This window comes from Antechinus flavipes, chromosome 3, assembly GCF_016432865.1.
Source record: "Antechinus flavipes isolate AdamAnt ecotype Samford, QLD, Australia chromosome 3, AdamAnt_v2, whole genome shotgun sequence".
NCBI classification, from domain to species: Eukaryota; Metazoa; Chordata; class Mammalia; order Dasyuromorphia; family Dasyuridae; genus Antechinus; species Antechinus flavipes.
The window spans coordinates 268,709,720-268,781,808 of NC_067400.1; positions in this window are offsets into that span (position 1 = coordinate 268,709,720).

Below are 72,089 nucleotides of genomic sequence, written 5' to 3' on the forward strand. Positions count from 1 at the left end.
TGTGCTACATGAGAGAAATTAAAGATGGAACAGCAAAGTGATAAAAGAAGAAAGGAACTGAGAGCTCAAACCACAGAGTGAACTGAACAACTACTTAATGCTGTGAATTAGCCTCAGAGATCACCAATTTCACATTCTCTTTTTTATAAATAAAATTAAAGCAAAAAAAAATTAAGTAATTTTTACAAGGTCATAGAATTAGTAATTAGCATGTCAGGAATCTGAAGTACAAATGTTGAATTCTTTCCACGGCATTTTGCTTCCAGGATCAGGGCTTATGTTGAATGTCTGACTTTTTTTTTTTTTTTTTTTTTTTTTTGCTTAACATGATACACTATTTCTTTTAATGATCTGTGTACTCTTCTGTTTCTTAAAAAATTCATTTGGAGGAATTAAACTATCAATTTGTGAGACCCATTAAAGACTATGACAGGCTAATTGAGACCACAAGGTATAATCTCCATCAATGCTTTTAGAAAAGTCCAAACACTCTTTCCCTATTATAGCATCATTAGTAAAGTAGGTTTTCAGGAGGAAAATGAGAGTCAATTCAATGAATTTAGTTCAAACTATGCTTTTTTGAATATTATTATGAACTTACCCCAACATTAACAAGCACGAGTATGTTAATTAATAATGTTCTCTTGTATTTTTATATATTTTGTTAAAATTTCAAGTTACTCTTTAATCTGTTTTTAGAAAGAATTCTAGGAAGATCACAAAGAAGCAGAGGAATCTTTTGGGTTTTCAAATTTCCTACATACACAAGACAGAATATCAACTTTGAATGACAGTAGAGAAGCATACATTAAATAAAAAAGATTCAGGTAAAGCAATTGTCCTCCAAAAGTTAACTTGAAAAGATTCCTGGAAACATCTGATCACTAGGGGAGCAAACACCTCCAGATAGACCCTGCTACATCTGTGTTGAGAGACACCCTGAGCTTCAGTAAGTTTCACCTCACAGACACTGTGGGACTTAGAAGGCTGAGTAGAAGTTTGAAGGATTTTCCACTGCTGCAGGATATAAAGCACAGTTGAATTGACCAAATGACTCAAAGGCTGGGAATGGAGGAAAGAAGGAGTTAGCACTAGCTTGGTGAGTGCAGTGTAGACTCTAATGATGATAGGCATTTGCAGCAGAGTAGAATTCATGGTTTCATTTTCAGGACAAAGAGGACAGCTATAGTAAAAAAGCAAGAGAATTTTTGTGAGAGAGTGATGCAAGTTCCTCACATAGGTTAAGCCTTAGGACAGATCTCAGAAAATCGCAGTAAAAAGTAAATGAGGCTTGGGACATTCATCCAAATGGCTCCTTGCTTAGAAAGAATTTATAAAAGAACGCAAAAAAGAATTTAAAAATCAAATGAGAAACACTGAGGAAAATGAAAAAAAAAATAAAAACCAAGAAAAACAAGATTATGAAAAAAAAAAGTTAGCCAACTAGAAAAGGGGATACAGAGTCTTAAAGACAAAAATAACTCTTTGAAAATTAGAATTGGTGAAGGGGAAGCCAGTAAAATTTTAAGAGACTAAGAATTAATATAACAATATAAAGAATGAAAAAAGAACAACAGATCAAGAAGATAAAATATAAAAATACTTGGGCTACCTAAAAACTGTAACCAACAAAAGAACCTTGAAACAATAATGCAAGAAATAATCCAAGAAAATTGTCCAGGGGTGATAGAACACAAGGGGAAAGTAGAATATAAGGGGGGGGGGGGAGGGGAAGCGTGACATCATCTTAAAGATATGCCTTGTGGAAAACACATAAGAATATTATTGACAAATTTCAAACCCTTAAGATCAAAAATAAAATTCTGTAAGAAATAAAAGAAAAGCAACTCAAATATGCTCAAATAGAATTGCACAACAATTAATAGCAGCTGAAATAAAAGACCACAGGTTCTGAAATCACATATACTAGCAATCAAAAAATCATATCCAGCAAAGTTAACCATAATGTTAAGTGAAAAAAAAAATTCAACAAACTTGCAAATTTTCGGGACTTTCAAAAAATCTGAATTCAACAGACACATATAGAGCCAATGTTAAAGATCAATTTAAAAAAAAAAAAACTTAACATAGACAATTTTTTTTTTATTTTTTTAAATGGAAATGTATATCATATGTATATGATTGATATAAGCAATTGGGTAGCTCAAAAGAAAGACTGGGGGCAGAATTGAATATGATCTGATCCTAAAATCAAAACCACTTAGAAAAAGGCAAAAATAGTAATGTTACTCAAATGAGATTGCAGAGGAAGAATAGATATAGAAGCATTAGAGGGAGAAGAAAAGTTCTTGATTCTGAAAACCCAATCACATCATAGGTAGCACTCCATACATACCATGAAGGGTATAGTACTCTCCAATACCTATAAAGAAATAAGAGAAGAGGGATGGGTGGAGGCAGAAGCAAAGACTGAGGAAAGAAGATAAGAGAGGAATCTTTGGATGGTGGAAGATTTAGTAATAGCAAGATAAGTTAAGGAGCAGAATTAAAGCAGAAGAGTAAGCAAAGATAAGAAAGGAGTAGAAAGATTACAAAAAAGATCAGGAGTAAAATTTATTGGGGGAAAAATCTACAACTGGTAATCATTGATTTTGGACAGTCAAACTTAAGATTCACTCAAGAGAAAAATCTACATTATATGTCAATAATTCTATTTTTTATTTATTTATTAATAAGACAATTGGGATTAAGTGACTTGCCCAGGGTCACACAGCCAGGAAATGTTAATTGTCTGAGACCAGATTTGAATTTAGGTCCTTCTGACTTTAGGGCTGGTGCTCTGTCCACTGTGCCACCTAGTTGTCCCAATAATAATATTTTTTAGATGCGTGTTTTTATGTAGATAAATATGTGCATGTGTTTTTACATCTACATGAGGTTTATGTGTGTGAGCATTTTTATATTCTATGTGTATATATAAATATATGTATGCTTAATTATAACCTGCCTGGAGGTGAGGAGGATTAAAGAGAAAATAAGAATAAAGTTTAAAAAGTACACAGCAAAGAACAAAAGAACAAATTACAAGGAAGCAAAGAAAAGATGGATGCTCATTAATATAATTTCTTCTATTATTATATATCTTTTCTTGAGCTGATGATTTATTGTCATAGATTTTGAATCTTCCTTGATGTTCTGTATATTCCTTTTCTATTTTTTCTTATTCTCTTCCGATTTTTTATTCAATAGAATTTTTTTTTAAAGGACAGGAAAAATAGGAGAAAGTGAAATGCCATTAGCTATAACTTAGAATGTGAATAAAATGAATTTAAATAAAACAGAAATGGATAAAATATTACAAATTTGAATTCAGATAACAATAATAATGAAAGATACACACAAAAACAAAGTACAGGACTAGAATAGAATTGATTATGGAAAAATAGGGAATCTACACTATATGTCAACAATATTATTCAATATTGTTTTAGGTTGTTTCAAAAGACTAAGCCATAAAATACCTTGAATATATTTGCCAAAATAATTAGACATGGGAACTACATGAGCATAAATGTAAAACACTTTTTATATAAATAAAGTAATATATAAATAATTGACATAATATTTATTGTTCATAGCTAGGTAAAAATAATATAATTTTAAAAAGTTAATTTTATCTAAGTAATCTATTTAATGCCATTCTAATTAAATTACTAAATGAAAATCTTACTGAGTTAGAAAAAATTATAACAAAGTATATTTTAAAGAATGAAATGTCATGGATTTCAAAGAAATTGGGGAAATGTAAAGGAAATAGATGCAGCAGTATCAGAATTTATGAGGTAAGAGCATTGTTGAAGGATAAAATGGGTAATTTTGGTTATTTAAAATTAAAAATTTCTCATATGGATAAAATTAATATAGTTGAGAATAGAAGGAATGAAGAAAATTGGGGGGGGGAGTCTTTCATAAACAGTCACTCAGTTAGGATGTGATTGCATTGAAATACTCTTGTGTTATAGAAAATAATGAGTTCATTGATTTAGAAAAACATGGACTTAGTCATAATAAGGAAGAGGCTATCTACCTCCAGAGAAGAGAAAACAAGTAGAAATAAGCATAGCACAGTCATATATATGTATGAGTGTGTGTGTGTGTGAGTATGTGTGTGTGTGTGTGTGTGTGTGTGTGTGAGTTTATAGCTATGTGGTATGTGTGAATATATGTACATATATTTCTTTATGTACATGGTTGTGTGTGTATATATGTATGTGTGTGTGTATACATACACACACATACATATGTATGTAGGTGTATTTTGCATTTAATTGTAAATATCTTGAGGACGGGAGGTAGGGAAGAAGGAGAAAAATATAAAAAAAATTGTGAAGCAAAGAACAAAATAAAATCTAAAGGGAAGGAAAGAAAAGTTGGGTAGCTTTGAAAACAATGTGTAGTATTTATTTTGTGTGTGTGTGTGTGTGTGTGTGTGTGTATGAAAATTTCTGTTTTATATTTAATTCTCTTTTATGCTTTCTGTTAATATGGCAGCCCCCCCCCCCATTTTATATTTAATTTTAAAATTAACAAAAAAATTTTCAAAAATAAATCTAATTTTGGACACATAGCATAATACAGGTAGGATACAGCCTTCAGTTCATGTGTTTGATGCCTCTGATGCAGACAAATTTGTTAGGAGTTGAGGGACATAGGAAATGAAGGGAAACAATTGTTTTCCCTGAAAATGTTTACAGTTTAGAAGAGGATATGTCTTACATAAGTCACCAAAATTGAAAAAAAAAATATTGTGCTGAGTGCATAGGAAATACACAAACACTATTTTAGCAGAGATTAAAAGAATTCACTTTTGATTATCAGGAGTACATAACAATTCACAAAAGAAGCCAATGAAGGAAGCTTAAGATTTGAATAATTTGGAGAGTTAGGGGAGATTTTCCAATCATATTATGTGATCAAAGGTGCAGAAGAATTTGGCAAATACCATACATTAGGGCACAAACCCCTCAAAATCAAATGAAGAAAGGCAGAAAAAGTAAATGTATTTTTTCAGATCATGATGCAATAAAAGTTCTGTGCAACAAAAGGTTAAGGAAAAATAGACTAAAATTTAATTGGAAACTAAATAATCTAATCCTTAAAATGGAGGGGGAAAAACAATAAATCATAGATACAATTGATAATCTCATCCATGAAAGTGACAATAATAAGACAGCATATCAAAATTTGTGGGATGCAGCCAGAGCCGTTCTTGAGAGAAGTTTTATCTCTAGATGCTTACTTGAGTAAAATAAAGAGAAAATTAATAAATTGGACATGCAACAACAAAAAAAGGTAAGTAAAGAACAAATCAAAATCCCCTAATTAAAAATCATTTTTTAATTCTGAAAATAAAAGGGAAGATTAATAAAAATGCAAGTTAAAAAAGTATTGAATTAATAAACAAAAGTAAAAGTTGGTTTTATGAAAAAATGAAAAAATATATAAACCTTTAGTAAATTTCATTAGAAAATAGAAAGAAAATTAAATTGATAGTATCAAAAATGAAAAGAATGAACTTTCCACAAATGAAGAGAAAATTAGAGCAATAATTAGGAGTTATTTTGCCCAACTATATGTCAATAAATCTGATAATCTAAATGAAGTGGAAGAATAATTACAAAATTATAGATTGCCCAGATTAACAGAAGGTTAAATAAATTACTTAAATAGTTCAATTTTAGTGAAAGAAATTGAACACTTATTAATCAACTTCCTAATTAAAAATCTCCAGGAGCAGATGGATTTACATGTGAATTCTACCAAACATTTAAAGAATAATTAAACCCAATACTATGCAAATTATTTGGAAAAATAAGGAAAGGAATTCTACCAAATGCCTTTTATGACACAGATATGATCCTGATATCTAAAGCAGTTGGAGTCAAAACAGAGAAAGAAAATTGTCTACAATTATCTCTCTACCAAACATTCAGCAAGCACCAATGATGAGGAGAGCCATCACATCACCATCTCATCTAAACATATGTATACAGAGACACTATCTCACACTGAATAGGTAATTAGCCTTATGTGTTCTCCTGTCTGCTTCAAGCATACCTTTTCAAGAGTTTCAACTCTCTACAAATATTGATGCAAAAATCATAAGGAAAATATTAGAAAAGAGATTACAGCAAGTTGTCCTCAGGATAATACACAATGACCAAACAAAATTTATACCAGGAATATTGAATGCTGCTTCAATATTAGGAAAACTATTAGCACAATTGACTACATCAATAACAAAAGAAACCAAAATCATATGATAATCTCAGTTGATGCAGAAAAAGCATTTGAAAATATTCAACACCTATTCCTACTAAAAACAATTGAGAGTATAGAAATACAGGGGCTTTTCTTTAAAATAATCAATAGTATCTATTTGAAATCATCAGCAAGCATCAGATGTAATGGCAATAAAGTAGAACCATTTCCAGTAAGATCAGGAGTGAAACAAGGTTGCCCACTATCACTATACTAATGAATCAATATTGTAATAGAAATGTTAGCTTTGGCAATAAGAGAAGAAGAGAAGGAATTAGAGTAGGCAACGAGGGAACCAAAGTATCATTCTTTGCAGAGGATATGATTGTATATGGAGAGAATCCTAGAAAATCAACTAAAAAACTACTAGAAGCGACTAAGAAACTACTAAAACATTGATCAGAGAAATGCAAATTAAGACAACTCTGAGCTACCACTACACACCTCTCAGATTGGCTAAGATGAAAGGAAAAGATAATGACAAATGTTGGAGGGGATGTGGAGACTAATGCATTGTTGGTGGAGTTGTGAATTGATCCAATCATTCTGGAGAGCAATTTGAAACTATGCCCAAAGGGCTATCAAATTGTGTGTACCGGGACTTCCGGTTAAGATGGCGGAGAGGAGGCTCACAGCTGCATAAGCTCCACGCTTTCTCTCACTATCCATTTCATTACAAGCCTCTGAATTAATGCTTGACTGAAAAAAACCCACAAATAGTTACCAAGAAAAGCCATCCTTGAGATCCGCCAAGAAAGGTCTGTCTTTACTGGAGGGCTGGGGCGGTTTTAGATCGGGCGCAGGCGGCGGGCAGAGGCAGTGAGAGCACAGGAGCAGACTGGAAAGGGGGTGGAGAGTGATCGTAGCCATCTCTGCGGGGAGAGCTTCGCTACAGGTTTGGATATTTTGCTCCGGCAGCAAGTCAAAAGCCCAGCAGAGAAGCTAAAAACACCGGGGCTGAAGAATACAACCCCAAACAGCTGGAGTCTCTCAGGACCTGGCCGTCCCCCCCTTCCCCCCCCACGGTGACTCAGCACGCTTTGGGATCTCAGAGCGCAGGCGCAGCACAGTCCTGCTAGTGCCTCACTGCTGCCCCCTGCAGTCTGTAGAGGAAGCTCGATAACACACACAGCCCCCCCCCCCCCCAAAGAAAGACTCCAGTTTTTTCTGTTTTTCTTTGGTAGTTTGTCTCTGATTAATAGACAGAATGAGCAAGAAGCTGAAGAGGACTTTAACCCTTGACAGCTTCTATACAGATAGAGAGCAGACTCTAAATCCTGAGGAGACTAAAAACAGGCAGTCCCCAGGTGAATCCCCAAAGGAGGAGATCGTCTGTTCCTCAGCACAGATGAACCTCATAGAAGTGATTAAAAAGGCTCTCACAAGGGAGCTAGAAGAAAAATGGGAAAAGAGCCTGGAGAAGTCAGTTAAAGAGAGAGTGGATAAAGAAGTAAAATCCTTGAAAAATAGGATTAGTGAACTGGAAACAGAAAACAGCTCTCTAAAAAACAAAATTGGCGAAATGGAAAAAAATTCCACAGAACAAAAGAACTCAATTGGACAATTAGAAAAAGATTTTAAAAAAGTGAGTGAAGAGAATACTTCACTGAAAATCAGAATTGAACAAGTGGAATTGAATGACTCGAGGAGACAAGAAGAATCAGTCAAGCAAATCCAAAAAAATCAAACAATAGAGAAAAATGTGAAATACCTTCTGGGGAAGACAACAGACCTGGAAAACAGATCCAGGAGAGACAATCTGAGAATCATTGGACTCCCAGAAAAACATGATGAAAAAAAGAGCCTGGACACTGTCTTCCAGGAAATTATCAAAGAGAACTGCCCAGAAGTCATAGGAACAGAGGAAAAAATAAACATTGAAAGGATTCATCGATCACCCACTGAAAGGGATCCTAAAATCAAAACACCAAGGAATATAGTGGCCAAATGCCAGAACCCTCAGATGAAAGAAAAAATATTGCAAGCGGCTAGAAAAACCCAATTCAAGTATCAAGGAGCCACAATAAGGATCACCCAGGATCTGGCAGCATCCACATTAAAAGATCGAAGGGCCTGGAATATGATATTCCGAAAGGCTAAGGAACTTGGTATGCAACCAAAAATAACTTACCCAGCGAGAATGAGCATCTTTTTCCAGGGAAGAAGATGGACATTCAACGAAGTAAGCGAATTTCATCTATTTCTGATGAAAAAACCAGAACTTAACAAAAAGTTTGATCTACAAATATAGAACTCAAGAGAAATCTAAAAAGGTAAAGATTAATCTTGGGAACTATATTTTGACTATATAGATGTATAAAGAATACATGTATACCTTGTTCTAGAAATTGATGTGGAAAGGACATTGTACCAGAAAAAGGGTAAAGTGGGGGTAGTACATCTCATGAAGAGGCATAGGAAACCTATTATATCTGAGAGAAAGAATGGAGGGGGATGAATATAGTGGGTATCTTACTGCCTTCAGAATTGGCTTTAAGTGAAAAATCTTAAGACATATTCAATCTATGGTGAAACTTCTCCCATCTCATTGAAAAGTGAGAAGGGAAAAGTGAAAAGGGAAGGAATAAGCTAAGCGGAAGGGAATACGGGAACTGGGAGGGAAAGGGGTAAGATAGGGGGAGGAACTCTAAGGCGGGGGAGGGATACTAAAAAGGGAGGGCTGTGAGAAGCAAGGGGTGCTCACAAGCTTAATACTGGAAGGGGGGAAAGGGGAAAGAAGGGAGGAAAGCATAAACCGGGGTTAACAAGATGGCAAGTAATACAGAATTGGTCATTCTAACCATAAACGTGAACGGGGTAAACTCCCCCATAAAGAGGAAGCGGTTAGCAGAATGGATTAAAAGCCAGAATCCTACAATATGTTGTTTACAGGAAACACACCTGAAGCGGGGAGATACATGCAGGTTAAAGGTAAAAGGTTGGAGCAAAATCTACTATGCTTCAGGTGAAGTCAAAAAAGCAGGGGTAGCCATCCTGATCTCAGATCAAGCTAAAGCAAAAATTGACCTAATTAAAAGAGATAAGGAAGGACACTATATCTTGCTAAAGGGTAGCATGGATAATGAAGCACTATCTATATTAAACATATATGCACCAAGTGGGGTAGCATCTAAATTCTTAAAAGAGAAACTAAGAGAGCTGCAAGAAGAAATAGACAGTAAAACTATAATAGTGGGAGATCTTAACCTTGCACTCTCAGAATTAGATAAATCAAACCAGAAAATAAATAAGAAAGAAGTCAAAGAGGTAAATAGAATACTAGAAAAGTTAGATATGATAGATCTCTGGAGAAAATGTAATGGAGACAGAAAGGAATACACTTTCTTTTCAGCAGTTCATGGAACCTATACAAAAATTGACCATATATTAGGACATAAAAACCTCAAACTCAAATGTAGTAAGGCAGAAATAGTAAATGCATCCTTTTCAGACCACGATGCAATGAAAATTACATTCAACAAAAAAGCAGGGGGAAGTAGACCAAAAAATAATTGGAAACTAAATAATCTCATACTAAAGAATGATTGGGTGAAACAGCAAATCATAGACATAATTAATAACTTCACCCAAGAAAACGATAATAATGAGACATCATACCAAAATGTATGGGATGCAGCCAAAGCGGTAATAAGGGGAAATTTCATATCTCTAGAGGCCTATTTGTATAAAATAGAGAAAGAGAAGGTCAATGAATTGGGTTTGCAATAAAAATGCTAGAAAAGGAACAAATTAAAAACCCCCAGTCAAACACTAAACTTGAAATTCTAAAAGTAAAAGGTGAGATCAATAAAATTGAAAGTAAAAAAACTATTGAATTGATTAATAAAACTAAGAGTTGGTTCTATGAAAAAACCAACAAAATAGACAAACCCTTAGTAAATCTGATTAAAAAAAGAAAGAGGAAAATCAAATTGTTAGTCTTAAAAATGAAAAGGGAGAACTCACCACTAACGAAGAGGAAATTAGAGCAATAATTAGGAGTTACTTTGCCCAACTTTATGCCAATAAATTCGACAACTTAAATGAAATAGAAAAATACCTCCAAAAATACAGCTTGCCCAAACTAACAGAGGAAGAAGTAAATATCCTAAACAGTCCCATCTCAGAAAAAGAAATAGAACAAACTATCAATCAACTCCCTAAGAAAAAATCCCCAGGACCAGATGGATTTACATGTGAATTCTACCAAACATTTAAAGAACAATTAACTCCAATGTTATATAAACTATTTGAAAAAATAGGGATTGAAGGAGTCCTACCAAACTCCTTTTATGACACAGATATGGTACTGATACCTAAACCAGGTAGGCTGAAAACAGAGAAAGAAAATTATAGACCAATCTCCCTAATGAATATTGATGCTAAAATCTTAAATAAAATATTAGCAAAAAGATTACAGAAAATTGTCACCAGGATAATACACTATGACCAAGTAGGATTTATACCAGGAATGCAGGGCTGGTTCAATATTAGGAAAACTATTAGCATAATTGACTATATCAATAACCAAACAAACAAAAACCACATGATCATCTCAATAGATGCAGAAAAAGCATTTGATAAAATCCAACATCCATTCCTAATAAAAACACTTGAGAGCATATGGACTTTTCCTTAAAATAGTCAGGAGCATATATTTAAAACCATCAGTAAGCATCATATGCAATGGGGAAAAACTGGAACCTTTCCCAGTAAGATCTGGAGTGAAGCAAGGTTGCCCACTATCACCATTATTATTTAATATCGTATTAGAAACACTAGCCTCGGCAATAAGAGTCGAGAAAGATATAAAAGGAATTAGAGTAGGCAATGAGGAAACCAAACTATCACTCTTTGCAGATGATATGATGGTATACCTAGAGAACCCCAGAGATTCTACCAAAAAGCTATTGGAAATAATTCATAATTTTAGCAAAGTAGCTGGCTACAAAATAAATCCCCATAAATCCTCAGCATTTTTATACATCACCAACAAAACCCAACAGCAAGAGATACAAAGAGAAATTCCATTCAGAATAACTGTTGATACCATAAAATATTTGGGAATCTATCTACCAAAGGAAAGTCAGGAATTATATGAGCAAAATTATAAAAAAGTCTCCACACAAATAAAGTCAGACTTAAATAATTGGAAAAATATTAAGTGCTCTTGGATCGGCCGAGCGAACATAATAAAGATGACAATACTCCCTAAACTAATCTATTTATTTAGTGCTATACCAATCAGACTTCCAAGAAAATATTTTATTGATCTAGAAAAAATAACAACAAAATTCATATGGAACAATAAAAAGTCGAGAATCTCAAGGGAATTAATGAAAAAAAAATCAAATGAAGGTGGCCTAGCTGTACCTGATCTAAAATTATATTATAAAGCAGCAGTCACCAAAACCATTTGGTATTGGCTAAGAAATAGATTAGTGGATCAGTGGAAAAGGCTAGGCTCACAAGACAGAATAGTCAATTATAGCAATCTAGTGTTTGACAAACCCAAAGCCCCTAACTTCTGGAAAAGAATTCATTATTTGATAAAAACTGCTGGGATAATTGGAAATTAGTATGGCAGAAATTAGGCATGGACCCACACTTAACACCATATACCAAGATAAGATCAAAATGGGTCTATGACCTAGGCATAAAGAACGAGACTATAAATAAATTAGAGGAACATAGAATAGTTTATCTCTCAGACTTGTGGAGGAGAAAGAAATTTGTGACCAAAGATGAACTAGAGACCATTACTGATCACAGAATAGAAAATTTTGATTATATCAAATTGAAAAGTTTTTGTACAAACAAAACAAATGCAAACAAGATTAGAAGGGAAACAATAAACTGGGAAAACATTTTTACAATCAAAGGTTCTGATAAAGGCCTCATTTCCAAAATATATAGAGAATTGACTCTAATCTATAAGAAATCAAACCATTCTCCAATTGATAAATGGTCAAAGGATATGAACAGACAATTCTCAGATGAAGAAATTGAAACTATTTATAGACATATGAAAATATGCTCCAAATCATTATTAATCAGAGAAATGCAAATTAAGACAACTCTGAGATACCACTACACACCTGTCAGATTGGCTAGAATGACAGGGAAAGATAATGGGAAATGTTGAAAGGGATGTGGGAAAACAGGGACACTGATACATTGTTGGTGGAATTGTGAACACATCCAGCCATTCTGGAGAGCAATTTGGAACTATGCTCAAAAAGTTATCAAACTGTGCATACCCTTTGATCCAGCAGTGTTTCTACTGGGCTTATACCCCAAAAAGATACTAAAGAAAGGAAAGGGACCTGTATGTGCCAAAATTTTTGTGGCAGCCCTGTTTGTAGTGGCTAGACGCTGGAAAATGAAAGGATGTCCATCAATTGGAGAATGGTTGAGTAAATTGTGGTATATGAATGTTATGGAATATTATTGTTTTGTAAGGAATGACCAGCAGGATGAATACAGAGAGGACTGGCGAGACTTACATGAACTGATGCTGAGTGAAATGAGCAGAACCAGGAGATCATTATACACCTCAACAATGTTACTGTTTGAGGATGTATTCTGATGGAAGTGGATCTCTTCGATAAAGAGAGCCTTAATTGATCAAAGATGGACAGAAGCAGCTACAGCCAGAGAAAGAACACTGGGAAATGAATATAAACTGCTTGCATTTTTGTTTTTCTTCCCGGGTTATTTATATCTTCTGAATTCAATTCTCCCTGTGCAACAAGAAAACTTTTCGGTTCTGCACACATATATTGTATCTAGGATATACTGCAACCCATTCAACATGTAAAGGACTGCTTGCCATCTGGGGGAAGGGGTGGAGGGAGGGAGGGGAAAAATCGGAACAGAAGTGAATGCAAGGGATAATGCTGTAAAAAATTACCCTGGCATACATTCTATCAATAAAAAGTTATTTAAAAAAATAAAAAAATAAAGTGAAAGAATACTAGAGAGATAGGAGGGGGTCAAGGTGGGAAAGACTTTAAATACCAAACAGAGGATTTTGTATTTGCTCTTAGAACTAAGAGGAAGCTTGTGGGTTTTATGGTATAAATATGACTTGAATTAAAAGCAAACCAAATCAAAGAAAAAAAAAAGAATTTATTGTTCTTGTAGGTTTCTTGACAGATAGATTCCATTAATAGAAATATTCTGAAGAGGAGAATTTTTGAAAGTAAATGTGATTTCTGTATAGTATGAATGCAGTTTGAGATGTTTATAGGACACCCAGTCACCCAGCCCTTCAAGAAGAGGTTTTCTGAATTTAGGAATTCAGGAGATGGAGCTAGATTTGTGGATCACTGGCATCAAGGTTACTGAGCCCATGGAAGCTAATGAGAACTCTAAGCAAGACAATGTTGAAGAAGAAGAGGAGAGGATCCAGAAAAAACTCTTGGAAGATTCATTACTACTTATGAATAATCCATGGTTAGTGGAAGTAATCTCTAGAAGTTTCTACAAAGAAGACTATGACAGGGCATTAATTGAAGGAACAAAATAAAATAAGATAATAAAAACAGAACAGAGAAAGTATTTATTAGACAAAGTCAGGCAGAGAAGTTAAGGATGAGAAATGAGAAAAGCTCATTGAATATGGAAATTAAATATTTAGTTATTTTATAGAAAATAGCTTTAGTTAAATGGTATGATTGGAGCCAATGAAAGAAAATTTAGAAGAGAATGAGTGGAGAAGTGAACGCAGAAATTTTAGACAGTTTTCTCAAGGCGTTTAGCCCTCAAAAGGTTTGCTAAGACAGGCAGTTGGATCAATTAAAGAAGATAGAATAAGAAAAACAACGAGTTAATGCTTTAAACATTGAGGGGGGAATTTACCACATTTTGATGCTTGCTATTCTGATTTTTGCTAGTTTTAATCATTAAGGATGATTTCTTCCTCTGACATCCATTCTAAATTTTTCTTTCTGCAGTTTTTTACCCATTGCTCCTTTGATCTTAAATAGGCTGCAATTTGGAACAATCAAACTGTGCATACCCTTTAATCCAGAAGGGTTTCTACTGAGGCTGTATCCCAAAGGGAAAAAGGAACCACATATTCAAAAATGTTTGTATGCCACTTGGTGCACATATGTTTATTATTGATATTACTTTATTATCTATAGTACCCCTTAATAAGATATAGCTTCCTACCTTATCTCTTTTAATTAGATATAATTTTCTTGATATAAGATGAGGATTACAAGCCCTGCTTTATTTTTTATTTTACTTCACCTAAAGCATACTAGATTTTGCTTCAGCCTTTTACCTTTACTCTTTGTATATATTACTCTGTTATAAATGTGTTTCTTGTAAACAACATATTGTAGGATTCTGGCTTTTAATGAATGCAGTCTACTATCCACTTCCATTTTAGAGGAGAGTTCATGCCATTCATATTCACAATTAAACTCACTAATTCTGTATTTCCTGCCATTTTATTTACTCTTAATTTATGCTTTTCTCTTCCCTTTATCCCCTTCACTCCTCCCCAGTATTTTACTTCTGACCACCACCTCCCTCAAATAACCCTTCCCCTTTATACCCTCACTTCCTTTCTTATATTTTTCATCAGAAAGAAATAAAATTCACCTATATCATTGAATGTCTATTTTCTTCCCTGAAAGATAATGTTCATTTTAGCTGGATAGGTGATTCTTGTCTGCAATCAAAGTTCCTTTGCCTTTTGGAATATCAGATCCAAGCCCTTTCATTCTTTAATGTAGAAGCTGCTAATCCTGGGTAATCCTGACTGTGGCTCCTAGGTATTTGAATTGTTTCTTTTTGGCTGATTTCAATAATTTTCCCTTGATCTGATAATTCTGAAATTTAGCTACGATATTTCTTGGAGTTTCAATTTTGGAGTCTCAGAAGGTGATCGGTGAATTCTTTCAATCACCATTTTACTTTCTTATTCTATGATATCTGAGAAGTTCTCTTTGATGATTTCCTTAAAAAAAAAAAATGTCTAGGCTCTGTTTTTCACCACGGTTTTCAGGAAGTCTAATAATCATTAGATTATCTCTCCTGATCTATTTTTGATGTCAATTATTTTTCCAATGAGGTATTTTACATTTCCTTCTAATTTTTCATTTTTTTTTGTTTTCTTTGATAGATTCATCTGGGTCATTAATTTCCATTTGTTCAATTCTAATTTTTAGCCCATTATTTTGTTTACTTATCTTTTTAGCTCTTTTTGCATTTGGCTCACTGAATTTTAAAATTAATTGTTTTATTCTTTGGATTTTTTTCCCCATTTCACAAATTCAGTTATTCAACAAAATGTTTTCTTTTTCCAATTTGTCAAATCTACTTTGTAAGGACTGATTTGCTTTTTCCATTTCATTAACTCTATTTTAAGGCATTTTCATCAGTTAATTTCTGTGTTTCCTTTTCCAAATCCCCTTGAAAAGTTTTCATTTCTTTTCTCTATTTTTCTTTCAACTCTATTTTTAAGATACTTGTTGAATTCTACCAAGAGAGCCTTGTGAGATTGGAAACAATTCATATCATCCTATTGGGCTTTGTCTGGAGACGATCTACTTTTAATGTTCTTAGGGTAATAGAATATGGTTCTCTGTTCTTCTTTTTATTCATAAAAACTATGCATGGTCAGAGTTCTTTTTGCTTTTTTGCTCATTTTTTAAAAGGTTGAAGTCTGCTTTTGAGGCAAAGGGTAGATTGTCCAAGTTTCCTCTATAGTCAGCAGTGGCTTTGCTGGTTTGGTGCTGACTATCTTCTAGTGTTGGGTGGGTATGGTAAAGTCCCATATTTTCCAGGGTTCAGGGGCTATTTGTATTTTTTGTTTATGTTGGATGTCTCACAGCTAATCTGCTGATGTACTGGCTGGCAACCAGGGCAGAGTATCAAATACAGCTGTAGATTCCTCTCAATAGATTCCCTGGCATGCAGGGCCCACACCATCCTGAATCTCTGCATTATCTGCAGTTGATCCCTTCCTCCATGCCTGATTGAAACAGATCTTTTCTGAAGTTTTTGCAAAATATATTTTGCTGGAAATTTATTATACTCTTGATATATTTGTGGTTTCTGTCACTCCAAAACCAGTTCAGAAGCTTGATTTGTTGTTGATCTGAGAAACATCAGGGAGAGCTCAGATATAGATATTTCTCCTCTCTGCCACTTTGGCTCTGCCCCTGTGATCAGTTTTTTAGAATAAAAAAAAATCAATTGCCTTTAAGAGGGTTATTGCATTTTTAACGAAACACAAGATGTTTCTTCTTCTTAGACTTTGTCCTATGTATTAATACCCTTTATCTATTTTTCTTAAGAAAGAAAAATTGTGCTCAATCTAATTCACTTTTGAAAGGAGACAAGCCTTAAAAGAGATTTTAGACTGGAGAAAAAAAAGGTATTTAATATTAATTTATATAACTATTGTTTGTAACTTTTTTCTGTCAGTGATCATCATCCCAATAATTGTAAAGCTAGAGGTATTTATGATTGGGGGAAGGGTGATAATTTTTAAAAAATCATTGAATTAAAAGACTCAAGCTAATCCAGATAAACATTGAATCTATCATAGTAGTGCAATAGATTAAGGCAAAATAGATATGATGAATGGGGGAGAAAAAGATTAAGAGTGCAGGTAAGAGAAAGGCATAAAAGAATAGGAAAAGCTAAAAGAAAAAAGATTTTGGTCAAATAGAAATTGCAAATCAGCCCTTTGAGGACTATATTATTTGGCTAATGGTATGGCCTAAAGTTTGGGAAATATATAAATCTATAGATGTTTAAAATATAATGAAGATCCAAAAACATTGAACAAATGCCTATTAGTAGCTTGCTATGTGCAAAAGAACTCTGTTCAGTAGAAAGGAAAATATAATGAGAAGCGAAACACTCCCTTTTTCTAATAAATCCATAGTCAAGAAAAAAGCACCTAGATTAATGGTAGTTTATGTATGCTAAAATCATTAAAGAAGTTGTGATAATTTCCTTAAGTTATATCAATGAAAAGAATTTGAGAATTCTGTTAAAACATAAACACCAAAGGAAATGAAAATATGAATTAGAAAGGTATCTAACTGCAAGTTCATCTTATTCTAAAGAATATGTTGCTAAGGCAGCACAGAGGCTAGTTTGAAATATATGGAAAACAGTATATTGAACTGAGAGCTTCTACAAGTGAATAGTAAGTTAATCAATATAAATTTATTAAAGGCTTACCATCTGTTGTCTTCTAAGTCCTGTAGATATAAAGAAAGGCACAAACTCTTACACTCAATGAGCTCACCGTTTAATGGGAAGGGACTTGCAAATACTATTTATAAACAAGCTATATATAGAATAAATTGGAAATAATCAATTGAGGAAAAGCATTAGAATTAAGAGGGATTGGAAAAAGCTTCTTATAGAAAGTGACATTCTATATGGGCCTGAAAATACCCTTGAAGAGATGCCATGAAGTACAAATGAGGAGGGAGAGGATTCCAAGTATGGAGGACAGCCAATAAAAATGTCTGGAGTCAAAAAATGAAGTGTCTTAATTATTGGGTGGTAGAGAAGGAGCAAGGAAGCCAGTGACAGTGAACTAAAGAGTATGCAGTAGAGTATAAAGGAACTGCCAGGTTATGAAGGACTATGAATGACAAAGAGAGAATTTGGAAAACAAGATAGTTTGTAAGGCTAAGTATGAATAGAGAGACATTTTGTCGCCATACTTATATATATGAAAGACTGGGATGTAGTTTGTCTGTTGGGAGGGCTTAATTTTGTCTCAATACTTTCCAGTCAATCTACCTCTTTTCTCTAATTTATATAAAAAGAGTAAAATGGTTTTGGAATTGGGGAACTAAGGTTCCCAAGCACCTCAGGGGCCTTGGAAAATATTCGGCAATACCCTCTACCCAGATAATGGATGTATAGTGTCCATCCTGTAAGTTCAAAATTAGAGGTCAATGAAATGCTTAAGTAGAATGTGGGGAGATAAACCCTGTGATTATGGATATTAATTTAAAAAGATAAAGTTGAGTCTGAGAACATTAGCTATTGAACTAAGAGTATGCCAGAATACTTAACCTGTTTTAATTAAGAGGGGGAAAAAAAGATTTAGAAGGCAAAACAAACAAACAAACAAAACAGTTGGCAGGCATTTCTATAAATAATTTAAAAAAAAGATTATCATAGGCAAAACAAAAAAAAATGCTCTGTTGAGGGACTGATGAATTCTGATAAATATATTGATTTATTTTTATATTTTATATTGTTCCAGAATTAGAGAAAATCTGAAATTGAGATGAAATTTAAATGACATGCCACACATCCAAAAAAAAAAAGATGAGTGTTTAATAACTGGGGAAGGATTATAAAAATAATGTTTAAAGTCAGCTTATATGTGTTTGAAATTTTCTTCTCAGTTTTAGGTACTTTTCTGATAAATACCTCTTTGTAACTTTGAGCGATTTTAAAAATAAATTCTTTACTTTTATTGTTGATGTCAATTGACATTTTTTGTAAAGAATAAAGCATAATTTTAGCTTGTGGTTTGAGTTTCTTTCTACTCATACTTTATGAATACTTATTGAAAAGCAAATTGCATTTGCCTGTTTGAGCATTATCTCTTCTCTTTTCTTCTGCCATCTACAGAACACACTTCCTAAGGAAAAGGATGTCAGTGTCTACCCAATAATAATGTCTTACATTTATATCAATTCTGATGCTGAAAAAGATATCATGCATTATCTCCTTTTATCTTCATAATTATCATGTGAATTTGGTACAAAAAAAAAATAGATGCTGTGGCTTAGGTCAAAACACTGAAAAAACTAGAGCTGAGACTTGGACACAAGTCTTCTAACAGCAAATCCTGATGATCCTCTGATAATGTACAATATTGTTATCTCTCACTCAAATGTTAAACCAGTAAATGTTTCCCTATGTGATCTCTGGGTGATAGAATATTGATTCTGTGGAAATAAATATTTCTTCAGATAAATACAGTAATTGAAAGTCAATACTTTTCACATGCCATTTTCCCTCCATAGTGTTGCTTTTTTTTGTTGTTGTTTTTGTTTTTGTTTAAATTATATTGATGTCTCAAATATGGGGGAAAAATACAATGATCTAGGACTTTGGGGGTTATTCAAGTATCTTAATTTAGTGTAAAGCATTTATGTGTTTATACTTCTAACATATTAAAGATGAAAGAAAAGATGAGACATAAATTATTCTCCAGAAGTTTATAATCTCATTTTTTGAGATATGAGATAAATACAGATAATTTTGGTAGAAGGCAGAAATATGAACAGTGAAAGGGGAAAACCTGGCAAAATGTTTTAACAAATTTAGAAAATAGGAGACAGATTTCACATGGCATATTGAGAGTAGAGTAGTTCCTTTCATGGTTGGTATGGCAACTTAATTGAGCCGGAAGAAAGGAAGGGATTTAACGAGGAAAAGAAAGATTAAGGAAAGGGAATAAATCTGTTGTAGGCAAATGAGAGAGGTTGAACATAAGGAAGAGTATATTGGAATTATTTGTGAGATTCCTTTCTAGCAAAGGCTTCTTTTGCATATACACCAGGAGTCTTAAGAATTTGATATATTTTAGCTTTGGTAAGAATGCAGCTTAACATATCACATTCAGCAACTCTCACCGACAGGTCTTTTTCTGAAAACAAGAATACCAATTTATTAAGAGTATAAAATAAAGACATACATGAACCAATTTGACAAAAATATCATCAAAATCTCATCATTAAATTAAAATTTATGTAATTTTAAGATTAAGCTGGTAAATCATATAAAACAGATTTAGGGAAGAGATAGCATATACCAAGAAGCAAAGACTTCCACCCAGGAAGTATTAAGGATCTGAGGACAGATTTTAACTAAGTTCTCCTGAACCCAGGGCCAATACTCTATCCACTATGCCATCTAGCTGCCCCTGATACTTTTCTTAAAGGATTTATCCTAATTTACTAGGATAGGTTGAAAGAGTAAAAATGTTTCAGGGGCTCAAACATGAATTACCTTTCACAGATTTTGATTTGGAAGTTACAAGTAGACTACATATTTTAGGCATCTCTTTACTTCAAAAGATGTCGGTTTGACTGAGGCTGCATCCCTTCAGTGATTAAAGCTATGTAGTAATTGAGACAAAGAATCTCCGCTTTTACCTAGTGTGAAGGTGGATGTTGGATGCAACTCTATTACCGTAATCCTCTTCACTTGTCATTTTGACACTTATAAGTTTTTGACAGTTGAATAGAAGCTTGCTTTTTCCTAACAATGGTTCTTATCTTCACCTCTGATAGTTGTCTTCCAACTATGGACAATCAATTCAAGATGTTCAATAGACAGAACTTGCAGGACTAGAGCTTGAGAGAGAGATTAGAAGTGAATAAATAGATCTGGGGATCATCCACAGAAAGAATACAATAGATTCAACTGAAAATAATGAAATCATCAAACAAAATAGCAGAGAGAGAGGTTAGAGGTATCAAGACAGAATAATGAGGGTCACTTGGACAGTGGAAGTTGTAACAAAGGAGACTGATGAGTGGTCAGAAAGACAGGGAAGCCAGGTGAAAACAATGTCCTATAAGCCTAGAAACAACAGAGAGGAGAGCATAAAGAAAAATGTAATTATATTATATTTTATCTTTTTTTTATCCAAGAAGGACAAAACAAACCAAAAAAAAAAATACACCAAATTGCTCAAAAGCTCAGTGAAAGAGGTTTTTATTTTTTTAAAGCTCACCTGCCACCTTCTACTTTGGTCCTAATCTTTATACCTTGGCCATAAAATGTAAATTTTTAGATTTTTCTTTTCTTTTCTTTTCTTTTAGCTAGATGCTAAAGTTCTAAGGTTACTCTATTTACCAACTTTCATTGATATGAAAAGTGATTACAACTTTTTCCCCCTTCTTTTTAAAGAAATATATGTCTTAAATCGGTAGACAGATTTCTTTGCTCCATGAGTAAATGAGGTTTAACTGCTTTAAAAAATAATAACATGACATTTCTAATGGGCAATCTTTTAACTTCTGTGGTTAGGACTATAAAACTTCATCAGAATCTTAGAATATTTCTTTCTTATTGGAACTAAAAAATAAAAAAACAGTGAGAATTGTTTAATCATTTTCCAAAAAAAATGTCATTCTTACCAATAAGTGACATTGGTAGCAAAGAGAATGGGTGAGGGAAGCATCTAAAAAGCTAACTCTAACATCATGGAAAACAATAATTTAACAATCTTATGAAATCCTCTCTTGGCTGTCAATTTTTTTTCAAGGTTAGATTATTGCAGTAGCCAAAGCATTTATTATCACCAAGTGGCATCACCTAGTCTTTGGGGTTTGAAGGGATATAAGAAAGATAATCTGGATTCCAGATGCACAGTGAGGAGTGAGCAAGGAGTGATTCATTTTTAATGATTTCTGAAGGAAATTTGGGTTTACAGGTTGGCAACAGAAGTGTACAGTGAGAGGTGGGCAGTCAATTGTCACTGAGAGCCCGAGGAGAATGGAAGGAGAAAAGTAAAAAAAAAATATTGACAACAAATATCTAGGTGAATATAAATATTCTAGGACATCTGGAGCAGGCACAGCTGTTAAAGGAAGAAGAATTTAAAATGGGTCCATTTTAACATCATTGATTTTTCTAAAGCAGATTTTTTTTTTAATTCCACATTGATTTTCTCTAGTGCTTTAGTCACATCCTTATACATTGGTTGTTTCTTCATTATGTTTTTGATGCTATTTTGTTCTCTTCTTCATATTCCTAATTAGGATACTATTTTTACTAATCACAGATTGTGACTATTATGAAAGAAAACAATAAAAAAAAAAAAAACTTTGTTTTTCTCCATACAAATAGGTGGCTCAGTAGATAAAGTGCTGGGCCTGAAGTCAAGAACACCAGATCTGTCATTAAACACTAGATGAAATAACTTGAGCAAGTTATTTAACTACTGTTTGCCTTAATTTGCTGAAGAATGAAATGGCAAACCATTTTAGTACCCTTGTCAAAAACATTCAAAGCATAGTCCATAGGACTATGTCCCTGTGTGCATAGATTCACAAAGAAAAATAGGACTGAACAACAAAAATTATTATAACTTACACTTAATGAAAGTATAAGAGCATAAGTACATCATGTCTATAGTCATTTTAACATCTCATTTAAACCTTGTAATTATATTCTGGGGCTTATATGACTATATCACCTAAGAGCAAGGGCATGATGGAAGGAACATGGGAGTCCTTAGCTTATAAAAGAAAAAAAAATGTGTATTTATACATAGCTATACATTTATATGTATGTGTGCATGTATGTGTGTGTGTGTACATGTAAGTGTATATTTACACATTTCTGTGTGTGTATTTTTTCAGGGAGATATTATAACTGTACTAAATTCAATTATTTTTGGTGATTTATACCCCACAGATTTAAATAAATTAGTTGTGTGGCAATTTCAGAGTCAAAACTTTAAGAATTTTAAACATAAACATTTTCATAACAAAGCTATCTCAAAATGAAATAGGTTGATATATGATATAGTGAACTCCCTCTTGCTAAGTCTTCAAGTAAATTTGGGATGCCCAATTATTATGAGTGATGTAGTGGGTGAATTTATATAATTTTTGAAGCCACTATGCAGGCCATTACATTAGGGTTCTCCATCCAGGAAAATATGAACAGAAAAAGGGGAGTGATAAATCTTGCAGCATCTATCATTTTCTACCCATTACTACCTATTACCTATTGCTACTAAGTAATTTTCCTTAAGCCTAGATCTGACTATATAACTCATCTGCATAGTCAACCCAATTACTTCTTATTATTTATCATATCAAATATAAATTCCACTGTTTTTAAAGCCCTTGACACCCTGGATACAATCTACTTGTATCCCTTATTGTACCCTTATTGTATATTATTCCCCCTTCTATATTCCATATTCCAGTGAGACTGAGCATCTTTCTTCCTCTCACATATCAATTTATTTCCATTCCCAGTACTTTTTCAGTAGCAATCTCACATCTGGAATACATTCATTAACTCTCTCTCAGTCAATCTCTTCTTTTAAGCATTTCAACTATTATCTTCTATATTAAACTTTTCCTGATTTCTCAACTCATAGTATTTTCCACCCCAAACTTCTTAGTATTTAACCACTTTGATTATATTTGTTGTGAATAATTATATGCATACTTGTTTCCCTCAGTAGAGTTTAAGCTTCTTGCAAAATTTTTTTTTCATTCCCTACAGTTGTATCTCCAGTGTATCTCACACATAGTAGGCAATTACCAAATGAGCATTGATGAATTTACAAATACTCATTAGTACATTCTCTGAATCCAAAGAATTCTAAAATCCTTCATTTTTTCTTATCCATACAATGACCTTGTAGTTCTCTTTTTAACCCTAAATCTATGATACTAATGTGGCAAAGAGAAGAACATAATGAGGAAAATATAAAATTGGACTTATTAATGTTTGGAATGGAGAGCTATAACAATGTTTGTCTCCATAAATTTCGAGTAATAGTCAGCAAAAGAACTAGGTAAAACAAGATAAATTGGTTTTATCCCACTCTGGGGCTCTAGAGCCAGACTAAGCTTTGTTTGGAATGCTCATGTGCAAAGCTTATAAATATTAACTTCTCCTCCTCTGGGAGTAGTAAAGGGTCATTTTAGTGGTCATGTGATGCATGTGGCAAGAGGGGGATAGATGTGTAATAGGCATACAGGAAATTTGTACACTCTGTAAAAATATTCAACTGATGGGGAAAGAAGAGAGGGACTTGGAAGCAGAAGATTGAAACTGTAATAAAAATCTTTCTCTTGTTTCTATACAATGTGCTTACTTTATGGGAAGCCCATATTGTAAATATGTAATAAATTGGACTTTTAACTTAATCCATCATGACTCTGAATGGGTTTTCTCACAATATGTATATGGATAGGGGAGGGATTTCTACCCACGTATGTGAAGACATCTCCCAGAAGAATGGGTGAATGAGAACAAAAAGGCAACTGAAACAGACACTGTGATATGCTTAGAGATTAGTCAGATATCAAATACACTAAGATAATATACTTTTCTGATTTTTGTCTTGCCACTGGACTTCAATAATTCAGAAGAATGAAGCTGATGAATCTGTGCAACATTGCCTCGCTTAAATAAAATTCATATACAAGTCAAAATACCATCCATGATTGGTCATCTTAGAAAATGAAGTATGAGCAGCAACAGTATTTAGTATATATTTTTAAATAGCTGGATTTTTTTTATTTAAGAATAGATTTTCCATTTCCTTTTGTCTACTTTAGTATAAAACCCTAAAACCATACCATCCCTAAAATCTATGGAGCATCCATCAGTCCTGGAGATGCTTGAAGAAAGCTGAGTTCATGAACAGTTTTATTCTATATAGAATTACCGTGGTGGGCTAGGAAAAAGTAGAGACCTAAGAGATAAAAGTGGAACAAAACAAAGAACATGTGTCTTCCTATATCTTACATATATATATACTTGAAATAATTCAAAAATTTCTATAGTTGATAAATTAAATATTAAAGTTTAATATCTATTCCTTGAAGCTTTCAAATCCTAAAATTCTGTCATTTTTTGAGGTATTATGATATAGAGGATAGATAAGTGGATTTAGAACCAAAAGCTCAGGATTCAAATATCTGCCCTGCTATTTATTATGTGAATTTTTAAAAATCACTTTTCTCTGGCCCTTATTATCTTCATCTTTATAATGACCTGTTAGTTCTCTTTTAACTCTAAATCTATGATAACAATATGACAAACAGAAGAACTTAATGGGGAAAACCCTATTTCTTTTAGTTCAGTGCTAGTACTTTTAGTTTTTATGAGAGGCAAAATCATGTAAATTCTTTGTACTTTAATTTCCCATTCTGATAAATGTTAAGAAATTATATGCTGCCTTGAATTCTTGTGAAGTACTGTGAAAACTATTAAAACAAGTGTTCTCAAAGGGAAAGCAGCTTACTTGTTTTTTTTTTTTAAATACATTTTAATAACAATTTGTAAGTAATTGTTTTCCATTTTGCTAATTCACCATTCGGGGGCAGCTAGATTGAACAATATAAAGAGAATGCAAGGCTTGGAATCAAGAGAATTGAACTTTATGAATTCAAATTTGGCCTCAAACATTGGACTATGTGATCCTGGGCATGTCTTTCATCCATTTTCCTCAGTTTCTTCCTTTTAAAAATAGTTTAGAGAAAGACATAGCAAACCTAGTATCTTTGCTAAGAAAACTCCAAATGTGCTCATAGAGTTATAATACAATTGAACAACAGATTCACCAAACTCTCAGCTATTTAAACTCTTCTATTTCTAATTTCCATCAAACAAATGATTCTGGGGTCAGGAGGACCTGAGCTGAAATCATTGTTTTTTTGGGTTTTTTTGTTTGTTTGTTTTTGTTTTTTAAATTGTTAAATAGTCAAGTCAGATCAAGAATCATTTATTCATTTATTGTATGATTTATTGCATTATTGATTGATTTCAAGACAATTAGGGTTAAGAAACTTGCCTTTTTTCTTTGCCCTCCTCCCCTTTCACTTCAGATACTAGCAGCATGAGTTGGCGTGCTACTCTAGTTAAGTTTTATGATAGAGCAGAGCCAGACTGGGAAAACAAATAAGATATACAAATAGCAAAGAAAATACATTTTAGCAGACATATAAGTTATAAAATAACTTTTAAAATCCACTATAAAATTAAAAAAGAGGATGAATCTCTTATTACTAAGTCACTGATGATAAAACTCACTGGACTTTGCCAGCAATAGATGTTTCCTAAACTTAGTCTCCACCATTCATCATCATGGTAGGACTTGTCAAAATACAGATTTGCTGTCCCTCAAATATTGCTCTTCATAATTCAGGGTTGTCTCCATATCTACAATAGACATTAAAATAGGATTTTCTCGAAGAATTAAGAGCTAAATATAACTACTAATAAACAATAAAACAGATAGTCCTGGTGAACCAACATTTAGAAGAAAAATACCTAGGTATGTTTGATAATTTTCCCATTAACTTCAAACTATTATTAACTTATTCAAACTCTTATCTTATTCACAGAATGTAATTCAAATGTTTCTCTCTAATTTACTCTGTTTTCTTTAGCTCTATTACAGCTTTTTTGAGGCACATGTAACAATATTTCAGTTCAAAGCTTCTTTAGACAGATTCATCTTTGTCAAAAGCTTTTTTCTGTTTGGATCTAAGTAGTTCATTTTCTCACTTACTACTTTTAAATAATCACAAAATATGATTTACTTGACCTTTCTGACCTTTCTTTTTTTTTTTAATTTTTATTTAATAATTACTTTATATTGACAGAATCCATGCCAGGGTAATTTTTTTTTTTTACAACATTATCCCTTGCACTCATTTCTGTTCCAATTTTTTCCCCCTCCCTCCCTCCACCCCCTCCCCTAGATGGCAAGCAGTCCTTTATATGTTGGCTATGTTGCAGTATATCCTAGATACAATACATGTTTGCAGAACCGAACAGTTCTCTTGTTGCACAGGGAGAATTGGATTCAGAAGGGATAAATAACCCGGGAAGAAAAACAAAAATGCAGATAGTTCACATTCGTTTCCCAGTGTTCTTTCTTTGGGTGTAGCTGCTTTTGTCCGTCATTTATCAATTGAAACTCAGTTAGGTCTCTTGTCAAAGAAATCCACTTCTATCAAAATATGTCCTCATACAATATCGTTGTCGAAGTGTATAATGATCTCCTGGTTCTGCTCATTTCACTTAGCATCAGTTCATGCAAGTCTCGCCAGTCCTCTCTGTATTCATCCTGCTGGTCATTTCTTACAGAACAATAATATTCCATAACATTCATATACCACAATTTACTCAGCCATTCTCCAATTGATGGGCATCCATTCATTTTCCAGTTTCTAGCCACTACAAATAGGGCTGCTACAAACATTTTGGCACATACAGGTCCCTTTCCCTTCTTTAGTATTTCTTTGGGATATAAGCCCAATAGAAACACTGCTGGATGAAAGGGTATGCACAATTTGATAATTTTTTTGGCATAATTCCAGATTGCTCTCCAGAATGGTTGGATTCGTTTACAACTCCACCAACAATGCATTAGTGTCCCAGTTTTCCCGCATCACCTCCAACATTCATCATTATTTTTTCCTGTCATCTTAGCCAATCTGACAGGTGTGTAGTGGTATCTCAGAGTTGTCTTAATTTGCATTTCTCTGATCAATAATGATTTGGAACACTCTTTCATATGAGTGGTAATAGTTTCAATTTCATCCTCTGAAAATTGTGTGTTCATATCCTTTGACCATTTGTCAATTGGAGAATGGCTTGATTTCTTATAAATTTGAGTCAGTTCTCTATATATTTTGGAAATGAGGCCTTTATCAGAACCTTTAACTGTGAAGATATTTTCCCAGTTTGTTGCTTCCCTTCTAATCTTGTTTGCATTAGTTTTGTTGTACAAAGGATTTTAATTTGATGTAATCAAAATTTTCTATTTTGTGATCAGTAATGGTCTCTAGTTCATCTTTGGTCACAAATTTCTTTCTCCTCCACAAGTCTGAGAGATAAACTATCCTATGTTCCTCTAATTTATTTATAATCTCATTCTTTATGCCTAGGTCATGGAACCATTTTGATCTTATCTTGGTATATGGTGTTAAGTGTGGGTCCATGCCTAATTTCTGCCATACTAATTTCCAATTATCCCAGCAGTTTTCATCAAATAATGAATTCCTTTCCCAGAAGTTAGGGGCTTTGGGTTTGTCAAACACTAGATTGCTATAGTTGACTATTCTGTCTTGTGAAACTAACTTTTTCCACTGATCAACTAATCTATTTCTTAGCCAATACCAAATGGTTTTGGTGACTGCTGCTTTATAATATAATGTTAGATCAGGTACAGCTAGGCCATCTTCATTTGATTTTTTTTTTCATTAATTCCCTTGAGATTCTCGACTTTTTATTGTTCCATATGAATTTTGTTGTTATTTTTTCTAGATGATTAAAATATTTTCTTGGAAGTCTGATTGGTATAGCACTAAATAAATAGATTAGCTTAGGGAGTATTGTCATCTTTATTATGTTCACTCGGCCGATCCAAGAGAACTTAATATTTTTCCAATTATTTAAGTCTGACTTTATTTGTGTGGAGACTTTTTTATAATTTTGCTCATATAATTCCTGACTTTCCTTTGGTAGATAGATTCCCAAATATTTTATGGTATCAACTGTTATTCTGAATGGAATTTCTCTTTGTATCTCTTGCTGTTGGATTTTGTTGGTGATGTATAAAAAGGCTGTTTTTCCAATGAGGCAATTCACATTCTCTTCCTTTTTTTTTTTTTTTTCATTATTTTAGTTTGACTGATTCTTGCTGTGTCATAGAATCATTAGCTTCCATTTGCCCTGTTCTAGTTTTTAATGTGTGATTTTCTTCAAGTTGCTTTTATATGTATTTTTCCATTTAACTAATTCTACTATTTAATTGTTTTCTTCAGACATTTTTTTTCCTTCCTTTTACAAGCTGTTGACTCTCTCCTGCATACTTCTCATTTTAATTCCCATTTTTTTTCTTCTGCCTCTCTTATCTATCTTTTAAAATCATTTATAAGCATTTCTAAGAAACATCTTTGGGCTTCAGACCAATTCATCTCAGTCTTTTAGATTTCTTCTGTGCACATTTTGTCCTCATCTGAGTTTTTGCTTTGATACTGCCCTGTCACCATAGTAACTTTTCATGCTCAAAGTTATTTTATGTTTCTTGTTCATTTTTCTTTTCTTTTCTTTTGGTATTTTCTCTTTCTTTACTTTTATTGTGGAGCTCTGCTCAAGGTAAATGGGGTGCTGTCCCAAGCTTCCTGTGCAGCTCTGAGCCTTGGTTTTTAGTTCAGGTGTCCTTAGTTTTGCAAGGAGTAGCTTTGGCTACTTTTTTTTTTTTTTTTTCAGGAAAGAGCCTGGTTTCCCAGAGCTTGCCTTTTGAGCCAAGAATAGAAGCTACACCATGATCTGTTCCTCTACTGAGCCAGGACTGAAGGCTTTAGTTGCAAATCTGTTGTAATTATGACCTTCTCACCAGCTTTCCCAAAGTCTGTCTGACCTGGGCTGAACATGTTTTTTTTTTTGGTTTGTTTGTTTGTTTTTTTTACCCCAGTGAGACTGACCTTTCTTGAAGTTCTTCTGATTTATCTTGAGCTGAAGAGGGATTTATTCTGTCACTCTGTTCTAAAGCTTGCTTTCATGTGGTTTTCTAGGTAAACTGGGAGAGCTCAAGCAGCTTCCTGGCTTCATTTTGCCATCTTGGTTCCACTCCTGGAAGTGAATTTATTTATTTAAAGTTTTTTTTTTCTCTTCAACTTGTTTTCACACATTGTTTTCCTACTTACTGAATGATTATTTTTCCTCTGTACTCTGAGTGATTATTATGATAAAGTTAAACTGACATGGCATAATAGGAATAGCACTAGCTTTGGAGTCACAGCAGCTGAGTTCTCATCCCAGCTCCTAGATTTATTTCTAATGTGACATTAAGGAACTCATTTAAACTTCTTAGGACTCAGTTTCCTTAGTTGCAAAATATATGATTTCACCTAAATGATCACTGATATATTCTGCTTATAGATCATGTGATCATATTATAGGAAGTTTGCTCTGGCTCTCTCTCTCTCAAAGCCAACTATACATTGACATCTCAAGATTCTTGGTTATTTAAGGGATCTAATATGGTATCTTTCCTCTTTCCATCAGCTCTAGATCATACCTACCTAAGTGGGATGGAGAGGACATGAGGCCTTTTGCCATTTTGATTCTAGAGGGGACAAATTTACTTGGAAGACATTTGATTACCAAGTTAATTATACAATTGACTACTAAAGAGACAGAATGACTCTCATTAAAGTTAAATTCAGGGATCCCACCACCAAAGGGAAAGTAAAACAATACCCTATTTCTCTAGAAGGAAGGAGGGGACTTCATCTTATGATTCAAGGTCTATTGAAAAGATAACTCATTGAACCTTTTATTTTACAATTTTCCTATTAAATTTATGCATTTTAATAGATATTACCTTATAAAGCATGAAAAATCAGATTAAAAGGGAAAAAACATAGGAAAGATAAAAAAAAACAGAAAAAGAAATGAATGGAGCATGAGTTTATTTACATTCGATGTCCTTGGTTCTTTTTCTGGATGCAAATGGCATATTCTGTCCAAAATTTATTCAGTTTGTTTTGGATCAAAGAATCACTGAGAAGAACCAAGTCTGTCGCAGTTAATCATCACACATTCTTACTGTTATTGTATACAATGTAGTTCTGGTTTTGCTTGTTTGTCTCAGCATCAGGTCATATACACCTTTCTAGGACATTCTAAAATCAACTTGTTCATCATTGTTATAGCACAATAATATTCCATTACCTTCATGTACCACAACTTGTTAAACTATTCCCCAATGGGCATCTACACATTTTTCAATCTTTTGATGACATAAAAAGAGCTGCTACCAACATTTTTGCACATGTGAGTCCTTTTCCCATCTTTACTATTTTCTTGGGATACAGACTCAGTAATGGCACTGCTGGGTCAAAAGTTATGCACAGTATTATGGCCCTTTGAACACAGTTCCAAATTTCTTTCCAAAATGGTCGAATAATCCATCAACAATGCATTAGTGCTCCAATTTTCCCACGTCCCCTCCAACTTTTATCATTATCTTTTCCTGTCATCTTAGCCAATGTGAGAGGTAGGAGGTGGTAACTAAGTGTTGTTTTGATTTACAATTCTCTAACCAAGAATGATTAGGGCATTTTTATATTACTATATATGGTTTTAATTTTGTCATCTGAAAATTATCTATGGATTGTTTCTCTGATTTTTGTTTGACTCACTCCATTTTTAGAATCAGCATTTTAGAATGCTGACTTATACTCAGCATGATGAATGGATTTAATTGTAATCCAGTATTTAAGAGGTCAAAATCAGATCTAGAGGAGAACTGGAAGAGACTTGAAGACAGAGATCCTAGTGGTTGCTGGCCTGTCTTCTTTCATTTATCTACTAAAACCAAGGCCCATTTGGAGGACCTCCAGAGAGTCAATTAGAACATTACATATCATATCTAGATTTCTAGGAATCTGTTAACCTCTTTTTTTTTTTTTTGTGGGTAAATTTCTGAGAGGGGAAAGTGATACCTTCATTCCATGTGATGTCCCCTCTACCCCCCTCAGTGACAGTTACAGTTCTTAAGAGTTATAGATATTGTTCTCCCATCTAGGTATGTAAACAATTTAAACTGTAAATAAATAATGTATATTTTCCCCAGGTTTACCTCTCTATGCTTCTCTTGAGGCCTGTGTTTACAGATTTAATTTTCTGTATAGTCTTTTTTTTTTAATAGAAATGATTGAAATTCCTTTACTACATTGCAACTTCATCACTTCTCCTGAAAGATGATGCTGAATTTCACTGGGTAGTTAATTCTTGGTTGTAAATCCAGATCATTTGCCTTTGAGAATGTTGTATCCCGGCTTTATCACAGAAGCTGCTAGATTCTGGGTAACCTTGGCTGTTGCTCCTTGATATTTAAGTTGTTTTTGTCTGGCAGCTTGCAGTATTTTTCCTTGAGATTGTAGTTTTGAAGTTTTGCGAGAATGCTCTTTTGGTTTTTCTTGTGGGATTCATTTCTGAAAATGACCAACCAATTCTTTTAATGAATATTTTCCTTTCTGTTTCTAGAATGTTGGGGTAGTTTTACTTAATGATCTCTTGCAGAATGCTATCTAAGCTCTGTTTTGGTCACAGCTTTTAGGTAGGCCAATAATTTTTAAATTGTCTGTCCTGAATCTATTTTCTAGGTAGGCTGTTTTTCCAATGAGGCAATTCACATTCTCTTCCTTTTTTTTTTTTTTTTTTTTTTTTTTCATTATTTTAGTTTGACTGATTCTTGCTGTGTCATAGAATCATTAGCTTCCATTTGCCCTGTTCTAGTTTTTAATGTGTGATTTTCTTCAAGTTGCTTTTATATGTATTTTTCCATTTGACTAATTCTACTATTTAATTGTTTTCTTCAGACATTTTTTTCCTTCCTTTTACAAGCTGTTGACTCTCTCCTGCATACTTCTCATTTTCATTCCCATTTTTTTTTCTTCTGCCTCTCTTATCTATCTTTTAAAATCATTCATAAGCATTTCTAAGAAACATCTTTGGGCTTCAGACCAATTCATCTCAGTCTTTTAGATTTCTTCTGTGCACATTTTGTCCTCATCTGAGTTTTTGCTTTGATACTGCCCTGTCACCATCGTAACTTTTCATGCTCAAAGTTATTTTATGTTTCTTGTTCATTTTTCTTTTCTTTTCTTTTGGTATTTTCTCTTTCTTTACTTTTATTGTGGAGCTCTGCTCAAGGTAAATGGGGTGCTGTCCCAAGCTTCCTGTGCAGCTCTGAGCCTTGGTTTTTAGTTCAGGTGCCCTTAGTTTTGCAAGGAGTAGCTTTGGCTACTTTTTTTTTTTTTTTTTCAGGAAAGAGCCTGGTTTCCCAGAGCTTGCCTTTTGAGCCAAGAATAGAAGCTACACCATGATCTGTTCCTCTACTGAGCCAGGACTGAAGGCTTTAGTTGCAAATCTGTTGTAATTATGACCTTCTCACCAGCTTTCCCAAAGTCTGTCTGACCTGGGCTGAACATGTTTTTTTTTTTGTTTGTTTGTTTGTTTGTTTGTTTGTTTTACCCCAGTGAGACTGACCTTTCTTGAAGTTCTTCTGATTTATCTTGAGCTGAAGAGGGATTTATTCTGTCACTCTGTTCTAAAGCTTGCTTTCATGTGGTTTTCTAGGGAAACTGGAAGAGCTCAAGCAGCTTCCTGGCTTCATTTTGCCATCTTGGTTCCACTCCTGGAAGTGAATTTATTTATTTAAAGTTTTTTTTTTTTTCTCTTCAACTTGTTTTCACACATTGTTTTCCTACTTACTGAATGATTATTTTTCCTCTGTACTCTGAGTGATTATTATGATAAAGTTAAACTGACATGGCATAATAGGAATAGCACTAGCTTTGGAGTCACAGCAGCTGAGTTCTCATCCCAGCTCCTAGATTTATTTCTAATGTGACATTAAGGAACTCATTTAAACTTCTTAGGACTCAGTTTCCTTAGTTGCAAAATATATGATTTCACCTAAATGATCACTGATATATTCTGCTTATAGATCATGTGATCATATTATAGGAAGTTTGCTCTGGCTCTCTCTCTCTCAAAGCCAACTATACATTGACATCTCAAGATTCTTGGTTATTTAAGGGATCTAATATGGTATCTTTCCTCTTTCCATCAGCTCTAGATCATACCTACCTAAGTGGGATGGAGAGGACATGAGGCCTTTTGCCATTTTGATTCTAGAGGGGGACAAATTTACTTGGAAGACATTTGATTACCAAGTTAATTATACAATTGACTACTAAAGAGACAGAATGACTCTCATTAAAGTTAAATTCAGGGATCCCACCACCAAAGGGAAAGTAAAACAATACCCTATTTCTCTAGAAGGAAGGAGGGGACTTCATCTTATGATTCAAGGTCTATTGAAAAGATAACTCATTGAACCTTTTATTTTACAATATTCCTATTCTGCCAGTCTTGGACATGGGACATATCGATATATAGACATATGAGACTTGAAAGAAATTAATAAGATTGTCTTACTATCACAAGCTGTAGTTCCTTATCCTTATACTATTTTAAGGAAGATAACTGAGGGAAGCAAATGCTTTAGTGTAATAGACCTTAAAGATTCATTCTGGACCTGTCCTTTAGACCCAGAAAGCCCAGACATATTTGCATTTGAAATGAAGTACCTGGAAATATGGAGAAAGCAACAATATCTGTGGTGCATTCTTCCCCAAGTATATACTCCAAATCTGTTTGTCCAGGTCTTTGAAAGTATACTGGAAGGATTCCAGTATCCTAGAGGAATTCAAATGCTGCAATATGTAGATGACTTACTGGTTACTGGGAGGAAAAGGGAGAAGGTTAGTGAAATCTCAATCAAGTTTGTTGAACTACCGGGCCAGAAGGTTTTTGAGGGTTTTTTTTTAAATACTCAATTTATTGCCCAAATTTGCAGATTAGAGTGGGAAAGCCATACTGCTTACATTGCATACACATACATACTTACATACATACTGCATACACACTCATTAGACTATCTCCTAGCAAAGAAAGGGGGTGGGGTTGCAGCAAGTTTAATTTGTTTACCTGTTTTATGAAAATAAATGATGTGGAGGAAATGGTGAAAGAGATCATCAAGAACATCAGAAAGTTATGTCACTGTTCAGACTTGGTCAATTCCTTTTAATGATAATGGTTTGGAGGGACCTGATAGAGACAAATACTATGGTTCAGACTTATCACCTTAAATAGCATTATTTTGCTTTCTGTTTGGCTCCCTTGCATAAAGCAATTGGTTACTAACACTATCCAGAAAATCCTCTCCAAAATGATCAATTTAGAACAGACAGCAGAAGTATTTATAAAACTGATGGTCCTTAAAAGGCAAAGGAGAGAGCCTATAAATCAGGAAGATAGGAAAAGTTCTGAGGGCAAGGTGGATGTAGAGGTTGAGGATCTTTATCAGGACTGATAAAGAGAAGTCTTCAAATGGACACAAATAAGGAGGGATTAAGTGGTCTGGAGAGGACTTGAGATCTGCTGAGAAAACTGACCCTGGAATAGTCATATTTTATGGCTACAATTCCAGGAAAAATGCCCCTTGTATGCTTACTTGTACCTTTACTTAAACTCGCACAAACCCCTTTGTATTCTGTAGTGCCCTTTTCTTGTACTCTGAGGGTAGAGTGGATTCCTGAGAGCCCTGATATCAAGTTAGAGACAGCTGGGGCCCGAGATGTAGGAAAATTGTTTCAGGGTATAAAATACTCACCTCTGTTTCCTCTGCTTTATCTCCTTCTACAAGACTACATACTAGCTGAAGGAAAATACATTATAATAATTGAATACTTTATAGTAATTTTTCTGGCATAATCCCAGTTTGATACCAAAAAATGTTGAATCCAATTTAGGTTCCATCAACAATATATTAATATGGTTCTTTTCCCATACCTCCTCCAATATTGATTTTCTCCACTTTTTGAATATTTGCCAAATGGACTAGTATAAAGTGAACTCTGTTATTTGGAGAATAAGTTGATATGTAATTTGTTTTCATTTCTTCTATTTAAGATCTATTTATTGAAGTCATTTGTCTGCTTGTCTATAGGGAAATGGCACATAGTTTTATATGATTGTGTCAATCCTTTCTATATTCTGAATATCTGACTTTTATCAATGATATTTGTCATAAGCATGTTTTCCTACTTGAACATTTCCTCTTTCATTTTAAATTAATTGATTTGTTTGTACAAAACATTATAGATTTTATATAAGATTTTTAATAGTTTCAATTTTTCTTCGTCTTTTTAAAATGTGGCATTATATTTTTTCAAAATTATATGTAAACACATTTTTAACTTTTATTTTTAAAAATTTGCATTCAAGATTCTCTTCTTTCCTTCCTCCTCACCAAAATCCAACCGAGAAAGTGAGCAATTCAATATAGAATATACATATATATTCATGAAAAATATATTTCCATATTAATCATGTTGAGAGAGAAAACATAGAACAACAACTACAATCACACACACACACAAATTGAAAAAAAAATAAAGTTTAAAAATTGCCTCAATCTGTATTGAAACACCATCAGTTCTTTGCCTGAGGATAGGTAGCATCCATCACAAGTCTTTGAGAATTTTCTTGGACCATTGTATTTCTGACAATAGCTCAGTCATTCACAGATGATCAATTTACACTATTGCTGATACTTTGTACAAAGTACATTTCATTTTGTCTTGGCTTATGGAAGTCTTTCCAGGTTTTTCTAAGAGCATCCCATTCATCATTTTTTATAGCATAATGGTGTTTCATCAAAATCTCAGCACACAATTTGTTCATCAATTCCTCAGTTGATGGGCATCCTCTCCACCTCCTTGCCACTCAAAAATAGCTGCTATAAATAATTCTATATACATATGTCATTTTCCTTTTTTTAATTTAAATCTCTTTACAATACAAACTCAATAGGGCCACTACTAGGTGCACAGTATTACATGGTATTATGAATGGTATTATGATTCATTAGGCATAATTCTAAAATACTCTATAGAATGCTTGAATCAGTTCAACAATTACACGAACAATTCTTTAATATCTCATTTTGCCCAACTTTATGACAACAAATTTGATAACCTGAGTGAAATAGATGACTACCTCCAAAAATATAAATTTCCCAGATTAACAGAGGAGGAAGTAAATTGCTTAAATAGTACCATTTCAGAAAAAGAAATAGAACAAGCTATTAATCAACTCCCTAAGAAAAAATCCCCAGGACCAGATAGATTTACATGTGAATTCTACCAAATACCTAAAGAACAATTAGCCCCAGTGCTATATAAACTATTTGAAAAAATAGGGAATGAAGGAGTCCTACCAAATTCCTTTTATGACACAAATATAGTACTGATACTTAAACCAAGTACGTTGAAAACAGAGAAAGAAAATTATGGACCAATCTCCCTAATGAATATTGATCCTAAAATCTTAAATAAGATATTAGCAAAAAGACTACAGAAAATCATCCCCAAGATAATACACTATGATCAAGTAGGATTTATACCAGGAATGCAGGACTGGGTCAATATTAGGAAAATTATCAGTATAATTAGCCATATTAATAACCAAATTAACAAAAAATATGATCATCTCAATAGATGCAGAAAAAGCATTTGATAAATCCAATATCCATTCCTATTAAAAATACTTGAGAATATAGGAATAAATGGACTTTTCCTTAAAATAATCAGGAGCATCTATTTAAAACCATCAATAAGCATCATATGTAATGGGGACAAACTGCAATCCCAATAAGATCAGGAGTGAAACAAGGTTGAACACTATCACGGTTACTATTCATTATTGTATTAGAAATGCTAGCTTTGGCAATAAGAGTTGAGGAAGAGATTAAAGGAATTAGAATAGACAACGAGGAAACCAAATTATCACTCTTTGCTGATGATATGATGGTGTACTTAGAGAACCCCAAAGATTTTACTAAAAAGTTATTAGAAATAATCCATACCTTTAGCGAAGTTGCAGGATATAAAATGAACGCACATAAGTCATCAGCATTCTTATATATCACTAACAAAATCCAACAGAATTACAAAGAGAAATTCCATTTAAAATAACTACTGATAGTATAAAATATTTAGGAATCTATTTGCCAAGGGAAAATCAGACACTTTATGAGCAAAACTATAAACACTTTCCACATAAATTAAGTCTGATCTAACCAGCTAGAAAACTATTAAATGCTCTTGGATTGGGTGAGCAAATACAATAAATATGACAATATTAACTAAACTAATCTATTTATTTAGCGCTATACCAATCAGACTCCCAAAAAACTATTTTGATGACCTAAAAAAAAAAACAACAAAGTTCATATGGAAAAACAAAAGGTCCAGAATTTCAAGGGAATTAATAAAAAAAAAAATCAAATGAAGGTGGCCTAGCTGTACCAGATCTAAAATTATATTATAAAGCAGCAGTTACTAAAACCATCTGGTATTCGCTAAGAAATAGACTAACTGATCAATGGAATAGGTTAGGTTCAAAGGACAAAACAGCCAATAACTTCAATAATCTAGTGTTTGATAAACCCAAAGACCCCAGTTTTTTGGAATAATAACTCACTATTTGACAAAAATTGCTGGGAAAATTGGAAATTAGTATGGTAGAAACAAAGCCTTGATCCACACTTAATATTGTATACCAAGATAAGGTCAAAATGGCTTTAAGATCTAAGCACAAAGAATAAGATTATAAATAAATTCGAAGAGCATAGGATAGTTTACCTCTCAGACCTGGGGAAGAGGAAGGAATTTTTGACCAAAGAAGAAATGGAGATCATTACTGATCACAAAATATGAAATTTTGATTATATCAAATTGAAAGTTTTTGTACAAACAAAACTAATGCAGACAAGATTAGAAGGGAAGCAATAAACTGGGAAAACTTTTTACAGTCAAAGGTTGTGATAAAGGCCTCATTTCCAACATATATAGAGAATTGTCTCTAATTTATAAGAAATCAAGCCATCCTCCAATTGATAAATGGTCAAAGGATATGAACAAACAATTCTCAGACAAAAAAAAAATTGAAACTATGTCTAGCCATATGAAAAGATGCTCCAAGTCATTATTAATCAGAGAAATGCAAATTAAGACAACTCTGAGATACCACTACATACCTATCAGACTGACTAGAATGAGAGGGAAAGATAATATGGAATGTTGGAGGTGATGTGAGAAAACAGGGACACTAATACATTGTTGGTGTAATTGTGAATACATCCAGCCATTCTGGAGAGCAATTTGGAACTATGCTCAAAAGTTATCAAACTGTGCATTGCTTTTGATCCAGCAGTGTTTCTATTGGGCTTATATTCCAAAAAATCTTAAAGAAGGGAAAGAAGGGAAAGACCTGTTTGTGGTAGGTCTTTTTGTAGTGGCCAAAAACTGGAAACAGTAGATGCCCATCAATTGGAGAATGGCTGAATAAATTGTAGTATATGAATATTATGGAATATTATTGTTCTATAAGAAATGCCCAGCAGGATGATTTCAGAAAGTCCTGGAGAGACTTACACTGATGCTGAGTGAAAGGAGCAGGGCCAGGAGATCATTATATACTTCAACAACAATACTATATGATGATTAATTCTGATGGATGTGGCCATCTCCAGCAATGAGATGAATCAAATCAGTTCCAATAGAGAAGTAATGAATTGAACCAGCTACACGCAGCAAAAGAACTCTGGGAGATGACTATGAACCATTACATAGAATTCCCAGCCCCCATACTTTTGTCTGCCTGCATTTTTGATTTCTTTCACAGGCTAATAGTACATTATTTCAAAGTCCGATTCTTTTTGTACAGCAAAATAATTGTTAGGACATGTATACTTACATTATATTTAATTTATGCTTTAACATATTTAACATGTATTTGTCAACCTGCCATCAGGGGGAGAAGGTGGGGGGGAAGGAGGGGAAAAATTGGGACAAAAGGTTTGGCAATTGTCAGTGCTGTAAAATTATCCATGTATATAACTTGTAAATAAAAAGCTATAAAAAGATGATATTAGAGAATTTGGCTTATGAAATTAAAAACCCTTGGTGATTGGAAATCGATAGCAAAGACATGCTTAGAACCTGGACAAACCTTGTTGTGGTTTTCTGAGTATAGTGAATTCTGAAGAATACAAGCCCAATTAAACTGTCAACGTGGAGTTAATATACCAGTCACCTTTGATTAACTAGCAGGTTTAGGTCCTTATGCAGACACTTATTGCAGATTAATTAGCCTGATGCAGCATATAAATACATTGCTTTTGCTGCTATCAAAGCATGGGCCATCCTCCTAGGAAGAAAATATAGAGGGGAAGCCTTCATGAAAATAGCACAAAGTCCAAATCAACCCTTTGCTGATTTCCTGAAATGTCTGTAGACTGCTGTCATATGAACTATTGGTGAAAATGCAGCAACAGAAATAATGATAAGGCAACTTGCTAAGAAAAATGCTATTAAGGTTTGTAAAAGAATTATACTAGGACTACACAAGGATGTTCCTTTAGAGGAGATCATAAGATGATGTGCCACAGTGGACACAATTACCTTTTATGGCCAAGCTATGATGCAGACTTCCCAAGATCCGAACATGGGAAGAGAGGGTCCCTTTTGGCAAGGCACTTCCAGAGAGACTCACCAATGCTTTCAATGTGGTAAAGTAGGACATCTGAAAGCTCAGTGTTGTCATAGAAGACAAGGTGGGAGAACAAGATTCAAAACCTTATGTCCAGAATGCAACAGAGGCTTCCATTGGACATCAGAATTTAGATCAATTCAAGGGGGCCCAGTTCCAAGGCCCCAGGCAAAAAACACTTGGGGCATAATGGGAGCTGATGTTACACCCAGAGAGTCTTTAGAAGTTCAATACTCTGACAAAACTTATGACATTGATAAGTTGGGTGAGCAGCAACCTGATGGGGGAAAGGGATTGCAATTTGGAAGCAATGAAGAGTGGCTTTATATGATACGCCTGAGGAAATGTGTCATGGTGGACACAGAGCCAGCATTGAGACCAGGAGGACTTCCTTCAAGATCTACCTTTAAAATGGACAGTCTGTGTGTCCCTAAGCAAGTTGCTTAACCTTTGAGTACTCTAGGCAACTTCCTAATACTGTAAGCTACAGAGAAGTTTCTAGTCTACACTAATAAAAGAAATTTATTCACTCATGAATTGGCTATACCAATGCAGTTGATGGAAATTCATAGGCAAGATAGTCTTCTAACCATGTTTTTTGTTTTAATTGATTATAGATTTTTTTTATTTGACTTAGCTAAGAAAATACCTATATATACATATATGTATACATATTGTAGATGTTTAATACTTTTTCATTCTTTTTTTTTTTGCATTAAGTTTTCCATCTTTTTTTTTTTTTTTTGGTGTTGTTGTTGTTGTTGTTTTTTAATAACTTTTTATTGATAGAACTCATGCCAGGGTAATTTTTTACAACATCATCCCTTGCATTCACTTCTGTTCTGATTGTTCCCCTCCCTCCCTCCACCCCCTCTCCCAGATGGCAAGCAATCCTTTACATGTCAAATAGGTTACAGTATATCCTGGATACAATATATGTGTGCAGAACCAAACAGTTTTCTTGTTGCATAGGGAGAATTGAATTCAGAAGGTATAAATAATCCGGGAAGAAAAACAAAAATGCAAGCAGTTTATATTCATCTCCCAGTGTTCTTTCTTTGGGTGTAGCTGCTTCTGCCCATCTTTGATCAATTGAAACTGAATTAGCTCTCTTTATCGAAGAGATCCACTTCCATCAGAATACATCCTCAAACAGTATCATTGTTGAGGTATATAATGATCTCCTGGTTCTAATCAGTCTTCTAACCATGTTAACCAATACTCATTTATTTCAGGCAGCCCAAGAATCTCATTCTAAATATCATCAGGCTGTATTTGAGCTTTATGTTTACAATTTAAAGAGGAAACTATGAACATAGTAAAAGCCTGTACAGTTTACCTTCCTTTCCACACTCCTATGCTCCCTCCAGGGAAAAACCCTTGTGGTTTGAGACCCAATGAAATTTGGCAAATGCATATGACCCATTATAAATCTTTTGCTCATCTGTCTTTTATCCATGTTGTGGTAGACACCTTTTCAGGATTTACTTTTGCAATATCAGCAGCAAAAGAGACAGCTCGAGTGGTCACTGAATTCCTTATACAAGCTTTTGCAATTATGGGTGTGCCACAAGCAACGAAAACTGATAATGAATCTGCATATACTTCTAAACATTTTGCACACTTTTTTCCACAGTATCAGATTTTATACAGCACTGGCTTTTTTAATCCTCAAGGATAGTTGTTGGAATCCTAGTGTTAACTCAACTTCAAACAAGGTTATAACTCAAAGGAGATGTTAGAATCCTAGTGTTAACTCAGTGTAATTGATACAATGCTTGTGTTCACATCTTTACTCATTGGAGTTCAAACATTTGGGAAATTTCAGGGTTTAGTATGAGATATCTGAATTCATACCTCCCTTGAAGCTCTTAGGGCCAGAGAGCACTATGGGAGGAAACCCATAATCCCACTATCTGAAATATAAGAAGAAAGCAGAGGCCCAATTAGGAGAATTCAGCTGAATTATATGGAGAGTGGAGCTGAATTTAGATTGAGAGGGGAGCATCAAGTGAGTTCAGCCAGAAGCCCTCTCTGAGTGAGGAGTTTTACTTCGGAACATTGACTGGGGACAGAGAGGAGCACTCTGGGAGATTGAGAGCCAGAAGCCTTCTCTCGGAGGCAAGACAGATTCAACTTAGTGCTGGCTGGAGGCTAAAGAAAGCAGAGGCAAAAGCAAAGGACAAAGCTGCAAGAGAGATCCATTCCATTTTCCACTTGGCTGGCTGGGCTGAAGGACAAACCTTTGGATTTGGAGACATTCGGAGGGAACTATTGGAACCAAGCAGAGAGATAGGCCTCTAAGCTAACCGGGCTATATTGGAGACAATAAAAGATCTGAACTTTTATTACCTGTCTGCATTTGTAGTAATAATTGATCTGAACTGATGTTAAGGCTGCCTCAGAAAACCTCCCCGAGAAACTTGCTTTCTCCCAGAGAGAACCATCATATTATATTTTAAAGAAGAACAAAAACTCCACATTTTGGCGCCTGAACAGGGACTTGAACCCTGGACCCTCAGATTTTGGAAGGAGAAAATAAACATTTGCATTTTATCATCTGGCTGAGTTTTGAGGTGATTATTACTTTCAACTGAAACTAAGGCTGCCTCCAGAAAACCTCCCCAAGAAACCTGCTTTCTCCCAGAGAAGGACCATTATATTATTTTAAAGAAGAACAAGAACTCCAACAGATAGGCAATAGTAGAGAGGAGAAACAGAGACATCAAGACACTCTTCCAAAAACAAAAGAAAAGGGGAGCCACAGGTAACCCTAGAGAACTGCTAAATGTGACTCTTTATACTATATAATTTGTTTTTGATTTTTGATAAAGATATACTGGTTTTGGCAGACAGGTTTTATAACCCACTGAAAGAGCAGTGTCCAGTGTGAGCAGCTCCACTATCTTTAGATAATCACCAAATGATGTGCAGAGATCCAGAAAGTGGTGAATGGAAGGGACCAGATAGGCTAACTGCTTGGAGGAGAGGGTTGCTTGTATCTCAACAGATGGAGAAGGATTCAGATGGGTGCCAATGAGCCTCATCCATATTTCCATCAGAGAGAGATGGAAAAAAAAGAGGACTCTTGAAATGAAGGAGAAGACCCAAGAAATCTCTGGTGGTTCCATTTCTGACTACATGTGCCATTGAAAAAGCATGGCTGTTAACCCAGTGTATATGGTAGTTGACTCATGAACACTAAAATTGTTGATGAGACTGTTGCAGGATTTCAAAATCTGCAGGAATCATCAGATTCCCTGAAACATGAAAAAATGGAAAATAGATTGGTTTTGGACTATCTCTTGGCTGCTGAAGGAGGCATATGTGTGATTGTATTTATATACCCTCCTTCTAGGACTTATGGACATGTGTAATTCCTCATGTTGATTCATGTTGTTTGTTACAGCACTACTAGCCTGTGTTATGTTACTCTGTGCTTGTGTAATACCTCCCATGCTGATGGATTTATGTACACCTGTTTAAAGTAAGATCCTTCTGCCCAGAGGAAACCTGTAACAATATCTGGTTTGGCTCCTCATTTCCCTTTGGTACTTACCTGCCTTCCTGAGAAGTCAGGGAGGACATGATCACCTGTGTTCTAAAATAAAAGAAAGCAGGAGATGTAGAGGACTGCAGATATTGGGGAATTCTGAGAAAAGTATACTTGAAGCAAAGATATTTACATCAGGGTGTTTACTCAGTGTGATTAATGAGATGATGGTTCTCTAATTCACACGTACTTAGTGTGCTGTGATGATGTAATCATCCTGAGGTATTTAAGGACTGGGAGGACTGGAAATGAAACATTCCATCTTTGACCATCCTCCTGGTGGCTCTCCAACCTCCTGCACTCCTCCACTAAGATCAAGACTGGGTCAGACTGTGACAGACACAGAATGTGAAGGAGACAATAAAGACTTTAGACTCTATTCCTGACTATCCACCACGATGGTGGCTATCCTGCTGACATCAAGGCCCATCTGAAGGACCTCCAGAAAGCTAGCCCAGACATTGCATACTTCTAGTTCATTCTCCCAACCATCATATTTTTGTAATATTAAAGAGTATATCACTTATTGATTAGTCAGAAGCTAGAATATTAATAAGTATTTCAAATTTATATTCAATACCAACCACATACAGTATGATAACTCTCTGATAAAATAAAAATCAGGTCACTCAATTTTTTTTGATATGACAGAATACAATATGAATAGAAGACATATTTCTCTTAAGAGCATCATTGATCATCTATTCACAGAAAGTCAGAAACTCATAGTTACATATGGCTCTTCACTTTTCTTTGTCAATCAGAGGCCAAATCTTAGCCATGATTCTTTTATTTTCATTCTAGTTAGTGTGGCATAATCCCATTCTTTTCATTTCTAAATAAAAATCATAAAATACAGATTATTGTTATGATCAAATTAGATAATATACAGTGCATGTTTTGAAGTGTTATACTATTATCCAACATCTCCCCTCCCACCCCCTCATTTTGTTTAAGCTAAAATGATGTCAAGTCATTCTCTTTGTCAAAAGCTTGAGAATTCCTATTTTCTATGGAATAAAAAGCCACTTTCTTATTTTGGTATTCAAAAATCTCCAAACTTTATCCTTAACCTTCTTTCTAGTTATTTTCCACAATATTCTCAAAAGATTTCAGTGAAGTCAATTGATATTGTTTCAATGCCTTTATTTAGGAATCTTTTTTTTTTCTTTCTAGCATATCTTCCCCTCATCTTTGCTCATCATAATTCTATCTGTCCTCTAAAGTTCTTCCCTTATGAAAAGATGAAATCATTATTACTCATATTTGAGTAAAGCACTAAATTAGGTGACTTCAACGAGATCTGTGTTCTTGCCCTGATTCTGCTCTTATCTCATTAGGAAAATCACATTGGTTGTCTGTGCCTCAGTTTCCATGTTATTAAGAATGAACTCTGTGGTCTCTTCCAATTTTGGGTCCATGTTTCTGTATAATGCAGCTTTAATCATTAAAGCTTTCCTAATTTTCTTACCTAGAATGAAAATAATCACTATATGTATAATATAAACCAATTCATCCCATATTCATTCCCTTTTTCTTTCCCTAGCTGACAAGGTTGCTGTGATAATAATATTAAATAAATGTGATAATGTTTGTAAAAATGTTAAGCATAATAGCTGGCATAAGATAAGCAATTAATGAATGCTTATTCTTATTCCTTTTCTCTTTCCTGTCCCTTGTTTTTACTAACATTTGTTACTTTTCTCCCTTACTAGATTATAAAAATCTTGATGGAAAGAATTGTATCTCTACTACTTTGTGTTTCTTCTCTGACCAACTCTTGTTAAAGGACTTTGACCTCATAACTGCTTCATTAATATTTCATTAAATGCGAGAATGGTTCTTTTTAATGTATAGTGTCAGTGATATTCCAGAATGTATTCAATTAATTATTTTGCCAAATCCCACCCACTCCTTCTATTGGCCAGGAGCAATTGCTCATTTTGTTTTGCTCCAAGTTAGTGTCTGTTTCTTATTTCCCTTGTTAGCTGTAGATGTGAGATGAGTTTTCTACCACAGTCACCCACAACCCTTTTGTCCCTCTGTGTATACACACTTTAGAATTAAAAAAAAATCGAAATACCATTCTTTACAATATATAGCTCCTATAACTAACCTATAACTCCTATAACTAACCCTCTAAAATGATCTCCATGGGACATTCACAGTCTTTTGTTGCAATATCTATTTAGTTCATATTAATATATTATATTAATAGTAATGTCAATTTCTCTATAGTGAATTAGCAGAGGTAAAGTAATATTTTTGCACTCCCTGGAAAAAGTCTGTCCTTTTCTTTTATTCTATACTTTTCTTCCTGTTTTTTTGTTTGTTTTTCTTCATCTTATTTTCTAAGATGGGATTTATAACTGTAAGAAATGTAATTTAAAACCTTCATTTTGCAGAAGAGGTACAGATAGGTGATTGATCAGAGTTATACATCCTGGAAAATTAAGGCCTTAGTAAGAATTGCTAACAATAAAGCTAGTGGAGGAAACAGAATTTCAGCTGAGCTATTAAAAATCCTAAAATAAAAAAACAAAAAAACAAAAAAAAATAAAAAAAAATCCTAAAATAAGATGCTGTTAAAATGATGTACTCAATGTGTCAGCAAATTTAGAAAATTCAACAATGTCCAATGGATTGGAAAAGATCATTTTACATCCTAATCCTAAATGAGGGCAATATCAAAAAAATATTCAAATTGCTAACAATGATGTCCATTTCACATGCCAACAAGGTTATGCTCAAGATTCTATAAGCTAGGTTTCAGCAATTGCAGTTATTGTTTTTTGTTCTGGAAAAGAACCAAAGACATCATGAAGATAATGTCTCAACTTGCATATCAATTAGATTTGAGGGAGGCAGAATTGTGTAAAGTTGTCATCCTCATTCAATCCTCCAGAGTCATAAAAATCTAGTGTTAAGAAAAAAATCAAGATGACTGGCAATGGCTCAGGTTAAAGTGGATGACCATTGTCTTTCTAAATCAAGGCGTTTCCCAGCTATAAATATTTCTTAGGCATCAGCAGCATGTAAAGTGAGAATTATCATAAGAGCAGTCTATTTTTTTTTAAAGATACAGAGAAATTAGACACCAAATTGCCAAATTGACTGGATGATGAAGAAAACAGCAAGGACCCAGGAGGAAGGGGGGGGGACAGCTACTACTGTTTCACTGACTATTACTAAAGCCTTTTACTAAAGACTTTAAAGTCACAACAAAATGTGACAAGTTCTCAAAGATTTGGGAATACAGGATAGTTTTATTCATCTCCCGAGGAACCTAGTTGTAGGATAGTTAGCAAAAGTAAAAATGGAACTCCTGAAGAGTTTAAAATTGGGAAAGGAGTATGACAAAGCAAGACAATGTCAACTTATTTATTTAACTTATATAGAGAGTACCTCATATAAGATGCCAGATTGTATAAATAAATAAAAAAACAGAATTAAGATTGTCAGAAAAAAAAATCAGATATGCAGATGGTTTCACTTTGATGTCAGAAAGTGAAGAAGTAATAAATATCTTCATGAGGATCAAAGAAGGGAGTATAAAGGCTGTCTTGAAGCTTAAGCAAAACCAATACAAACAAACAAACAAAATCAAATTCATGCTACTTCCTAGCAAATAGTTATTTGGTTGTTGTCCTTTGTTCTCCAAGCATACCAAAATTGAATACAGCTCTTCATGATTCTATTTGAGAGTTTTTTTGTTTTTTTTTTTTTTGGCAAAAAATACTAGAATGCTTTGCTATATCCTTTTCCAGCTTATTTTGCAGATGATGAACTGAGACAAACAGGTTACGTGACATGTGCAGGGTCACATAGTTTGTATCTGAGGGTGGATTTGAACTTGTGAACCTGAGTCTTCATGATTCCATGCTCAGTGTTCTATCTCTGCACCACTTAGTTGCCCAGTAACTTATCTATTGTAACACAAAAACATAAATAATACATAACTGAGCTGGTATTTGAACCCAGATTTTCTAACTTTGAATTTCTAACTTTATCTTTTTTCCCATTTCTTTACAATTATTGATTTATGTGGTTAAATGGGCTTTTAAATATAATTGGTAAGTTTATAAAGGGAAGCATAGTTTAGGAAAAAAAACAGAAAATCTCAAACAAAATGAAAATGACTGAAGTAACTCAATAATAGCAAACATTGTAAAGCTACTTGATCTATGTTAATAATATTTTCACAAAGACCCCTTCCTCTCAAATCTTTGCTCTTTTGTGCCCAATCATAATGCAATGGATAATGCATTTTAAAAAAGCAAATTGATAACTTTTTTTCATATTTACTAGAAAAAATAAAGATGAGAAGTACACATCCTAAATAATGTTATACTCTAATTCTCAGTGAAATAGATGGAAAAAAGAATGACCAAATAAAACAAAGACAAGGAAAAAATATTCTCAATGATCTTTAATATTATATTCCTGTTATATTTATTATGTTGAATTCAAATTCCATCTTCACATTAAACAAGATGTATAGCTGACTTTGATCATTAACTAGGAAAATGGAACACTAGGGATACATTATATTAGAGAATAGTTGAATGAAAAATTTTCTCCCAAGAAATTTGCATTTTTAAACAATCCAGAGCTCACCCATTTTGGAAATTCTGCTAGCATTTTTACAGCCACAAAGATAAATCTAATTCTTCAAATAAAAAAAGTAACCTGATTTTTAGCATTTGACACCTTATTACAGGGAATTAAAGTTTCACTTCTACACAATAGCTCCTAAAGTAAATTATTTAGTTATAGTTCTAGACATGTGAGACAGAGAGAGAAAGAGAGAAAGAGAACATATTATTAATGCATTTGCAGGAGGTGCCCAGATAACATTATAGGAAGGTTGAAAATGAATATGAACTATAAACACATTTTTCCAGCATGCCTTTAATACCTTTTAAGAATTTGAGAGGTTTGAAATTTTCTACTTTTCTTTCCACTTAAAAACTGTTCCAAACATAAGATAAGTATATAAATATGTTTTTATTTCATTCATAGTCTTAATCTCCTATCTTTAGGATAATAGCATCTTCTTAGCATCAGTTGATGAGAGGAACCCAAAAGGGCTTTTTGAGATCTAGAGAGAAGTGATACCCAAACAAACCAGAATGCAGTCAGTAAAAATAATGTTAAAAGAATGTTTGCAAAGGGCCAAAGGTAATGGATGTGTCCATGTACCACAATAGTAATCAGCCATGTCACATTCAGATCTGGGCTTAGTAAAAATCTTTTTGTTAAGTATATGCATGATAAATTAGGAGGCAAGGAATCCAGTTTTGTAATAATTTTCCCAAAAGTTGATAATTATTTGGACTAATGTCAAAATACAAAGGGTCAAGGAACAAAGAAAAGGAAAAAGAAAGGTAATGAGTGTAAATAGCTTTTCCCCCCTTCTTATTTGCCAGAGATGGAAGGATAACACATAAGATGATAGCTTGATAGGTTGTTTAGGAGTAGTGAATTTTTTTTTCAATAATGAGAGTTTGACTCATCTGTGAGGCTATAGAGAAGATATGTAATAGAGAGAATTTAATCAATGAACATGATGAAAATTAGATTGGGTAAAGATTGTACAGGGGAAAATTGACAGAGAAAATAGGAAGGGATGACATTTAGATATTTCTGAAATTATTATAGGGTGAATGTGAACAGGTTACAACACATAATCAGTGAATTTCTGAACATCAGGAGTGGAAAATGTAATCAAGGAATTGTATGATAAAGAAGCTCTTCTAGTCACATGGAAAAGTTGAAAAATTTTAAATGGATAGCCAGAGGGCTCACAGTACCCTTGAGATGTCAAAAGAAAGGAAAGAGATTGTACAATGTGTTAGTTGTAGTGGTGAAATTATGTGAGGACATAAATCAGAATCACATAATATGAACAGACATAGAAGAGTTGTGATTTGCATCATTGAAAAAAGTTTCTGAATCACTGAAATAGTATATTCATTTTGGTTTTTATTTATCTCCCTAAATTCTTCATTTGCCTTTGGCTTATTCAGGTTTCGATTGATTTTATACATGAATCTGCCATGAAACATTTATTGTTTTACTTTTTTGATCAGAAATATTCCATAATGTTGTTTCTACAATCTTCCCCAATTCTAAAATTTTAAATAAAAAGAATTGTCAATTATATTTATTATAATTACACCTGAATCCATAAGCTAGAAGACAGAAACCTGTAATGTCCTTAGTTGGGTTTTCTGGAGGTCTCTGGAGCAGCCTTCTTTTCAGTTCAGTAAATTACCACAAGAATATCCAGGTGTTACAGTCCAAAAGTCTTTATTATCTCCTTCTCCTGGTGCTCAGCTAACTTTCTCATGGCCTTCAAAGGGGGTTTTGTTAATGAAGTTCCTCCATATACATACATACATACATACACACACACACACACACACACACACACACACACATATATATATAATATATAAAGAAAATAAAATCCAGCATGGAGTAAGAGGAAGGTGAGTTTCATTTCAAATTGTAAAGGAATAAAGTATGTATGAGTTAATCTTATAATCTTACATTGCTATATTTAATTCTTATTGATCATGTTTTCCCAAATGGCCTAGCATTTATCTAGATATTAATGTACAAATTGTATTTTGACCTAAAATTTCTGAGAATTGAGGAAATACATGTATGTATAAATATATATATATATATATATATATATATATATATATATATAATATATATATATATATAATGTGTATATGTGTGTGTGTGTATTTGTGTGGGTGTGTTTATATATTTATGTCTGAAACCTTTTGAACATATATCATTTATACCAGTTGTCCCTACAAGTTATTCCTTATAAAAGAAAACAAGAATCTATGGATTAAAGGGCCAAATAACAAGATGGTTCAGGTACCTAGCTGATGGGCTGTGAAACATGATCTTTTCTGAATCACACCAGATAACATAATGGTTCCAGTGAATTTGCACTCCAGAAGCAAAACTGTTTAGTCATAGAGTAGGAATTTCAAAGTTGAATTGAGTATATTGACTGCTCCATGGAATGGGTATATAACTTCTAGAGATTAAGTTTGAAGGATGTAGTTTTGATGAGAAGTAAGGCAGATGACTTGATGGCTTTATAAATATCAAGAGTATAATTTGAACTCCATTCTTCCTGACAACAAATCCAAAAGTCTATTCATCACAAACAGATGGATGAAGTAGATATGATACTAGATCTAAGAGTCAGAAAAAACCAAAAACAAAAAGAATTGAATTCAATGAAACCTTGAACAAATCATTTAACCACTGTTTACCTCAATCTAAAAAAAAATTAGGTATCTAAAATAGAAATATAGCATCTATCTTACAAGGTTGTAAGGCTCAAATGAGATACTATTTGTAGAGAATTTAGCACAGTATCTGGAACATAGTTGGTGCTTAATAAATGTTAGCTGTTGATGGAGATGATGGTGAGGATGATGATTGTTACTATTTTAAATTGTTACAGTATCACATTGAATTGAATGGCTACTTCAATTAATGATTGTTACAATGCTAGAACATTTGAATAGACACTTCCTCCATTGTAACATATCTTTTCTTCATGTTAAATTTTTGTTAATGAAGTTCCTCCATAGATACTCTCCATATTCCACTTAATGTTGTGGCTAGTCTATCATTTTTTATTGTTTTTAGACTTTGTATATAACAATGGAAGCACTCTTGCTATTTACCATGAATCATTCTTGAATTCATTCTTTTTTTTTTCTTCCAAAGTTATATATTACCTCAATTATATTTCTTTTGCCATTATTTGAGTTTGGGTCCATATTGAAATTATTATTTAGACTACTTATACTTATAGCCTTCTCCTGAAGGTTAATCATTTCAAAACATCCAATAATGCTTCCATTTCTTTTATTCTCAAGGCAAATGAATTGAAATTAAAAAACAAAACAAAAACAAAAACAAAATCAACTACTTCTTGATGACGTATTTTCTTTTAATTCTATTTTTATTGTAGCAAAAGAAGTATTTCAGCACAATTTATTTAATTGCCTATGTTTGTATCCCATATTTCTCAATTTATTTATTATTTTTTGTTTAGCACTGAATTTTATTTTTCATAATTCAAAACCAATGCTGTTAAACACATAAGTCTCAATAAATTTGTTTGATAAGGTATTTTCCTTGTTTTTAAGGTTTTTTTTTTAAATGATTATTTGCAGTAATTGAAGATTTCCTACCAAGCAAGGAAAGCTACATAACAACTGATCCACAATGGATCATAAACTCTGCTTTTAATCATTGACTTCATTAATTGTTTAGTTGTTCAGTCATGTCCACCTCTTGGTGACCCCGTGGACCATGGAACACTAATATTATCCATGAGATTTTCTTTGCAAAGATAGTGGGATCATTTGCCATTTCCTTCTCCAGTGAAACGAGGCAAATTAGAGCTTAGGTAACTTACTGAGAGTTGCACAATTAGTAATTATTTAAGGCCAGATTTGACTGACTCTACACCTAGTGCTCTATCCACTGTACAACCCAGCTGCCCTCCAAGGCAAGCAGAGCTTAAGTGGCTGACATAGGATGATACCACTGGTAATAGGACCAGATTGGAACACATTTTCAATTATGCCTCATGCTTGGATCCATCTTGCCAATGTCTGGAAGTAAGCACTCTCTACTTAGGCTTTAGCACCTATTACTAAGTGCTTCCCAGGAATTTGTTCATTCTCTTGGACATTATAGTTTTTGCCTTTTTTTCTGAGAAGATATGAAAGTTTGCTTGGTTGAGGATGAAAATGAACTGGAGATCATTCACTTTTCCCTGACCTTTATCCTTGGAAAGTGGGAACAACTTGCTTGGTCCAGGAATTCTCTTTCTTCTCTAAATAAGGATGATCTATTGTAACCACCCTTCAGTACACCCCAAAAGAATGATTTCTCTGTGCATGCATGGTGGGCATTTTTAATATTGTTAGTGTTGCACATGGGGCCACCTCTTTATATGTAGATTGCTCAAGGTTTCAGATGATTTAGGGATTATCACCCACCAAAATCTGTAACTTGTGAATTCCCATTGATGTGCTTATTGTTACAAAACCTATTAGAGAATAGATTAGAACAAAATAAAATTCATTGAATCAAATAGTATAACAAATTAAGTCATAACAGAAAAACACATCCCTATTTCTACACATGGAGTGTAGAATCTTCCTCAAGTTTCTACTTCTCCATTAGAAAAAAGGATACATGAACAAAATGTATGTCATAGGAGAACATGGGATACATAACAGACAACATGCATAGCCAGGGATTATACTTGAAATACAATCTATTGTAAAAACACAAGAGGAAATCAAAACATATGAAAGAATGTATTTCTGAGGCAATTCATCCTTCTGATATGGTAAAGTTGTCAATGTCTTATAGTAGTACTATTTTGCTGATGCTAGCAGGGAATCTTTTAGTCACTGTGCTCTCTTTATTTGTTGTAACTCTTCTGAGCTACACTTGTCACTCTCCTCTGCTGTCATCTGCTATACTTTATTTTGGAAGTGGATTCTTTCTGATAAGGGGAGAATATTGTGAACTCTTTAGCTTATAGACTCAGGTGCTATCATAAGTGTTCTAAAATGTAGATACAGGCTTGTGTAGAGAATCCCTTAGACATTTGAATGTGTGTCTTTTAAAATTATCTTTCCTTTACTAGCATTCATATATCTTCATCAAATTTTTTGAGTTAAAGTTCAAAGCTCCTCTTTAGCTTCTAAGATTTCCTTAAGTTGCTACCCTGAGACTCTTTCAAATCATCAGTCACAGCATTATAGTAAATAAAATTGCAAAGATGCTAAAGGGATGAAATAATTATCAACTTCCATAATGTTCCTCATTGACATGCAAATAAACTCTGAAGTCAAATTTAAAAGGGTTATTTGGAGCCAGGGAAATTGATTGCCTTTACCTTATTTCCTATCTAAAGCCAAATATCTGTATACTCTGAGTATAAATATGTATATATTTCTGTAGCCATATTGCTTTCAAGAGTTCAGTACACCTTAATCAATGAGTGCTTCCATATTCTATATCTACAAATTTATTCTACCTGTGAATTAGACTCTTCATTGAATAAGCATACTTTTGGGGTCATAGCAATCTAATTACTGCCTATAAAAAAGAATATAGAAACTATAAAAAAAATAAAAAGTAAAAAAAAAAAGTATGCTTTAGTTTGCATTCTGAGAGCATCAGTTTTCTCTGTGGAAGTCATTTTCATTTTTCATTGTATGCACAGTCTTATAGCATTTTGAGCATGGTTCCAAATTGTTTTCTGGAATAGTTAAGACTAATTCATAATTCCACCACCAGTGCTTTAGTACTCCAATCATCCTCTCCATTTGTCATTTTTTCTTTTTTAGTCTTATGAGACAATCTTATAGATATGAGGTGGTGCCTTAGAGTTGTTTTGATTTACATTTCTCTAATCAGTAGTAATTTAGAGCAGTTTTTCACGATACTACTTGTCTTGTTTTGTAATTAAAGAGGACCAAAATGACATTACTGTGTCAGTATTAATGTGCAATGTGTCCAACTATATCTTATCAAACAAATGAACTTGGAGGTCTCTACCACAGACTGAGCCCACAAAGTCCATATGAATATTTGGGATAGAGATGTTTCTAAATTAGCCTATCTCATTTCTTTTGAGCTACTACAATACCACTTTGATCAAAGAGCAAATGACTTTTTTTTTTTCCATGTGAACGTCCAATGTTAGGTAGTTCTATGCCAATTGTCTTCCATGTTTCACTCTGAGTTTTAGAATTCTTCAGAGAAAACTTAAGTGTCCCTATCTAGTCTGCTCTCCATGCAAGCACTTGCTTTATGGGAGTGCTTCTTAAATAGTCTTTTAGATAAATGTGCATTTAGCATTTGAATAATGTAACCAGACCATAAAAGTTGCCTCCTCTGCTATAGGGTTAAAATGCTTGGCAGTTCATCTAAAAAAAAAAGGGACCTTAGTTTCAGTATTTTATCTTGTCAAGAAAGATCTTCAGAATCTTCCTAAGACAATTCAAATGAATGAGATTTAGTTTTCCTGCTTTGACACTTGAAATTCTTATCTTTTTGATGAATTTTGTTATTATATTTACTAGCTTTATAAAATAATTCTTCAGTAATATATTAATTTCAGTGAATTGAAATATTTATTGTATTGACTCAGCCTACTTATGAGCAGTTAATTTTTTTTTTTCTTAATAGCTTTTTATTTACAAGATATATGCATGGGTACTTTTTCAGCACTGACATTTGCAAAAGTGTTTGTTCCCATTTTTTCCCTTCTTGTTGGTTTGTAGATCAACACGTTAAATATGTTAAAGTATGTTAAATACAATATATGTGTACATGTCCATACAGCTGTTTTGCTTCACAAAAAGAATCAGACTTTGAAATAATGTATAATTAACCTGTGAAGGAAATCAAAAATGCAGGCAGACAAAAACAGAGGAACTGGGAATTTTATGTAGTGGTTCACACTCATTTCCCAGAGTTCTTTTGCTGCGAGTAGCTGGTTCTATTCATTACTGCTCTATATTGATTTGTTTGATCTCATTGTTGAAGAGAGCCATATTCATCAGAATTGACCATCATATAGTATTGTTGCTGAAGTATATAATGATCTCCTGGTCCTGCTCATTTCACTCAGCATCAGTTCATGTAAGTCTCTCCAGGCCTTTCTGAATTGATCCTGTTGGTCATTTCTAACAGATAAATAATATTCCATAACATTCATATACCACAATTTATTCAGCCATTCTCCAATTGATAGGCATCCACTCAGTTTCCAGTTTCTGGCCACTACAAAGAGGCCTGCCACAAGCATTTTTGCACATACAAGTACCTTTCCCTTCTTTAAGATCTCTTTGGGATATAATCCCAGTAGAAATACTGCTGTGTCGAAGGGTAAGCACAGTTTGATAACTTTTTAAGCATAGTTCCAAATTGCTCTACAGAATGGCTGGATGTATTCACAATTCCACCAACAATGTATCAGTGTCCCAGTTTTCCCATATCCCCTCCAACATCCCTCATTATCTTTCCCTATCATTCTAGCTAATCTGATAGGTGTGTAGTGGTATCTCAGAGTTGTGTTAATTGAGCAGTTAATGTTTCCAGTTTTTTAAATCTGTTTTTATTTGTGCAAAAGGTGTTCTATAATTATAAAGTCCTGAGTATATTACATTTTCCACAATTATTTTAAAGGAAATTTATCTAGTATGTCCTCATAGGTTTTATGAGTAGTGTATAGAAATGCTAATGATTTGTGTGGGTTTATTTTATATCCTGAAATTTTGCTGAAGTTTTTATTTCTTCAACTTTTAAAAATAAGAATCTCTAGGTTTCATTAAGCATATATCATGTCATCTGTTCAAATTCCTCATTGACTGTTTTTATTCCTTCAATTTATTCAATTCTATAGCTGGAATTTCTAGTTCAATATTGAATAATATTGGTGATAATGGACATTCTAACTTCCTTACTGATTTTATAAGAAAGGCTTCATGTTTATGCACAATATAGATAAGGCTTTCTGATGGTTTTACATATAGTTTTGTTGTCATTTTTAAAAAGACTCCATTTATTTCTATGCTTTTCAAAAATTTAATGTAGTTATATTTTCTCTAACAATTTTTCTGTATCTATTGATATAATCATATAATTTTATTGATATTTTTATTGACACAATTATATTGATAGTTTTTTCTAATATTTAAATAGCCCTACCTTCCTGATATAAATACCACCTACTCAAAATTTATGATTGTGATATATTGGTACTGTCTCTTTCCTAGGATTTTGTTTAAAATTTGTGTATCAATATTCAACAAGTAAGTTGATCTATAGCTTTATATCTCTGTTTTTGTTCTCCCTGATTTCAGTATCAAAACCATATCTGTGTCATCAAAGAAATTTATTTTTAAAAGTTTATATGATATTGGGATTAATTGTTCTTAAATATCTGTAGAAATCACTCATATGTATATGTGTGTGTGTGTGTGTGTGTGTGTGTGTGTGTGTAGTCTATGAAATTTTTTCTTGTAGATTTCAATGATGTCTTATTGTAATTATTTTTGCTAGATGATATATCTATGAATTCAATTTCTGTATCTGTCTATATGGAGAGTATACATTTTTGTAAATATCTTTGTATTTCTCTTTGATTGTCGGTTCTACTAATGTATAATTGGTCAAACATATTTTTTTTTAACAATCACATTAACCAATGGCTTATCTATTTGTTGGCTTATTTTTAAAAAAATCAGCTCCTAGTTTTATTTGTTAGTTTTAAAATATTACATTAAATTATATTTCTATCTTCAGAATTTCTATTTTGATGATTTTAAAATTTAAATTTGTTTAGTTGCATACCCAATTAATTGTTCTGTTCTTTATAACTTTTATCGATATATCTGTTTAGAATTATATATATTTTTAGCTACTGCTTTGGGTGCATCCCACAAATTTTAAAATATTGCCCGATTATCATCATTCTCATTAATGACATTTTTTTTATGATTTGTTCTTTGACCCATTAATTCTCTAACAATAGATTATTTAGTTTTCAAATAAGTTATATTTCCATGGTCTTTTAGTAACTGTAATTTTTATTGCATTAATGTCTGAAGACAGTGCATTTAAGATTTCTCCTTTTATAATGTTAACTGTTTATCATTTATTTTATAAATATATTTATCTAGTTCTGAGAGGAGTTTTAATGTATATTTCATTTTTACTTAATGTAAACTTACATTAAATATATATTTAACTGTATATTTCCTTTTCCAATGCATTTAATGTTTCCTATTAGAATTAAGATACTAGGTCAGGTGGTACATACATGTTTATTATTGATATTACTTTGTTATATAAGGTCTTTTTTAGTAGGATGTAGCTTCCCTGTTTCTCCCTGTTAATTAGGTCTGCTTTAGTTTTTGTTTTGTTTGAGATAAGATTACTCCCTCTGTCTTTTTTTTTTCTTCAGCTGAAGGATAATTGATGCTGTTCCAACCCCTTATTTTATTTTCTGAATATTTTTCTTTTTATTGACATTTCTTATATACAAAATATTATTGAACAACATGCAGATGAGTGTATTATATGTGCATATATATGTTATATGTGTATGTTAGAGGTGTAAGGTGTATCTAGAGAAGACTAGTATCTCTGGTGTGAGGGCTGCTTTCCAACTCTGAATCCACCTAAACCTTATCTGTGGCTCCAAGAGGCTATAGCCTAAGCAGTGGCTACACTCTGTTAAACCATTTCTTTACAGGGATTAACCAGGCTGAAAGTAACTGAGAGCTTTAAAAGCTTTCAGTGAGTGAAGGGGATATCTGCCTCAAGCATGGGAAGACTTTCCTTAGTGGAATGGGCAGATAGCAACAATTTGTTCCAGTGGTCATAAAAGCAGTCATAGTGCCTAGTAATTAAAGACACCAAGGTCATTCACTGCATCTTAAGCCGTCACCAATTACCTTGACTCAATTCTGCCACTGGACAGCAATGACTTGAAGAGTGAGGATGACTACTTCATGCAACTCTGCCTGACTTAAATCCAGTTTACATCCACATCAAAAGACATCATCAATAGCATTTTACATTTATACCTATCTCAAAGTCCCATGACTACAGGAAAGTAATAAAGACATAGGGATGGATATAGTGGGAGCAGTAGTCAAAATACTGCACATAAAAGGTCCAGGCCATAGGAACATCCTAAAGGATCTGTTTTAGGTATAACAATTTACTGATCCAAGAATATCAGAGCTAGAATAGAATTCAAGGATCATTCAGGTCCAATCTCCTCATTTTATAAATGATGAAAACTTTAATTAAAATACAGCTATTCAGTTGTGGATGAGAAAAGCATGATGTGAACAATTAGTGATATTCATAATTGTGAAATACATTTCATACCTAAAACAACTGGCAAAAACAAATTATCTTTCTATACAACCTGGGAAATAAAATGTCAGCAGTCCTTTTTTTTGTCAGAAATATGCAAGTTAATTCAAAATAAATAGATTTAAAAAGTCATACTCTGAACTAAGAATGACTAAGAAAGAGTAAGAAAAAAATAAGGAATCATAAGTCCCTATTTTATAATTTGGCTAGTGCCATATAATTAAGACTTATAAATTCCTCATTTATAATTTGGCTGTCCCAATACCTTTCAACTATTCATTTAAGTCATATATTTCCATTCATTAATTCAATGTTTCTATGTTATAAATGTTCATTTATATTATGTTTCAAACTTTGTTAAATTATACCAAAGATGAGATTGAGATACACTTTATTTAAAAATTTATTTAAAAATTAGTTCTGATATAGTGTTCTGGTTGGTTTTCTGGAGGTTTCTGGCCTGGCCTTCATTTTAGCAGATTAATCACCACAAGAATAGCCAGATGTTAAAGTCCAAAGTCCAAATTTTTTATTGTCTCCTTGCCTGGGGTCTGGTTAGTTTTCTTGAAGTCCTTCAGACAGGCCTTGGTCTCAGTGTGGGGAGCAGGAGGACAGGCCAGCCATCACAAGCTGATGAAAATGGAATGAATGTCTCTCTTTGGTTCTGAGACCTTGAGCTCCCACCTACAGTCCTCTGTCTTCTCCTAGTCTCACTCTTGCTGAGTTTGTTCCAGCTTTATATGCTCTATTTTAATTACATCATTGTAGGTGTGAATCTTGTAGATTAGATGTCAATCTTGTAGAACTATATTAAGTACTAAATACATGTACTTGAACTAGAGAACTATTAATCACCATGCTAAACTAGATAACCATTGTATTAGCAATTCCACTTAGTACCTTGTAAAATTCCTTGTTTCAAGTACAGAGTTCTTGCCCATATGATTCTGATGAGAATAGTCTTTGTCCCGGATTAGTATTTCATGCCATGGATGCTGAGTTGAGGCTTATAATGCACATGAGTAGGTAAATATCACTTTTCTATTTTGCAGATATTTCTATGAATGGCCAGGTCTACTGATGTATAATGGCACAGCTCCCCTTACTAACCTGACGTGGAAAAAAAGAAATTATGGTCAACCTCCCAAAATTGTTACTCTTATGTCTATTCCTACTTGTGTGCTCTTCCAATTTATTTACCAGCTCCCAACTGTCATTGATAGCTTAAATTTGAAGTTCAATATAATTTTGATTGAGTATTATTGTTATAAGTCTTTTAGGATGAGGTTCTGGTCACAAATCAAGAAAGTTGTGAGTTATAAGGATACTTAATGTCATTTGTCTTTCATTTTAAAAGAGGACCATGACATCAGGGAGGTGACTGCATGACAGGCAGGTGATGTGGATTTAAGTGAGGGAGATGCCTGTCATTATTTGGTCTCTACATGAGTCATGTGCTTCCAGAGGCAATATATAGATCAAGATGACTGGAGTTAGCTCTGGATGCAGTAGGAAACCTGGGCCTTTTTAATCTAAGGTCCTCAACAGATTTCAATTTGACTGAAGCCATACCCATTCAATCATTAAGGTTAGGTAGCAATTGAGGCAAAGAATAAAAAAAAAAAACCTAAATAAATAAATCTCAGAAGAGAAGATCTTCAAGGTTTTTCAGCAAAACAAAAATGATTGCTATTTACATTCAATCTGAGTCAATCAGGACTCAAATAATGATTAAATGGGGCTTGGCTTGGGACTTTTTGATGGCCAGACAATGGTAGATATATGGTTATATGCCAGGTAACAATGAATTAACATAACATCTAAAACGGTTGAAAAATCCATTAAAAAACTGTGAAAAGGTGTTAAGTATAATTATCCTTTCATTGCAAATGAAGAAACTTAAGACTGAATAATTAAATCACTTGTCCCTCATTAAATAATTAGTAAATATATGAAGCTTTGATTGGATTCAACATTCTAACTCCATTTTCAGTAGTCTATATTTATACCATGATCCTTTTCATTAGTAATATGAAAACTCCTTCCTTGGGTTCTTTATTTCATTATGATCTGGGCATCCATGAAGTACCAATGAAAATATCTGTAATTAAATTAATAATTTCTACAAAGTTTACCATCAACACAGCAGCAGCAAACTTCTTTGGTCTGGTGAGCTTTAAACTACTTCTTAAATATGCCAGATAAATACTGATGAGGTCCTGAATGGTAGATGTATTGGGCAGAAATAAACTGAAGAACTGATCCCTGAGGCAGGCAAGGAGAAGGCACTGATGGAGATCAGTTTAGCTCCATGGTCACTCTCTGGGGAGTTCATCCAGTCAGAAATCCAAGTTATGTCAAACTTCTGAGGCCCACTCTCTGTAGAAGTCTTTGGCAGCCTCACCTTGTCATGTTCGTTCAGAAATCCAGGGATATCCATCAGGTTAAATTGTCTCTTTAATATCTACTTATGTTCCATGACATACCCACTGCCCTCCTCTTGGTCAGTCTTTCTTCTTCCCTTTCCCCCACCTCCTGTGATGTCTCTCCTAACTCCACCATGGTTCCCAACCCTACTTCTCCTCCCTACAGCTAATTAGTTTTTTAGGGTACTAAGTGTTTTACAGGATTTAGTCTTCCAGTTAAGGACATGCTCCAATCTCAGGGGATGATTCCTTTCTACTGGATAATTGTGAGTTTCATTGATGAACTTGTCTTTTATATGCTCTCCCACTTATTTCACATTTACCATTCCTGATATCTAATATCCTTTATTTTATCTGTAATCTATTTCCCTAAATAAAGCTACCTTTTGCCAAAGAGAATAGCCTTTGTGAATTATTAACATAACTGAAACGAACTTTTGGTGCCTACCATTATCTGGTGTCTACAAGAGCCACAACAAACAACTCTAAATCAGTAATTTCACAAACCTTTTGTCTCATGGAAGATCACTGAAGAAAAGTGATTCATAATGACTATGTTGTCAGCCATGTCTCTGTACAAGATGTAGTTGCTTAATTGTTTTTCTTTACCACAGAAAAACCTTCAAGCTACAGGGGTCAGAGAAGGGAATTGTGTGGTAATGACAAATACATCAAAACAACTTATAAAAATTAAATTGGTGGTTCCACATGTCAGCATTTTCATTCATATGTTCATTAATAAATAAACATAATTTACTGATACCATTGTTAATAAAACATTGATCTGAAGTGTGCTAGTTCCTGATCTTTACATTCTGGGGACAATATTTCTTTTCTCAATTAATCCCTCATTAACATTTGTAGATATAATATTTTCTTATCTTGAAAATAAGTTAAATTAATGCATTTGAAAAATATGATAGAAAAACAACTATGTTTAATCACTCTGTATTCATAGCTGTAGAAAATGCACAGGTACATAAGTCATAATCTCTTCCCTGAGGAACTCAACTTTATTAAAAAAAGATGGAGTATAATTATATTGGGGCATTTGTAGCCCTTGTTCAATTTGAGTAAATTCAGGTCCCTGCTAGGCGGTTTCCTAACCACATTTTTTTTTAAAAAAATGTTTTTGTGTCCCTCCAAAAATTGTTTGCAGTCAACATTTTTACAAAAGGACCAGTGCAGTAGAGAAGGAGAGATTTATTCTAATTCTGGTGGTCCCTCATCAATAGTAAATGGGCAAATTGGGCCTGCTGTGAGGAACATTTAATTTGCATTTACTTTATCAATGTGTGAATTTAATGTAGCCCCTTGAAGTCAGGAAATCTTTCATTTGGTCATCTCCACTGCCTGTCAGATAGTGCCTATCACATAGAAATTTAATTAATGTTAGCTGAATTGAATTAAATACTGATACTGGTAGTAGTCTATAAATTTTTATCTTTACTAATATGGCATTCCCACCACTGAAACAAAAACATACATATAAAGTAGGTAAAAGTAGCTGCCTTCTTGACAAGTACTAGAAAATATGTTTAAAAATATTTCTTATATGAAAAGAAAGATTAGAAGATACTTTTAAAAATTGATATCCTTTGCCTCAATGCTTACTATAGTTTCTAGTTGCACATTCACCTATCTCAGACAACTTTATATGCTATTTCATAACATAAAGCAGGTGCTTGGTTTTGTTTTATAGAATTTATGAGGAAATTAAAATTACTATTTGTGAAATGAAAAATTAATTTCACTGTTAGACATAGAATCATGTTTGAATTTACTTTACATCATTTTTTCATACATTGCACTTTGGCAAGGTCTTGAAGTGGTCCTGCTATTTCACACCTGAGTTTGATGATATGGAAACATTTAGCTATGGTGAAGTTTTCCAAGTTACCTGCAATTTTGAAAATACATTCATTTCAACACCATGATAAAATCTGCAAAACTCATGTTTCACCTGTGATATTGTTTAGACAAATAGGGTATTTGGGAAACTATGCTTTGAATTCAGCAGGGCTACAAGGAGAAAGAAATTATCAGGATTTTTTAAATGATCAAAACCTGTTTAGGAGTGCTTTTTATTTTATGGGTATGAAAATAATACATTAGATAAAATTAAGTCACACAGTGGATAGCGTGGTGGACCTGGAATCAGGAACATCAAGTTCAAATCCAACCTCAGACACTTAATAACTGTGTGAACCTGGGGAGGTCCCTGGATCTCTGTGTACTTCACTTTTCTCAGCTATAACATGGGAATGATAATAATAGCAGCAACCTCCCAGGGTTGTTGTGAAGATAAATAATATTTGTAAAAGAACTAGTCCAGTGCCTTACATATTGTAGCAGCTTATAAAATAGTAGTTGTAAAGTAAGATTTACTTTGGGAAACAATCCCCTAGATTCACTTTCTTTTTTTTTTTTTTACTTATTTATATAATAATAATAATGTTAATACTCATAATTATTCTTATACTATTACATAGTTATATATTATAATTATATATATTTAAAATGTGCTTGCTATTTCATATCTGATTTTAATTAGTGGTTATTAATAATTTTAATAATATAATTGATAGTTATAATGAAAATGTACAATAAAAATTTTAATAACTACTAATTATAACTGATCATTTTTATAATATCTATTGTTATTGTAGCAGCTTATATTTATATAGTGCTTATTAAGTGGTAGGCACTGTGTCAACTTTTTACAAATATTATCCCATTGATATTCTTACTCACCGTATTCTGTTTTTGTTCTCTACAATAATGACTATACCTTGAACTTTATGATCACACAAATCATCTCTATGTTCCCAAATTTTGAAATCTAAACTCTTAAACAACAACTTGCTTTCCTTGTATTTCTCCTATTAACCTCTTCTTTGTTCTCCATTTGACAATCTTCAAAGCCTCCTTGCTGTCTGTAGCTATCAGTTCATTTTTGGCTTCATTTACCCTCTTGTTCACCCTGGACTCCATCATTAACTATTTCAAGGATGAAATCTTTCTTTGACATTTAGTCTTACAATAGTGTCTTTCTTGACAGTGCTCAACACAGCATATGCCTCAAGGATTTTTCTTGCTTTTAGACTGCCAAGAACAGGTAAAGAAAAATCACAGACCTGTACTGAGTTATTTCACCATAAATAATACAATGAAACTTTAGCTGGAGTGGCAGTATTGCTTGGCAATATAACATGCCTTATAAGTGATTTAACTTCTTTGAGAGTCAACTTCTTCACATATAAAATTGAAAAATATCATGATATCTAGCCCATGAGATTTTTCAAGGAAACCATTTTTTAATTGTGATAGTCATATTAATTTTGTATTTTTTATCTTGAGAGGACACTCTCTTGAATTTATCATAAAACCCCTTTTAAAACCTCATTGATTCCCTAGAGACCCTGAAATGCCTCTTTATTTGTCACCAATGAACATGAAACATTTCTGCATCTTTACCTGTTTCATTTTCTTCTATCTCAAAAGAGGATGAAATATTTCTTCTCTTTTTAAAGTATAACTCTTCTAATTCTGATGTTCATTCCAATAAGTTGGATTTCTTCTTTTTTTCCCCCTTTCTCACTGGCATCTTTATTCTCTCTCTCTTTTAGCTCTTTAATCTCTTCCAGTGTGTCCAGTTTTCTGTTATCTTAAATTAAAATTTCCTTAGCCATGATTATCTTTCTGTTCTTTTTTTTCCACTTTCCTTTCATAATCCAGGTTCTCCAAATTATAATGTTCACTAATTACCTGTGATTCACCAAGAATCTACTACACAACCTCTGTCTAAACCTCTAATAATTCTATTAAATCTGTTCTCAGAGTCACAATAACATCTCCATTATAAAATCTAATGGCCTTTGTCAGGCCTCCTTTCTTCTGCATTTGATTATGACATTATAGTGACACAACACTCTAAATTCAATGCTTTAATCCTAGTTACTGCCTGACTCTAGGTAGTCATTAACTCTTGACTATAGTAGTTCATTTATAAATGGTCATATTGCATTCACAATGCTTAGAAATTAATTTTTCTAATGCATAATCTTGAATATATCAGACTGGTTCAGTAAATATAACTGAAAAACTCGTTCCCAGCTGAAGAAAATACAAATTATTGCATCTAATATCCAAGGGTGGGCTTCTACAATGTTTTTTTTTTCTTCCAAGAATATCTCCCATAAACTTCTAGAAGCAGACAAATCTCATTCCCCATCCCTGTTCTCTCTTTTTAGAGATATTAATAAGAAAATACATGTTGTTCTAATCTGAAGTCTTTGAACTAATATAAGAGAAACCTTCACTAATCTGACTTCATCAGTTCCTAAATAATTTCCAGGTCCCCTTTCTCTTATAACCACAGACAGAATTATCCCTTTGAAGTATTCAGGGAAATAACCAGACCAGGAAAAAGAAAGTTGCTTTGAATTAGTTTATCTAAGTATAGTAGCCTCTTTTCCAATTCCCTGATTACAATAATGATCCACCTAAGCAAGAAATGAAATCTTTAGGTATCCATGCCCTTACCAGATATAAGGGAGAGCCCTTAACTGGACTGGTCATAAAAAGGATGATTTAGGATTTGATACTTAACAATTTAAGAAAATGCTTCTCCAAGATTCAGTGACTATTATTCTGAATTCTAATAGTACAAGCTAATAAAAATTGTTTCTAGCAGACTTATACTTACAATGTAGAATACAATTTTTCTTCCACTCTTTTAGCAAACATTTGTTTGCTCAATCATTTTTGTTCTATCTTTAATATCTCCTAATCTCCTTACTTCTTCTTGATGTCTATTAGCATATAAACATATGTATCTATGCCCCTGCTTAAAAAAAAAATGTGACCTGCCATTATCTCAAGCTATGCTATAACTCTTTTCTCTTTCTCTGTCATATTCCTAGGGTAAAAAATGTATTTACTTATTTCTTGAATTTTCAGATCTTTTCAATTCTTTTTCATTCTGGCTGCCACTATTTTTCTATTAAAATTTATTTCTCTGGGGTTATCAACAAACTTGTAATTGAATGATCATATCCAATGAGCAGTTGATTCATTGATATGGCATTGTAGATTAATCATTTCAGGAGACAGAAGATTTCAGTCTGAATCCTGTATAAAACAATTATTTGTGTAAAGCTGGGAAAGTCACTTAATCTCTCTATGCCTTAATTTTCTCATCCAGATAATGACTGGCACCAGAACATGGGACATAAGAAACACAAGAATTACAAGAAGCAGCAGCAGCATTCAAGAGCTGTATGTGAGTAAGATCCTCTCAAAGTTCTTTCAATAACCCACAGGGAAGGAAAGAGAGAAGAAACCTGGTAAGAGTTTTTCATTGGGGGCAATTAAATGGGCCAACACATCAAAGGGCTGAACCAAGAGACTGATGAGGGACTTAAGAAAAATGTTTGTTCTGACTATAGTCCTCTTCTCTGTTTGAAAGATCGCTTCCATGATATCTCACAAGCTTCAACACCTGCTATAATGCTGTTTGCACTCCCTAACATGCAGACTCAGATAACAGCTAATGCACAAACTTACTGACCATGCTGTGGGGGAAAATAATCACACTCCCATAAAACAAACAAAAAAAAATTGGGAATCTTTAAGGACCATGCCTGGGTGAAGGGGGAAGTCAATTTTCTGGATTTCACAGCTGTGAATCATAACACTTGATGGAGTTGCAAAGCAGCCTTCAAAGATGTTCCTTGTAGATTGGGAATGAAATAAATTGGAGGCTGAGGGAAGAGGAGAGAGGACAGACAATGCAACTGCCACTCAGGAGGGAGGTCAGACCACACAACTGCTTCCCAGTGTTCTTGTACCATCGTTATCCTCTCACATGAAGAGATCCATTCTACAGATCTGAATTAGACCTCCAGCAGCCACAGGCAGATGGCTCCCATATCACAACAGATGACAAGTTTAAAATTGATGGATTGTAATATTCCTCCTACCTAGAAAACTAAGTTGAGCCAATAATTTTCCATCTCTCTAAGATTCACTCATATTTTACTTTTGATGGATTTGGGGTAAAGGAACAATCCTGTTGGCAAATCTGTGACGTTCCTATTTTTCATTTAGCATCTTTTCCCATCATTTTTTATCAAACCAATCTTCATGTTTGTTAAGTGTTCTGACCCAAATGAGTAAATGCAGATAGGGTTATTTCTGAAAGCTATCTCCTGCTTTTCTACTCCACTGTTGGCAACAATGACAATCATCTGTTGCCTCAATTTTCTCTGCAAGCTAGCTAGGAAATTTTACTGTCATAGAAGCATCTAATTTGTTAATATTAAATCTTTTGGTAGTCATTTTGCATTGAGCTCTCCACTTTTGTTGAATGTGAATATTTGGCTTGGAGAGGATAAATCTAATATCAGTCTAGCACTCTACACCACACATTGTCTATGTCACTCACATCAAGTTTGTCTCACAGTTTATATAAAATTCTAGTGTTTTCTGTGAGGAGATATCCACAAAATTTACTTGTATTTAGGTAAAAAAGTAATGCTGGGCATGAAGAGGTCATGAGATGTGCAAGTCTTCAGTAGTAAGCAACCTTTGCTTTCACTGTTTCCAACTTTATTCTTTCCAAGGACTCCCTGCAATGTTTCATAATCTGAGCCTATTCTACCATGAAAGTCACCCAGAATTATAAGCTTGTAGGCATTGACGATGGTGTGACATTTTCCTGTAGGCAATAATTACATTGTGATGAACCTGTCATTATTCCTTTTGGTGGGCATATAAGCATGTTGATTAGATTAGATTTGAATGCAAAACTTACAGCAGCTACACAGAATTCCAGTTTACTGCAACCACTTCAGAAACAGAAGCATCCACCTCTGACTTCAGTAAGTTGGCCTTCATTTTCCAACCTTTTTTCATTCAGGGCTATCATTTAGATGTGATTACTGCTGAGTTCTCTCACAGTCTTTTTCAAAAATTTCCACATTTTTTCAGACTAATCTAGGGCAATTAACAGAAAATTTTGAGATATTTTTACCTCCATTTCATAGTGCTCCCCATCTTTTCCTACATTTAAAAGTGCTTATTTTATTTTTTTACATCTTTGCTTTACAATTCAACTAAATAATAAAAGTTGGTTGGTGGTTGGGTTTGAAGATAGATTGCTAGAATTAAGGAAGGAGTCTGAATGTGAGTTACACAATAAAAACTATTTTATGTAGTTTTTCAGCTCTGCTACCTCTGGTATAAGAAAGTATCTCCCTTTCTGCTTGCTGCAGTTAACAGGCCTGGTTTGAGTAAACAGACAATTTTAGAGCACCTTTTTTAGCTCCTTTCTCACATCAGGAGGAAATCAGTGTTGTTCTTAAAAGCTAGCTTAGACATCTAAGGGGCCTGTTGGGTCCCACTATTTGGACTATGTGCAGGGTTGTTGCTACAGACCCCAGTGTATCCCTACCTGCTGTTTCTCTTGCCTGTAGTCACCAGATAAAAAAATATAAAATGTCATGGGTGATATTTTTTTGAATCATGCATAAATTGGGTTAAAACAAGGCAGACTTCTATGAAGTCATCAATCTTTCTTTCCCAGAGCTATCATAGTCCAGTGCAGGACAGAGTTAAGATGAGTGGTGATGGCTCAAATGCAGTGAATGATCTTGGTGGTTTTAATGTCTAACCAAGGTCTAAGTGCTCCACAGCACCTACTTTAACATCTTTCATGCCACTGGAAAAAATATTTTCAGGGAACCATTCCATAAGGGAAAGTTTTCACATATTTGAGGTTGAAACCTCTTGGTCACCCTCAAACTGTTTTTAGCTTTACTGAAATGTGTTACCACAGCATGAACACTGCTCAAGCTATACAGCTTCTTGGAGCCACAAATGACAAGTAAGTATCTACTTGGTAGTGGAGAGCAAAGGATGGAAAGTAGCCCTGCAGAGGGGTTGATAGCCCTCATACAACATATCCTGGTCTTTCCCAAACATACTCTATAACTCAGCAATATAGAAATTCACAGTAAATTTATTGTTTTTCCAAAATTCATCACCTTCTGACATGGATGTCCAAATGTCACATTATCTTCCAACCATCTTTACAATCTTATTTTTGCAAATGCATGCGTACACTGCAACATTAAAGTTTCTGCCACTACTCTTAGCTATTTGCTAATACACCCTGGTTTTCCAATTTTGCCTCAAGACAACAAAGTAACCATAGAGAGAAATGTAAATATGAAGTCAGTTGTGTTATGAGATGTGTTAGTATGGTCCCATACCTAGGCCAAGATCTTCCTAATACTACAATTCTCTTTATCTTAACTCTAATACAGAATATAAAATCTTTTATAATAACTCACTAAATCTAGTTATTTCCAAAGATTAAGTTTGCTGTTCCTTTTTTTTTTTTTTGGATAGATTTTAAAACAGCTTATATTACCATATATTTTTTTCTAGCTGCACATATTTCATTTTTCTTTTGCTTTCAATGAGAAATTTTCAGTTATTTCTTAATATTCAATGACTCTGTGTGAGGCTACTCCCTTACTTCCCAGTTTTCATTTATATTCATATACAAGTATTTCACTGGTTAGCCACTTTTGAAAGATTTGCATATTTAGTCCCTTTTAAAATCTTTCTTCATAAAATGTTCTCTCAAGTTCTGAATCATTTTCCTTCATCTTTGAATGGCCTTTCAATTTTCATCTAATTTCAACTCCATTTTTGCTATCAGAACATATATGTTTGGTTCTTACTAAAATCTTAAGGTTTTCATTTCATTATTTGAATAATAAAAAGTAAACAATGCAGTTGTGGAAATTTAAGATTTGTGATTTTCTAAGGATAACACTCCTAATATGCCAATACTGTCCAATTAAGCATGATTAATGAGGAGGGAAAAAATCAATCATGGACAGATTGTAGCTGTGAATGTGACAATCCCTGACCTAAATTAATTTTACTTAGTTCATTAACTTCAACATTAAGGGATTAATTAAAATTTATAACCATTGAGGTACTAATATCAATTTTCAGGATTCAGAAATAATTTCCTCAGACCTCAATATATGGCTAACCATATCTATTTGAATACTCTCTTCAGTGATATGAATCACAATTCTTTCCTCTTTATAGATTCTCTGGAATGTTTTTTTTTTTTTAAACTTTTAAGGGGAGAAGAGAGAACATGGAAGAAAATCTTCATTATCTACTATAGATGTTGGACCAAAAATGAGAACAAATCCTTCTTCTGTAATACTCCATAAACTCTACAAGCATCTATTCAAACTCATCTGTTTACCTCTGACAAATAACACTCCATAGATATATGCTATGTCTCAGACTATTATGTAACCTTTTCCTCCCAAAATGGATTCAAAGTAAAACTCAAAATTGATCACAGGGCAATTTAACGTTACTCTCCATTAATTTTTACTGAGCCTTTAAAACATTATGTCACCTTCTAATTAAGAATTTAGCGAAATGTACAAAATTGCCCTTTAATTCCTTTCTCTTATGATAATGAAACCACGGTTATAGTCTAGAATGCACAGATTTAGTACAAAGTCAATAGAAACTTTGGGAACAGTCAACAATGTAAAGTGAGATATGTGCCATTACTTCAAAAATAATTTTCATTTTTTTACTCTTTATAATAAAATTAACTGTGTTAAGACAAGATGTAAGCCTAGTTTTAACACCTCTTAACATTTGCAAGAGAAAGGTAATGTATTTAAGAAGCATTGATTTGCCCTTAATTGTCATTTTGAAAGTATGAAATTGAATTAAGAAATGTTATGAATGTCCATAGTCACATAAACATTACTGCCAGCACTTAGTTAAAGTGTAAAATTGAAAACAAATGAGTCTCGAGCCTCATGGTATATGACACTTAAAACAACCATTAAATGAATTGAAATTAATTTTCTTCTTCAAGATAGAAGATAATGGGTAATTAGGATATATTTGAAAAGAGAGAATGGATTTTTTTCTTCATGGTTATATTTTGTTGCTTTAATAGAAAGTGATTTGAGTCAAACCTAGCCTATCTCTGGCGGGTTATTTTAATTCATTTCCTTCAATCACATTTCATTTGTCAGAAGACTGATAAATTGTGTCACAAGTGCTTCCATGCACCTTTTACTCCATCCATTACTAAAAGAATGTGTGAATAAATGAAAAAAAAAAAAAACAGGACAGAGGAATCGTGACTAGTGGTATAAGGAATTCTTTACTGAACAGTTGATTCTTCATCTTTGATTTTCAAATACTGCTTAAATTTTGTCTCTCAGCTCTGTTCTTTTAGCTCTCAATATAGTATCTTTCAGAAATGATAAATAAGATGTTTTTGAGATGGAACCCCATTGATTAAGCAGACATTCTTCTCATAATAAATGGAAATAAATGCTTAATGACAACAACCATGTAGACTTTTGGAGAAATTTCTAGTTAGGTGCAATTATTCAAGCATAATAAATACACTTTGTATAAACTTAGACTGTTAGAATAAACTAATATTAACCTAAAGAAAGATGAGCATTCCTGCAATTAAAAATATGGAAATGGCTTATTTTTCCTGAGTCTCCATAAGAATCTGACACAGGCTTCATTAAAAACTTAAGAGAAGGGAAAGGAGTTAGGGTCAGAGACATAGTAAAAGCCAGAAGAAAAAGCAAAAGTGATAGAAAAAAGGAGACATAAAAAATAGAGCTTGTTCTAGCCATGCAATATCAGTTAATCAGTAAATGTTTATTGAGTGTCTACTCTGTGCATCATCAAGGTTAGGGTCGGACAGTCATCATCATCATCATCAAGATAATTTTGTCTCTCAGCTCTGTTCTTTTAGCTCTCAATATAGTATCTTTCAGAAATGATAAATAAGATGTTTTTGAGATGGAACCCCATTGATTAAGCAGACATTCTTCTCATAATAAATGGAGATA